General features: G+C 37.6%; 1 protein-coding gene across 1 annotated transcript; it reads left to right on the top strand.

The window, feature by feature from the left end:
- The first annotated feature begins 24,692 nt into the window (after positions 1-24,692).
- On the top strand, positions 24,693-56,606 carry DSG3 (desmoglein 3). Its single transcript, XM_003924757.4, has 16 exons — positions 24,693-25,058; positions 33,307-33,342; positions 33,856-33,987; positions 35,202-35,357; positions 36,120-36,264; positions 36,931-37,097; positions 37,882-38,010; positions 38,271-38,456; positions 41,199-41,470; positions 42,134-42,273; positions 43,333-43,557; positions 46,263-46,523; positions 49,752-49,891; positions 50,208-50,271; positions 51,623-51,906; positions 53,719-56,606. The coding sequence occupies exons 1-16, from the start codon at positions 25,014-25,016 to the stop codon at positions 54,343-54,345; spliced, it is 3,009 nt and encodes a 1,002-aa protein (XP_003924806.1). The 5' UTR covers positions 24,693-25,013; the 3' UTR covers positions 54,346-56,606.
- The last annotated feature ends 6,548 nt before the right edge of the window (positions 56,607-63,154 follow it).

Genomic DNA, 63,154 nt, shown 5'->3' with positions numbered 1-63,154 from the left:
TCATATCTTAAACCTCAGCATCACGCTATACACCTTGGTAACAATCCTGCACATGTATTTCTTGATTCTAAAATAAAAATTGAAAAAGCAAAATAACAAAATAAAAATTTTAAAAACAGGTGTCTTTTTTATATAATGATTTCTGTTCTTTTGGGTAGATGCCCATTGGTGGGATTGCAGGTTGAATCATGGTTCTATTTTTAGTTCTTCACGAAATCTCCATACAGTTTGAATTTTTTAAATTACAAATGAATAGGATCATACTCTTGGTTTATAGAAATACATGTTGTTATTAGAGAAATTTGGTGAGTGTATTTTAAATTACTGTTATTTAACATTTAAAATACATTAAAAATTATTTTAAAATGAACATAAGTTTTCTCTTCTAGAATATAGTGATTATTTTCAATTTGGCTCAATTTTTTTATATTTTAAACTGACCAAAAAAGTGGAAATTAAACTGCAAAAATAGAGTCTGCATTTTATTAGGCCAATAATTCTAAGAATTATGAAATAATTAGTGAAAATACTATGAGATTAAGAAATGAAGAATAATACCGAGCATTTAACTAACAGATTACTTTTTTTTTTTTTTTTTTGGAGAAAAACAGTCTCGCTCTGTGGCCCAGGCTGGAGTGCAGTGGCATAATATCAGCTCACTGCAAGCTCCACCTCTGGGGTTCAAACGATTCTCCTGTCTCAGCCTCATGGCTAGTTGGGATTATAGGTGTGTGCCACTACACACAGCTAATTTTTGTATTTTTAGAAGAGACGGTTTCTACTAAACTAGGCTGGTCTCGAACTCCTGACCTCAAATGATCCACCCACCTCAGCCTCTCAAAGTGCTGTGATTACAGGTGTAAGTCACCAACGCACAGCCAGAAATCATTTTTGTTAGCACTTAAGTGGGTAGCAAAATTAAAATTCAAACCCAGGACTAACTCCAAAAATCTTACTCCTACTCACCAAATTCCTTTGATTTAATTCTGGAAGGATATGTGAGAGGCAGCCTGTAGAAAGATCTTAAATCCTATTAGGAGGCTGGATTTAACTTGGTGGGAAATGGCGAACCAGTGAAATTTTTGTGCCAGCCAGTGAGCAGGCCCAATTTTATGAGGATGGCCCTCAGGAATCCTCATGATAGGCTGTCTGTGTTCTGTTGAGACACCCACGTGGCTCATTCACTGAGGCAGAGAGCCTAGCATCTGTTGCTGTGGAAGTCAGGATCATCTGATAAGTCAACATTCCAAGCCTAGGAAATCCTTTAGGTCACCCTTGAAGAGAGCAGGTCCGTGATGTTTCCAAAGTGACTCCAATTAATCATCTTACTTGTTAGTCAAAGTATTTGCACATTGAATGCCCTTCCCGTTTTTATCACTTTAAGTGAGGTGTTTGAACTAATTGTCGTCCCTGGAACAGGACCTGCTTTCTCATACCCCTGTCACTCTGCTCCACCCTAGTTTCTTAATCTGGAGCCCTCTCCACGCCCCTCATCTGTTTAGCTTTTCCTTACTCACCTCAAGCATGGCGGCTTCTCAGAAGCATTTCTTGTTATCTCTTCCAGCACTAACAGTCTCTCTCGTATTAGGTTGATATATTATTAGGTATGCTGATAATTCTACTGCTATAGCTAGCTCTCCTTTATTTCCTTCAGAAATTACCAAACTACTTCCCTGTGCCTGCTAGCCTGTGAGCCCCTTGAGAATAAGTACAATGCATTTCTCTCTCCTGTATCTGTGGTCCTAGAATGTCTAGTATATAACATGCATTCATTTAATTTTAGAAATGAAAAACATAGTCAAGTTCTCTCAAGCACCTGAAAGTAAGTATCTGCAGTTCAACACTGTCGCCTCTAGATAGCAGCCTTCTGAATGATCTCCAAGAAACTTAAGAAGATGCAAGCATGTTAACTAACTGGACAATTACATTTCAGGAGTAATCAATCTTTTGCAGAAAGAATACTAAATAAAGTTATGGAAAATAACTTCACTGGCTTTTTGAAAGAAATTGTGGTATAGATGGATAAATGAAATTCTAAAAATGCTACAGAGAAAGTGATTCTAGGAAATGTAGTTCCACAGAGACCTTCAAAGTGGGTGCTGGTAGAGCAAAATTGGCAATTGTCAATCCAGCACAGATACCCAACACAGTCAGGTTTTAAAGCAGTGACAGCAGATTTGCTTTGCCTACAATTAGCCAAACAAGGGTATTAGAATGTGAATTTAGTGCCAAGATTTTGTCACTGCATTTTTTCCAGTATACTTTTCTGAAACTTGATTTTCTCACATCATCAAGATCGTGCTGTGTCAGCACGTTTATCAACCTCATTCATTGAAAAACCTGCATAATATTTATAAATTTGCACCACACATTTTTAACCATTCTCTTATTACCAGAAAATTAGGTTGATTTCAGTTTTTGCTACTATACACAATGCTACAATGAACATTTACGTATCTAATATAGATGTACGTATATGAACACACACATGGAAGCTGAAATATTTCTACAGGATAGACTCTTTAAAGAAGGTTGCCATATCAAAGCATATGGACAAATGATTTTTATAGAATTTTCCCAAATTTTTCTGTCAACAATAATGTCCATTTACACTTCTGCCAGCTGTTCTTGATAGGGCTTGCTTAGCCATAGACTTAAAAATAATTGATGTTATTGATTTTTAATGTTTGATAATCTAATAAAGATTATAATTACTTGATATTCTCATCATTATACAGAATTTGGCATTCAGTAAATATTAGTTGACAATAAAGGAATAAATATTATAAATTACCATAGATACGTAAATACATTTCTAGTCTCTCTTCTATTAGACAGATACATTATTAAGTATGCTGATAATTCTGACTATTGTTACAGCTGTACAATACTGTGTGTTTTACTATCTAGCAGGTACAATCCCACCCATTGCCTCTTTTTTTTATTATTATTATCTTGGCACTTCTAATTCATTTAAGTTAAAAAATAATTTGAAGGATATATGTTTAGAATTAATTAAAATTATATTGAATTAATACATTAATAACTTTGAGACCTTCAAAACTCCAGCATTAATTTGTATCTTTGCCTTTTCCATGATGGCATTTACACAGGATAAATACTTTGGAAGAATGGTAAAAGTTCTGGAAATTTGCTTATCATTGACAGAGGCCATTGATAGTAAGATTGCTTTCTTATAGCCATTAGTTGATTAATAGTTTTTATTTTCTTTCAAAGTTATTTCTTATGTATAAATTTAGTAACAAAAAATTTATATGGCAGGGAGGAAAATAGAGCTCTGAATATTAATAACCAGATAAAAATTGTTTATTTTTAATCATATTTTCCAAAGCCATATGAAAGCCAAATAAATAAACCCTAAACTTTAAATTTACATATCACATGGAAAAGTCCCATTTCCAGAAAGCCAACTTAATATCAGTAAATATGAGATAATTTTCAACTTTCATCATAAATGTCGAAATGTGTAAATGATTGCTATAATATTTTAAACATAGGCTAAATATCAAATACAGACAATGAAAATTAATTTGCTAAGACAACTTCTTTAAATTCCAGTTTAGCTTACTTGAAATAACACCAGACTGAAGAAACCCAGTTGATATTGAGAAGGAATTATTGGCAGCAATTTTGCCAATGCTTTTACGGATTAAGAAATCAAATAAATAAAAGATTGTGAGATGTCCTATCATTTTTGAAAATAATAAGGTAAAAGATAATAAAACTATTTAAACAATTGTATAACTAAATTCCATTCTACAGGTAACAATGGGTATTGTCTGATTACTGAAGTGTTGGCAGGCAGGTAGCATGTGCTAACACAAAGTGTTTGTTCGATAGCTGAATTGTGCATAAGAAAGGTAGTGTCAGGGTGCCAATGTATAAAGTAGATAAGGTGAGTTGAATGAAAGGGGAACAGATGAAAACTGAAGACTACCTGTATTTATTGTTGTTGGCATAAAGGATTGACCCTAAGTGTTATGAAAACTTTTCTTAAGAAGCAGTCCACAAAACGTAAATCAAATCACAGTAAGATAGCATCTCACTCCAATCGGAATGGCTTTTGTTAAAAAGTCAAAAAATAGCATGTTAGCGAGGCTGCAGGGAAAAGTGGGCACTAATACACTGTTTGTGGGAATATAAATTCGTCCAGCTACTGTGGAGATCAGTTAGGAGATTTCTCAAAGAACTAAGAGTTGAACTACCATTCCATCCAGCAATCCCATTACTGAGTATTCAAAGAAACATAAATTGCTCCAGCAAAAGGACACATGCACCTGTATATTTATCACAGCGCTATTCACAATAGCAAAAACATGGAATCAACCCTGGTGCCCATCAGTGACGGACTGGATAAAGGAAATGTGGTACATATACACCATGGAATATTATGCAGCCATAAAAAAGAAGAAAATCATGTGGGAGCTAAACATTGGGTACCCAAGTACATAAAGATGGAACAATAGACATGGGGGCTACTAGATTGAAGGCGGGATGTGGGACAAGGACTGAAAAACTACCTATCCCATATTGTGCTCACTAGTGACAGTCATACCCCAAACCTCAGTATGATGTAGTATACTGAGGAAGGAGACCCAAGCATCTAAGATCACCTCCCCCTTGACTTTTACACTGCATTTCAAGGGAAGAAAAGGCTGGCCAACTGGCCCCTCCTAAATCATCTCCCTACAGATGGCAGGCATAGTATGGGGGAATCTCTCAAGATCAAACCCCCACCCCACTCCTCCTCCATCACCAAGACCCTTTCACATGTAATTTCTAAAACTGTAAACCCGAGACCCTTTCACATGTAATTTCTAAGGCTGTGAACCTAAGGTCCTTTCACGTGTAATATCAAGTGTAAGCCTATATAAAGGCAGAGCTTCTCTTAGACAAATTGTTGCCTCGCTCCCGGTCATAATAATAAAACACCTCTTCCTTCCTAGTTCGATGTCGCAGAAGTCTGTTTCTCGTGGCCATTCCTGCATCATTTTCTTTGTAATAAACCTGCACATGTACTCCCTGATTCTAAAATAAAAGTTTTTAAAAATGAAAAAAAAGAAAGAAAAACAAGAGGACCATACTTTGGTTAGAAATTCGCAGAGCTAAGTTTTTCTGAGTTTAATAAGATTACCGAGTTAAAGGTAAGAGAGATAGGGGGACAGCAAATATGTGTGGTGAGTGATGGTCAGGTGTTTGCACAAAAATCGCTATGCATGCATGTGATCAGAATAAATATTGATTGACTAGGAAGTCTTGTTAAATACACATTAGGTATTTAACAAGGAGGCACCAGCTGGGTGAGGACTTTTATATCAGTGTGGCATGAGCCACCGTACGTAGGGAACATGAAACTAGATAGGAATTACAAAAAAAGAAAAGAGTGAAAAGTATTTATTAGCATATGTCTAGCACTAGGCTAATGACTTCTCCAAATTTTTCTTATGATCTTTCTTTTATAGATGAAGAAAATTGAAAACAAAAACTATAAGGAAATCACCGTAACCCGATTCCAATGCTCATTCATTCATTCATTAAATGTTTTTGAGCATTTTCATTACTTGCCTATGAGTTAAGGGCTAGGGATAGAAAGGTGAATCAGGGTCCTTACCATTGAGGACTTCAGTCAGATTCAGGAAGAATTAAAGGGTAGAATACAGTAGGAGATACAGCTATACAAGGGGTATGAGTGAGAGTGTTAAGAGAGGAGAGAACGGGCACCTAGCGTCAATGAGCTGGGAAAGGCTTCCCATAGAAATGACCCAATAGAACAGAATGGGAGAGAAGGAGATAAACAGGGAAGATGGAAGAAAGACTAGCTGCTCTGACAACTGGAAGCAGCTAGTAAGGCTGAAGAATAAAGGCAGATCATCACATGGACAGGAAGGAGCCAGAAGCCTGGAAAGGAATAGCATGCTAAGGAATTTCCGTTTTAATCTGAAAGTTAAATCGGAACGAGACCATTCTAATATCTAACGGCAACAGTCAATTTCAAATCGCTTGTGAGGTTTGCCTTGGCATGCATAGGAAAAGAATGTAGCTGTTGATGAGGAGACCAGAGAGGAGTTTGTTCAATGAACCAAGGCAGTGAAATAATATGAGTTCCATCTACACATCTTAACCCTTGGGATTACTGAATAATTAACTGCCCACATCACAAAATCATACTATATAATTGTGCATTTCACATCTTCAGCAAATGGTGGTAACAAGTGATGCCGGCTATATCCCAAAGGTGGCGCTGTGACCTAAAAACGCAGAGCCCAGGCAATGCCCTGAAAACTGTATTAAGGGTCTCTCTGTAGGACTATGTGCTGAAGGAGCTGACTCAGACCTAGTCCTCCACCTCAAGAAAAAAATATGCCTTCAACATTTATAAGGAATATAAATGAAATGAAAAGAAAACTCAGTGTTAAGATGTCAAGGTTTTGTATTTTGCTATTAGTGCAGGATGTTTATTTTCCTACTATAAAATTAACATGTGCTCATTGCAGAAAATTCAGAAACTGTAAAAATATAAAGAAAATGAAAATCATTTCCCATTACCCAGAGACAACAACTGCTAACACTATGATAATTCTCAACTAATGTGAACACAGCTCTACCCTTCAACTGACAGGTAATGTCTAAGAAACCCAAATTTGTGACTGTTATTCAGTCTTTCTCTAATACCTGTAGTCATTGCATACATTATTTTTTAAATTGAGATTATCCTATATAAAAGCAGGTACCTGCATTTTATGCTTAATATCCTTTGTAAAATACTTTAAGAGTATCTCATGAAAGGACACTGAGGTTTCCTCCACTCTTTTGATTGATTAATATCTTTGTGCATAGAGCTTAACATGCACTTTACATTATCTCCATTAGAATTGAAGTTTTGGGGTCAGCAACTATGCACATATTTTAAAATCTGTGTGTTACAAAGATAGTCCTTGATGTTACTCAAGACACCTTATACACCATTGTACAATAATCATAGCTATAAATTTTTTAGTCTCCGGAGTTCTGGTTTTCCCTCCAGTTGTGAGTCTGTGAATCCAATAGATATCATTATGAAGCTTATAATTGTTTATAAGGATGCCAGCATTATAAAGGCATATTTAAATAGTTAACCCCAGCTATCAAAGGTTAGGTTGTCCCAGTTGTTTTTGATGGTTATAAAAAGTACTTGATTTTTGGACTGAAGACAACATAGGCTTTGCTATCTACAGTATGTCGAGCCCCAATCTACATATAGAATATAGAACCTAGAACCAAAGTTATAGGACATAATTTTCTAAGAAAGTACCAAATTATATCTACCTATTTGAACCCTGAAGAACTCTCTCCTCCAAGAAAAAGGAATGAGAAGACCGGAACCACAACACCACAACAGAATCTCCGAGGTACAACCTGTGGGCTGATTGATAGAACCTGGTAGACAGCTATCAATAAGTATCCTTAGATTTAAATTCATGTTTTAGAGGGAAAAAATATTCCCAGCTTATTCCTTCAGCGCCAATGAGAACAAGAAAAAAAGAAAAATATGTATTCCCTGCAAAGAGGACATGATCTGACATAATGGTGGATCTCATCCTGAGATGACACTTATTACTTATCTTCATTCCTAATTTCAAACACTGTCCAGAATGCATTACACTATGACTAATCTTTCACAACTTGTGGATTTCATGTACTCGCCTGCTCCTTGTTATTTTCTATTTCCACAGTTTCCATTTCCACCACTCTCTTTGTCTCCCTTAATTTAGAGAATGTACATGCTCTGCCTCATCTGCACTGTGATGTTGGCAAGAAAGAAGGTACTGTGACAAATGACATTTTAACTTGGATAAAATGTTTTTGTTTTACCCCTTGGACAGAATGGAAGACCCGGACATGCGAGGGAACATTTGGTTTATACAGTAATCACTTTCACAACAGTTACAGGCTGAGTGCAAACTCCCCCAAACAAATATTTCAAGATAATAAGGTTCACTAACTTTTTCTGATGACTGTTATCTATTCATACAGCAGCATAATCTTCACAGCATGATTAGAATCCTTTATCAAAGACTCAGAATGGCTCCACCAACTACTGAAATCTGATAGTACTTGAGTCCCAAGCCACAGAGCAAGCACTATAAAAAGTTAACTAGACCCTTACAACTTTTTCACTCATCCCAATTTCATAAAATGTATCAGTAAAAAAAAAAACCAATTATGTAAAGAAATGAAAAATAAAGGAAAATTCTTCATCACATAGGTAACTTGGTATCAACTAGGTAATTGATCTATTTTAATTTAGGAAGTTAGTGTCTTCCTAACTCAATTTTCAGATTTTCTGAGGGGAAGCTCAAGAGGCTTGTTTTCTACAGGAAGAAAGGCAAGCCAGAGCATTTGAAAAAGGGAGCAATTTGCTAGCAGAATAAAATGAACAGGACACCTACCCTCTATTAACTCCAGCCTCTCCCAGTCTCTCTCCAAGGCATCAGCTCTTTTCTGCCCTGCATCACAGGTTACCTCCAAAAACAAAGTCAAGAGCATCAATAGGGCACTGGGCTTCCCTGATTCCTCCCTCCACACTCTTCTCTCCTCTAAAGGGCAAAGGGAGGGGACAAAGAGAAAAGACCACAGATAATCTCCTTGGTTTCAGAATTATGGTTTTCATGGAACAAAAAGGAGTGTTCTTTCTCTGAAGATGAGGGCGTGTTCATTTCAATGCATGTTTTGGCAAAGTACTTGTCAAGCATCCCCAGCTAAGACAGAAAAGCATGTAGCTTAACAAGAAAAAAGGCTGAGAAATGAAATCTGAAGTTGAAACCAACCACTAAGCTCCGTGACATGCAGACAGATTAGCAGTGACTACTTGAAAGAGAAAACATCCATCAATTTGCCAACGAGAAAATCTGGGCAAAATAAGGAAATGCTTTCTCATGAATTCTTAAATTTGAAACAATTGGTGACTCTAAGGGTTGGGTGTGTGATTAATAGCAACCATACCTTCTGAATTTTCAGGGCAGGTTCATTCATAATTATTATCACCACCCCTCTCAGGCTTAACTTCAAATCATCTACCTGTTGTCCTTTTATGTCTACATTCTTGTTACTTTAAATTGAGTTTTAGAAAACGCAGTTGCCATAGTGGGCATTCATTAAATATTTGTCGATTTTGCATAATCAATCATTCATGTACAATCCTTCACAGCATGAATTGAATTAGTTCCTTTCTTTCCATGCCTGTTGGCATGCCTTGATTCAAAATTATACCATTATCTAATGTATCTTTATGTCTCTAGATTAGAATGTGCTCAGTATGTGTTAGGCACTTAATACATGCCTGTAAAATGAATATTTGTTGATTGAGTTATTCTTCTTCAGTCACTTCTTTACACTTTTATCAAAATCATCTCTTCTATCAGCTGTAGATGATGGGAAAAAAAATCTACCTTTTAAACAATAAATTATAAAAAGATGTGTTATTAATCTCTTCCCTGACAGGTTAAATATTAGATGCTTCAGCTTCTTGCAACCAAAGCTTGCAGCTTTGCCAGACTGAATTGAGAATTCTGTTCATACTTTGGTCCAATTCTTGCATAAGTCACATAAAATTTGTTCTCATATCTTTGCTTATTTATAACATTAAAGAATTTGACTGAATCTGTGTTTTTCAAATTAGCCACACCCCCAATGATGGGTTATAAAGTCAATTTAGTATGCCTATCTAGATAAACTTTTTTTTTTTTTTTTTTTTTGAGATGGAGTATTGCTCTGTTGCCTAGACTGGAGTGAAGTTTGTGATCTCAGCTCACTGCAACTTCTGCCTCCAGAGTTCAAGCGATTCTCCTCCCTCAGCCTCCTGAGTAGCTGGGACTGCAGGCGCACACCACCACACTCAGCTAGTTTTTGTATTTTCAGACGGGGTTTCATCATGTTGGCCAGGAGGGTCTCAATCTCCTGACCTCATGATCTACCGGCCTAGGCCTCCCAAAGTGCGTGGACTACAGACATAAGCCACCGCAACCAGCCTTAGACACACATTTTTAATGAAATTAAATAAAATACTTTAAAAAAATCAGAATACATCACACAAAGTAAGAATAAGTATTGCCTTAAAAAAAGTTTGTTTCATTTCTGTGTATGTGTCTGTGAGTATACTGGTTGGCAGCATAACTATGTTTTTGTCCATGAGTTGTAGTTAAAAGGAATTTGAAAGCCACCAGACTAGCCCATCTTAAGTTTCCTCAGGCTCTTAATAAGTTGAGAGATATATAGGAAGGGTTTTAGTGCTAGAAACACAGAAGCTAGAGCAAGAGATACAAGGCAGTAACCCCTGGAGCAGAACAAATGCTGTGCATATGAGAGACACCATCAGTATACTGGATGTTATTCACCTCACATGAAGATAAGCACAGGGTAGGTACTTTCTACAGAACACCTCTTCCAGAAAAACACTGAGAAAGCAAGAAATTCACTACATCCCTGAATGCAAGAGAAGAATTTGTAAAAATGGGCACTTAGTGATCCTCACCTACTCTAGGCCCATTGCAATCGTTGCTAAGAGAGGCAGTTTATGTACATAGAAAGAAGGCTGTGGCTGTAGGTGCATTGTATTTCTTCATCCATTTAAGTAAAGCCTAGAAAACCCCACTCTTGACCGTCCTTGCTTTGATCTTCAACTTTTGAAATATAAAATTAGATAACATCTTACAGATGTTGGCACATGTACCCCTTACCCACTAGCACTTTGTCCTCAATACTGACAGGCCATGCAAGGCGAGACCAGTTCCTTACTCCTGTGGGCTTCAAGGCCATCACCTTCAAAAAAGCAAGTTTCTTGGCCAACATAATCTCTGAGTGTTAAATTGCCCAGTTTTTACCTATTCCTATTTACCAAGATAATCTGTATTGAATAAAATATCTTTCCTAAGTGAGAGTGACTTGAGGATTCCAGGCATTTTGTTCAAGAAATCAGTCCCAAAGGATCCTGTTTGTGAGTAAAGCCACAGGTATGCAATCCCCAGAATGTTTTACAGTCAATTGAGGAAACTGGATGAAGCCTCTTGGAGAGCAATGAACACGTGTCCCTTGAAGTACAGCTTTCCTAAAAGGAGCTCCAGAATTCTTTGAGATTTTGTGCTAACCTCGCCTCTTTCCCTGTGCTGCCCTTCTTGATGGGCTGAAAGAGAAGGGGATGCTGACACATTTGTCAGGGCCTGCATCCCCCTGATAGATGGATTAGGGGGATGGATGCCCTGAACCTGAACCCAGTAAAGGTGGGGATCAGGTTTTCCCCCAACACACAGTATGTTTGCTTTTCTTCAAGCTCTTGCACAGCAGATTTGAATTAAATCTAAATAAACATCAAGAAATTTAATTACTTGATTTTTTTTTAAGAGTACAAAAAAGTTATTTGGGAACATTTATGTTTTTAAGTGAAAACACAAAACACAAAATTTTCATCTGATAAAAAGATTAATACAAGCTTCAGATCCTCACTCTGCCCAGAGGTAATGAGGAAAAGTGAAAAGACATAGGGGGAAAGTAATAGAAAAAAAAAACACACACACACACACAGAAAGAGAAGAATAGATAGGCGGAGAGGAAAAAAAAAACTGAAACAGCAGGAAGGAAAAATGAGGGAGGAAGAGAGAGTAGAAAGCCAGAAGAGAGTAGGCTAGGGCAGGAAAGACAGGAAGGAGGGCACACCCTGAAAGGTGATTAGAAGCCAGCCCCTCCCACCAGCCCAAGGCAGAGCGGAGGAAGAGGGCACAGTCATTTCCTGGTTTGAGTTGGGTGCACTAAATAGCTGCCTCTTCCGATTCCACCTTCTAGGACACAGTCATTTCCTGGTTTGAGTTGGGTGCACTAAATAGCTGCCTCTTCTGATTCCTTAAGTTTCAGACACTGAAACTTGCCCGTATCCCACTGTCTGAATTGATATCACTGACTCGATCTTAGATTTCCTCCCAGGACCCTGCAACTGTGTTCTTTGATGTAAACCTCAGATGAATGATTTCTGGCTCATATTTTGCTCAAGTTTTTAATCCACTGAGTTCACTTCAACTCAATATTTATGCAGCATCTGCTATAAACAGGCAAGGAACTGGGGGTACAAAGAGAATCCCACCCTTGGGGCAACTGTAGGCTAAAAAGAGAGATCAACTTTTACACAAACATTCCAGTATAACCTTTAAGAAACCTCTACCCAGGTGCTGTGGGCATACAGACACAGAGCACAGGCTAGTATGGGACTCACAGATGGGTACCTGGAGAAGACGGATCCTGAGCTTAGTGCTAGGGAAGCAGCTATGAAAGACGTGGGGACGTGCTGTTCCAGCGGTGGTGGGGGGACAACCACCAGCAGCCTGGTGTGTCACACATATAAAGAGCATAAAGTCATGCCAGGGAAGGACAAGATATTAGACTGAAAATGTCATTGACCAAGCATTGGAAAATCATGTGTCACTCAAATTAGCTGGACATTTGTCTTACAGTATTTGGGGAGACATTGAAAACATTTAAGTAAGGGGAACACATGTTCGGGTTTGCATTTCAGATGTGTATTTGCAATGCCTGTTTGGTGCTGGCCCTAAAAAGACGCCTCTGAAATGCAAACCTGAACATGTATTTCCCTTACATAAATTTCCCTTACTTAAACGTAAGTAAGTTTAAATGAAAGGAGGAAACTGGGCTGGTCCAGCTTCCAGTTCTTTATTTCTCAGCCCACCTAGACCTGTAACAGTCTGGACCTACTGAGCACCACTGATGGCAGCTGTGCACAAATGAGCTGCTTTGTCTTTGGACCTTGAAGGGTATTACCAATGAGCTAGTTTAATATCTTTAATATTTGGTGTATTTTTGAAACTTTAAGCAACTGTTGAAATATTTTGGAACTTGTTTCACAGGTTAAGTAAGTCATCACTTCAGCTCACTAGAATCTCCCTTGAGGGGCTTCATTCCCATTTTAATATGAATAATTAGCAGCATTTAAATTAAAAAAAAAAAAAAAGCCAGGTGGGGTAGCTCATGCCTAAAATCCGACACTTTAAGAAGCCAAGGCAGGAGGAAAGCTTGAGCCAAGGAGTTTGAGACTAGCCTGGGCAACATAGCAAGACCCCATCCAACCTTATTTAGAAAAAAAGGACAATCATGGGAGAGGATATGTATGTGTTGGGGTAGGGAGGATAGGGGAAATCTTTTGTGCCTTCCTCTCATTTCACTGTGAATCTAAAAACTTCTCTTAAAAATTTGTCTTTAATTTAAAAAAAAAAAAATAACTCAAGATATTATAATTCCTTGATTTTTTAAAATACAACTTCAAAAATAAGGATTAAAACAGTTTAAGAAGAGAATGAACACAACATACACAAGTACAGTATTTTTCAACTTTTATGAACCCATATTCCCTTTTGATGAACATACAAATCTGTAGTTATTTGAAATTCCAATAAATACCGTGATCTTTAAAAACCAAAGTCATGGCACATAAGACTGCTTGTTTTCAGTCAGCAAATAAGGGGACATGAAGACTAAAAACCCACTCCCTGCCAAGTTATGAAATGTTCTCTTAGGTAGTTATGGTCCTCCTTTCAGAGTCATTGGCATTGTAGGAAGAGCGTGAACTTCGAAGTCAGACAGATTTGGTTCAAATATTCTGCTATATCGCTTACCAGTATGGTGAGATAGATATACATATATATACATATACATACCCATGTGTGTATATATATGTATATATATATATATGTGTGTGTGTGTATATATATATATATATATATATATATATAGGACTCCAGCTATATATATAGCTGGAGTCCAGTGACATGATCTCGGCTTACTGCAACCTCCACCTCCTAGATTCAGGTGATTCTCCTGCCTCAGCCTCCTGAGTAGCTGGGATTACAGGTGCCTACCACTACACCCAAATAATTTTCATATTTTCAGTAGAGATGGGGTTTCACCATGTTGGTCAGGCTGGTCTCGATCTCCCAACCTCAGATGATCTAACTTGGCCTCCCAAAGTGCTGGGATTACAGGTGTGAGCCACCGCACCTGGCCAGTATGGTGATTTTGAATAAATTACTGGGTTCACCATTTCTGAGTGTTTGTTGTCTGTAAAACGAGTTAATAATCTATTCCTTACAGGGTATTTGGGAAATCGAATAAATAAATTCTACTTTTAAAAATACTTAGCACCACAATTAAATATATAAAGTGTACTCAATAAACAAAAGCTCCCTTGTCTACTTGAAAAAAGTGTGTTTAGGTGTTCAATGATCTTTAGACTATAGCCTCAAGGGGATTATGAGGACCCCTAATAGGCCCTCTGCTTCACCCCTGGCTTCTAGCTTTTATTTGACCTTTTAACTCTATCTGGAACCCAGCGAAGGATCACAATTCAGTTCTCTTCATCTCCACTCCCACGTTCAGTGATTAACCCTTCCACTTATTTACGCAACAAGTAGCTGCTGAGAGTCAATAGTGGACCAGGTGAGAAGTGGCAAGTGAGAGACAGGACCCCTGCCCTCCGAGAGCTTGTAGTCTAGTCCTTCCAAAGGAAATCTACTCTTTTGGGCTGCATGCTTTCTCCTGCATTCAGTTCACTCTCTAGATCTTTATTACTGGGATAAAGAAATGTTACTCATTTATACATTTATTCCATAAAAATTTAATTTAAAATTTCTAGGAAAGGTGCTAAGTACACATGTGTAATAATAAACTTGAAAACATTGGGAGATATAAATAATTTCTTATCAAAATGTAGCCCCCAAAAAGGAAAACCTTAATAGGTCAATTGAATATTGAGCACAATAGCTCACACCTGTAATCCCAGCACCTCACCTTTGTGAGGTCAAGATGGGTGGATAGCTTGAGCCCGGGAGCTGGAGACCAGCTTGGGCAACATGGCAAAACCCCATCTTTACTAAAAAAATAAAAAATAAAAAAAAAAATTAGCCAGGTGTGGTGGTACACACTTGTACTTTCAACTACTTGGGAGGCTAAGGTGGGCGAATCACCCGAGCCCAGAAAGTCTAGGCTGCAGTGAGCCATGATCATGCCACTGCACTCCAGCCTGGGCAACAGGAGTGAGACCCTGTCTCAAAACATAATCATAATACATAAAGAATATTGAGGAGCATCCATATAGCAAAACTTAATAATTGGAGATGAAATCTCATAAGCTCAAAGCACTTCCTTCAAATGAAAGCTGACCAAGCCAATTTAGCAGAAATTGCATCACTTCAGAGTCTAAAGAAACAAAGATGTGTTTTGAGAATCTATCCATCCTGACTTCACACTGAAGACTGACATTAAGCCACCATGTTGCACAAGTTGAGCAACATGCACGAACATCCATAAAATTGGCCTAGTGCCTAAATGCATCAAAAAGGAAGCCTAAACTGACTCATGGACACGCAGTGCTAATGAAGGAGAGCCGAGGCGGAGTTTTCTCTACCTTTAATCACTTTCAGGCATACCTTCCAGAAGAAAGGTCTGATAGCTGTGCCAGCCTCGGATCAAAAACGTCAATTCATGCTGCAAAGATTGTACTTTGAGAAACACACCTAGAATTCAGATGAAATGAATTCATAGGAATCTTAAGTTTTAATAAAGGAATTGAAATGACATTAAATGTTAATATGAAACAATAAAAAAAACTATAGACTAAAAATACGTTTTTCTACAAGACAAATTTTTTAAAAATCTAAGTAGTTTATTTGAGTTAAGCTAGAGAATTGCAACCCAAGAGCATAGATTGAAATTGCCCTGAGTATATACTTCAGTTAGCACGAGTGGATTTTTAAAGGCAAAAAATGGGGACCAGGAATGGGCTGATACAAAGCCATTTGTCAGAAATTCTCATTGGTTTAAAGACATAATATTGATTCGTGATTGGCTATACATTGTTAAGCTATAGGATAAGCTTGTCCAACTTTCGGCCCCTGGGCCACATGTGGCCCAAGACAGCTTCGAAAAGGGCCAACACAAATTGGCAAACTTTCTCCAAACATTATGGGATTTCTTTTTTGAAATTTTTTTTAGCTTATCAGCTATCATTAGTATTAGTGTATTTCACATGTAGCCCAAGACAATACTTCTTCCAATGTGACCCAGGGAAGCCAAATTAAACAACCCCGCTATAGGATACAGGTTACGGTATCCAGTGCGGCATTACTAAGTTAATTTACAGCTGCTTGTGGCAATAGCAAGCAGTTTCAGGAGATGAATACATAGCTCAAGGCGGGGGTAAGTAGGGAGTGAGTAGTACAGTCTCATTTTAATGCATAAGGCAGATTTATTAACAATTTGGGTAAGTAATAGATTCTAATCATCTTCTTAATGTCAGCAAACAGAAAATTGTGTTTATTCAAAAGAAGGCCAGTTAAACATGTCCAAAACTGCAGAGAAAACATTCCTGTGTTTAAACTAAAAGTTTGGTGCTTTCCTAAGCACTACAGATCCACATGAGATGAAAGCATTATTCTGTCACCCAAAAAACACAGCAGAAAAAAAAAAGACACTCAAAATGTCTGTTCTCTCTAAAATTAATCTTTTCAAGAGGTTTCATAGTTCCTTACTAAAACACCAATACTAAAACAGAGTACAGTAAGTTGTGCAAGTTTTACAGGTTTGACAAACGTACTTGGAACTTACTCATCATAAAAGTATCAGTCTATGATGCCTCACTAGGTATAAAGCCAGTAATACATGAGTCTTTGGCAGAAAAATGTACTGACTCTGAAGAATAAAGAATGACAGGATCCTCTTTTAGAAGCATTTCTCTTCCTCATTTTGCTAGAGCTAGTGGTTCTCAACAGCAGTCACCCCTGAAATCCCTGGAGGTCATTTTTCCTTAATGTTCCATGCTGTTTTCAGACTCCATTCTTCTACAGACCGGCGTCTGCGGCATGGCAAGAAACAGATGCTGCTTCGTACGTTTTCATTGGCAGCCAGGACTCGAGGCATGTGGTTTGAGAAGCTGGTAGAGCTGTCTACATGTTATTTCTTCCCATGGGTGGAGATCGAAATTAAAACCATCATAAAAAAAAAAAAAAAAAAAACTCCCTCCTGAGAAATTACCAACAATAAGACAGACACAATTTGATTACTAGAAAAACAGAAGTCAACTCTTCATGATACTTAAAAATACTTGAGGACTTCTGTGAATTGCGCTCTATATCACTAAAAGGAAGATGTCAAATGCACAAATGAAGGGGTCATGGCAGAACCAAAGAGGGCAGTAAATTAATACTTGACTTTGCACATAGTTAGTTCTCATCTTTTCATATCATATCATCCTATCACCTGAGTTGATGAAAGAATTAGGATGACGTTAGGTCCAGGAGGGATGCCAGGTCCCCTGGGTCTAACCAAGATTCACAACGTGCCTAGTTCTGAGTCCAGTGTCTCAGATTGATATACTCAGAAGCTTTACCTTATTTTAATTTCTTATGTTCTAATAATTGTTAGAATATTGAAATAACATTTAAATTTCTAAATAGAGCTAAAATATGTGTTTTTCATTAAGAGTGCTATTTTTCTCATAAAAGAAGCAGAAAAGATTTACCAATAGCAACTTTCTGGGAGGGAGACAGACACGCAGGAGGGACAGGCATTCTCTTGCATTATCAGTAGGAACATAAATTGGTATGGTCTTTTGGATGACAATCCATGAAAAATTTGAACTATATGTGCCTTTTGATCCAACAGATACATTTGCACAGATTTTTAAATGGTAATTTCGCTTATTCACTCTGCAAACTCCTGAGAATATTCTAGTCAATGAAATGGACAGGATTCCTCCCCAGTCGAACTCACAGTCAAGTGGTAGAGAAAGGCAATACAAACAATCCAACTAAGAAATAAATTAAGCCATGTATACTAAGCACTCTATAGGAAACAAAGTGGCATGAATGATTTTTTTAAATGGAGATGAGGATGCCCAAGTGTTGGGAATAAAGACCTCTCTGAGAAGGTCTCATTAGCTACCACTTAATGATGGGGAGGTTCTGAGTGAAGACTTGGGCAGAAAGAGCTTAGGGCTTTGGAATAATAATAAAAAAAAGAATGTTCCTGTGAGAGAAAGGGAGTATGCGATGTGCCTGGAGAGGGACATGGGGAATGGATCAGGCAGTTCTCTATAAGAAATGAGAAGCAGTTTCTATTCTGTTCCAAGCACACTGGAAGTCATGATCTTTTTAGAAATAACACTCAGTGTGCTGAGCGAGGGACAAACTGGACAAGAGACAAGAAAAAAGCAAAAGCTCAGTTATAAGCCCACTCCCCAGGCTACATGACAGACGCTAAAAATTTGGCTAATGAGGGAGCTCAGAAGAGAGAACTAAAGTGCATTCAAAACACGCTTTGCGAGTAAATTAAACCTTGTCAGTTGTACCTCTGACAAATAAGAACTGAGGAAAAGATTTTCCTAAAAGAAACATTTTGTTAAAGTAAGCATTAGGTTAATTTGGAAAATTCCTTCATCACACTTTTTATGTATGACCTTACAAAAATACCCCCACAAATAAGCAATTACCCGATCAGACTAATTCAGAGCAAAAACAGGTTGACCCTGGTCCACAGCATAAGTAAAACTTTTTAAAAAGTTATGTTCATCTACATTTACCCCTCTGAAGTCTGGGTTTGAATCAGCATATGATAAAAACTTTGCAAATCTTTTTTTTTTTATTTTTATTTTTTTTTTTTTAATTTATTTTTTTTTATTGCATTTTAGGTTTTGGGGTACATGTGATGAATATGCAAGATTGTTGCATAGGTACACACATGGCAGTGTGCTTTGCTGCCTTCCGTCCCCTCACCTGTATCTGTCATTTCTCCCCATGCTATCTCTTCCCACCTCCCCACCCCCCGCCCCTCCCCCATTTCCCCCCAACAGACCCCAGTGTGTAGTGCTCCCCTCCCTGTGTCCATGTGTTCTCATTGTTCAACACCCGCCTATGAGCGAGAATATACGGTGTTTGATTTTCTGCTCTTGTGTCAGTTTGCTGAGAATGATGGTTTCCAGGTTCATCCATGTCCCTACAAAGGACGTGAACTCATCGTTTTTGATGGCTGCATAATATTCCATGGTGTATATGTACCACGCAAATCTTTTTAAAGAAATAATTCCAGGGATCACAGAAGCATGGTGAACCATGCTACATACCATCTGAAAAGAAATTGGGTCAACATCTCCATTTACTAATTATTCAAATATAGACTGTTCTCTACAGATGCACATTTATTGCATTTTGTTACATTTCTGGATATCTTCAGATGATGATCCTAATGGAAGAGTTGTATGATTTCCAGTATCTTGAATAGCAAAAAGTGATAGATCATTATTTTTACAAGCCATTTCAAGATATATGTATAACTATGGGTTTTCGTTGTTTTTTGTTGTTGTTGTTGTTGTTGAGACAGTCTCACTCTGTCACCCAGGCTAGAGTGCACTGGCACATTCTCGGCTCACTGAAACCTCCACCTCTGGGGTTCAAGAGATTCTCCTGCCTCAGCCTCCCAAGAATACCCTCCTGGGATTACAGGCATGAACCACCACGCCCCTCCCAAGATGTATATATAACTTTGTTAGTGCATGATTTGTGGAACTATGATTTCAATTCATGAATTTTTGGATATTCAAGAATAATTAAATACCAAAAAGTAATAATGTCTCAGATGTAAGATATATTACATGTTTCTTGTCAAAACAAATGAAAGCCCGTGAAGGCTTGCCCGTGAAAGCTTGTCCGTGAAGGCTTGCTGGTGAAAGCTCAGTTAATTAACATTCTCGACTTAATAGACAATAAAAGTTCTGTAGATAATGAGCTCTAGAAACATCATGGAAACTTCTGAAGACACTGCCCATTTGAATAAGCATTCATTCTTATTGCTTCGCTCCTTCAGTGACGATATGACATGGTACAATTTCTACCAAAGAAAGAAACGCTTTCTTTAGTTGTGTTGTGTTGTACCCACTTTCCAACTCATACATTTTCAACATGGCACATTAATTGAAACACAATATACACACACAATGAAGATCCCTTTTAGTGATTATGATAGTGTTATAATTCTTATCTTTATTTCAACCTCTTGAGTAAGATCCTGTTTCAGGTTGGGCTTAGGTTTCCAAAGACATTATCCAGAGCGTAATAACATAACCACTCACTAGAAAACACAGGAAAATTATTCTTTCTTTCCTTTTCCAAACATAAATGAGCAGCAAAGAGAAAGAACTTCTAAGTCCAGAGGCTCTATGCAAATGCACACTCCAGCAGGACTAACCTACAGATTACCTTCCTAACACCACGTAAATGTGGCCTCAATACAAGGGTGCTTTATTACCATACTAAGGTCCCCAATCTTCCGAAGGAAAGGAAGTGTTGGCTTAACACAGTGCTGTCAAGGGCACTTGGAAAGATGAGAGATCCCGAATGCCTATGGACAGCACAGTGAGATTTGTCATTGCTTTCTATAATCCCCCTGTATGGGAACAAGAAATGGAACCAGCCTGCATCAGACCAAAATGCCATATGATGATCCTGTCAAGGCTGCATATGCTCTTAATATACTACCTGACCAAGAATCCTTAAATGGTATTTCAAAAAAAAGTGAAATATCAGTGAAATCCTTAACCTGTGTTCAGGTAAGGAAACAGTGTAATGATAATGATCACTTTTAAGCCCTAATTAATTAAAATTATTAACAAACTGGAGTTTTAGAAAATGCACATTATTTCTCTAATAATCAATGATGATGAGCATTCTTTCATGTTTTTTGGCCTCATATATGCCTTCTTTTGAAAAGTGTTTGTATCCTTCTCCCACTTTTGGATGGATTTGTTTATTATTCTGGATATTAGCCCTTTGTCAGATGGGTAGATTGCAAACATTTCTTCCCATTCTCTTGGTTGCCAGCTCACTCTGCTTCTGTTGTTTCTTTTGCTGTACCAAAGCTCTGGAGTTTAATTAGGTCCTATTTGTCTATTTTGGCTTTTGTTGCTAATGTATTTGGTGTTTTAGTCATGAAGTCCTTGCCTATGCCTATGCCCTGAATGGTTTTGCCTAGGTTTTCTTATAGGGTTTTTATGGTGTTAGGTCTTATGTTTAAGTTTTTAATCCATCTGGAGTTAAGTTTAGTGTAAGGTGTCAGGGAAAGGTCCAGTTCTGCTTTCTGCACGCTGCTTGCCAGTTTTCCCAACACCATTTATTAAACAGGGAATCCTTTCCCCATTGCTTGTTTTCGTCAGGTTTGTCAAAGATCAGATGGTTGTAGATGTGTGGTGTTGCCTCCAACGCCTCTGTGCTGTTGCATTAACCTATATCTCTGTTTTTGGTACCAGTATCATGCTGTTTTGATTACTGTAGCTTTGTAGTATAGTTTGAAATCAGATAATATGATGCCTCCGGCTTCGTTGTTTTTGCTTAGGATTGTCTTGGCTGTGCAGGCTCTTATTTGGTTCCATGTGAAGTTTAAGGTGGTTTTTTCCAGTTCTGTGAAGAAGTCATTGGCAGCTTAATGGGGATAGTAATGAATCTATAAATTACTTTGGGCAGCATGGCCATTTTCAAGATATTGATTCATTCTAACCATGAGCATGGAATGTTTCTCCATTGTAATCAAAACCACATTGAGATGCCACCTCACACCAGTTAGAATGGTGATCATTAAAAAATCTGGAGACAACAGATGCTGGAGAGGATGTGGAGAAATAGGAACACTTTTGATGGGAGTATAAACTAGTTCAACCATTATGGAAGACAGTGTGGCACTTCCTCAAGGAACTAGAAATAGAAATTTCATTTGACCCAGCAATCCTATTGTTGGGTATATATCCAAAGAATTATAAATCGTTCTATTATAAAGAAACATGCACATGTATGTTCATAGTGGCACTGTTTACAATAGCAAAGACCTGGAACCAACCCAAATGCCCATTGATGATAGACTGGACAAGGAAAATGTGGCACACACACACCATGGAATATTATGCAGCCATAAAAAATGATGAGTTCGTGTCCTTTGTAGGGACATGGATGAACCTGGAAACCATCATTCTCAGCAAACTGACACAAGAATAGAAAAACAAACACCACATGTTCTCACTCATAGATGGGTGTTGAACAATGAGACATGGACACAGGAAGGGGAGCATCACACACTAGGGTCTGTTGAGGGGGCCAAGGGAGGAACAGTGGCGGGTGGGGAGGTCGGGGAGGAATAACATGGGGAGAAACGCCAGACATAGGAGGCAGCAAACCACATTGCCATGTGTGTACCTATGCAACAGTCCTGCATGATTTGCACATGTACCCCAGAACCTAAAGTACAATTTTAAAAAAAAGAAAGAAAATGCACATCATAAAAAGGTGAGTCATGTCTAAAATTTAGTCCACAATGCAACTTAATAGGTATGCTTACAAATATAATTCACTGGCTATCATTTTTTAAAATCTCCTTTGCCTTCATCATAATAATCATCTAAAGAATTGCAGTATATTAAGTGATGGGAAAGAAAAAATTAAAAGTGTGTTGTTTGGCTCTTCTTCCCTGCCTTGAAGTTTAGAATGCTATTATTCATAAAGGCTACCTTCCTTCACATTATTTTTTAAATAACTTTCTTTTTAAATTATAAAAACAATGTATCCTCATTAAAAAAACAAAATCAGAAAATATATAAAGACGTAATGAAGAAAAAATAAAAATACAACTATAATTCCCTCATTCAAAAAATAAGTTCTAGTACGTTATGGGGGTCATCCTCCTAGTCTTTGTCCATGCTTGTATATTTCTTCACATTATATTATGAGAAAAAAGCACCAATATACATCCACATAAACACAAATTCTCACCACTGTTAAACAAATTCAAACACTAAATTCAGAAAAATAACAAACATTTTGGTCACTGAATTCCGCAATATATAAATCACTAACAAATTCAATAATACTCAGCTCAGCTTTTATCACACTTCCTTGTCAACTAGTCTAGTCGCAGAAAAATCACCTTCTAACTCAGAAAAGGCCTTGTCCTGTGTCTCAGTTTTCCATGTTAGAAAGGACACAGCAGCATAAAGTATAATTTATAGAATTTAGAGGGAACTCTACAAAGAACACCAGAGCTGCTCTTTTGAAATTTTCTTTCCAAGTGGAAGCAAATTTTAAAGGTTCCTTATTTCTTTGTTAGCATCAACACTCATCAGATTTGTCACAAATACCATTTAAGATTTATAGTATCACTTAGGGATCTGCAATTTGTTTTTTCTGTAAAGAGCAAGAAAATAATTTTGACTTTGTGGCCATACAGTCTCTATCCGTATCAACTCTGTTGTTACAACACAAAAGCAGCCATTCACAATTTGTGAACAACTGGGCGTGGCTGTGTTCCAATAAAACTTTATTTACAACGTCTTTATTTCAAAAACAAGACTTTTCTGAAAATGGATGGTGGTAATGGTCATGGTTGCACAACAATGTGAATATATTTAATGCCACTGCTTTGTACACTTAAAAATAGTTAAAATGATAAATTTTGTTATGTATATTTTACAATTTAAAGAGAAACAAAACAAAATTTTGCTCCCAAGATGTTTTTTCTAACTCCTAGGCTACACAATCCTTTCTGCTTAAAATATTTTGTGATTGGCTAGGTACAGTGTCACACCTGTAATCCCAGCACTTTGGGAGGCCAAGGCCGGTGGGTCACTTGAGGTCAGGAGTTCAAGACCAGCCTGGCCATCATGGTGAAACCGCATCTTGACTGAAAATACAAAAATTAGCTGGTCATGGTGGCACACACCTGTAATCTCAGCTACTCAGGAGACTGAGGCAGGAGAATCACTTGGTTCTGGGAGATGGAGTTTGCAGTGAGCCGAGATTACGCCACTGCTCTACAGTCTGGGTGACAGAGGGAGATTCCGTCTCAAAAAATAAAAATAAAAATACTCTGAGATTAAATGGTTTCTAAAACCTGATGTATAAATACTTGCAAAGATAAAGTTGCTCTTCTACCAAAACTTTCTTTGAATGTTTCTGAAACTGTAAAAAGTACTTTCAATTCTAATGTTATAAGCAAAGTAGCTAAAATGGGGCTGGTAATTTTTTTCCTTTGCTTTATCTTGGGTTAGAATCTAAATATTTAAGCACCTCCGAGTATGTAACAGCAAGCAGGTTCACCACACTGGGGAAAACGTCTTGAGTAATGAAAAGAACACCAAGATAATCAACCTTATTAGGCGACCTAGATTTTTTCTGAAAGTTATAAATGAAAAGAAATACAGTATAAAAGATGTCATCTGAGTATTATCAGAACGATTTTTCAGTGCATTATTTATATATTTCAAATATCCAAGGCACCCTATAACTGTTCAATTTTATTTCTAATTTTTTTTTAATTCAAAGCCCACATTCATAGCCCTTAACGGGATGTTTTTCTTCTTCATATTTTTAGTGCCTTTCAATGAAATATAGCATTGCTTAACATCTACATTTTGCTTAACTTTAGATCTACCCACACATACTCAGGCTGAAAATAAATGCTCTTTTACAAGTTAGATTTGGGGGCATTTTGTATGTTTTGCTTTGCTTTTCGGTTTTCATTGTAACCATCGTCAACTAGATTCAGCCACAAGACATCGACACTGAAAAAGTGTGGTCCGGACTAGCTCTTCCACTTCCACATCATGATTAATTTATTATTCATCTGCTAGCTTCCTATTATATTTTGTCTTTAGCCTGTGAACTTCTCTTTCAGCTTCCAACAAAGGATTTCATTGCTTTAGGAACTGAGGTGTGGCTAAGTTTTTACCTGGGAGCAAAGATGATGCAAGCATTTCTGGTGAGACCGACCCTTGGTTTAGGGTAGGGAGGGACCGCATAACAGACCATCTGTAGACTCCTTCGGAAGGCAGCTGCCGAAGGCTTTGCTCAGACATCATCTGCAGACGGCGGGCTGGATAGAAGCAGCAGCTCTCTTGGACTTGTTCACCAGGGAAATCAGTGGCAGTGATGGGGCTCTTCCCCAGACCCTCAGGGGCTCTGGTCATCTTGGTGGTAAGTCCTGAATTTTCCTAATAATGACAAACTTCCCTGATTCCTCCCTTTATCATATTCGACTGCTCCTTCTTTATTATAAATTCTAAAAGGAGTGCAGTGGAAATCAATTAAAATGAAATTGCCAAGATTACCAGTTTCCCTCTTTTGTTGTTTTTTGTTTATGTTGTATTTTACACAGAAAAATAAACCAGAAAGAAATGAGCTTTAAAAACCATTTAGAATTTTTTTTTAGTTAATGAATTAACTCATCTGAATCACAGGTTACATTTTCTACACCATTTTCACTTTCTTTAAAGTTAGGCTTCTGTTCATTTTTCTAACCCACAAACGAGAACACAGGAGCCACCTCTGTCTTCCAAGATTACATGTCTCTTAAACCTATAGCTAAGAACTCTACATGCCTGGGCTTGATAACCTGACATGTTTTTAAAAGTAAAAAATTGCAGAATTAAAATCAAAGCAGTGTTTGACTCTAGAGTAAAGTTGGGAGGATTATTAAGTGAGTATTTATGTTTAGCTATTGTGTGCCAAAAGAAAACGTCAGCCTTTGGGGGTAGGAGGAAAGACATACATTTTAAAAACATTTTTCAGAAGAGTAATACTTCTGTTGATTGAGAAAGTTTTACATAGTATTATCTAAAAGAGAAACGGAATGTTACAGACTGTTTAAAACCTGGATCTTGGCCGGGCGCAGTGGCTCATGCCTGTAATCCCACCACTTTGGGAAGCCGAAGGGAGAGGATCACAAGGTCAGGAGATGGAGACTGTCCTGGCTAACATGGAGAAACCCCTTCTCTACTAACAATACAAAAAATTAGCTGGGCGTGGTGGCATGCGCTTGTAGTCCCAGCTACTCGGGAGGCTGAGGCAGAGGAATCTTTTGAACCAGGAGGCAGAGGTTGCAGTGAGCCAAGATTACACCACTGCACTCCAACCTGGGTGAGACAGACTCTGTCTAAAAAAAAAAAAAAAAAAAAAAAAAACCTGGATGCTGCAGACTAGCATATTCCTTAACTGTGTTCTTATAGTAAAATTTAAAAAAAAAATAAAAATAAAAATAAAAAGGACTTTCTTGGCTCTCCCTAAGATTCTTTATTTTTTAGACAGGTCGCTCCCGCCGGAGTGCAGTGATGCAAGCTCAGCTCACTGCAACTTCCACCTCCTGGGTTCAAGTGATTCTCATGCCTCAGCCTCCTGAGTAGCTGAGATTACAGGCGTGCACCACCACACCCAGCTAATTTTTTTTGTATTTTTAGTAGAAAATGGGTTTTGCCATGTTGACCAGGCTGGTCTCAAACTCCTGTCCCCAAGGGATCCACCTGCCTCGGCCTCCCAAAATGCTGGGATTACAGGTGTGAGACCCTGCGCCCAGCCTCTCAGATTCTGTTTCTATTATGACAATGCAACTGTTTTCAGTAACTAATGAGTTTCTTTGAAAGGAGGACGTTGTTAAAGAGAAATGTGGCCTTGTATGACTTTCCCACCTTTCCAGACGGGAAATGTCTGGGCTGAACTCCAAGTAGTCTGATAACACCTATGTCCAAGCCAATGGCAAAGCTCAGGAAGTTTGAGGCCATGCAGCAGGGGATGTCGGAATAGTATTGCCATGAGGACATAGGATTGGGCCACCACAAGCTAAGGGGAGCTTTTTTATTTCTGCTTTGACATATAGGCCACTATCAATTACTTCTCTGATTCTAGAGTGGCTATAACATCCTTATATTGAGGCTAATTTTTATTTTTGTATTTCCAATGCTTATTATATCTATCTTAGAGTAGACATGCAATTGTTTGAAGAATGAATAAATGAATGATTTAATGAGCCCTCTCTAAACTATAAAACCCCCCACAATGTCCCTATAATTCTAGTCATAAAGGAAACTATAAAATGGCATACATTTGGTTCCACTCAGGAAAATTTTACAAACACACACACACATGCTATTTAAACAGCAATATAACTTCATGCATAATTTTTCAACTGAGTGCTCTAGACCTACTCTGTCCAATATGGTAGCCACTAGCCACATGTGGTTTTAAACCACTTGAAATGTGGTTGGTCTGAATTGAGGTGTGCCGTTCAGTATAAAATACACATAATTTGAAGAAGACTTTGTATGAACAAAAGAATGCAAAATATGTCATTAACAATTTTTATGTAGATTGCATGTTGAAATAATAGTATTTTGGATGTATCAGATTAAATTAAATATATTGTTAAAATGCATTTTATCTTTTAAAATTATTTTAAATACTACTAAATTTTAAAATTATATGTGGTTCGCATTTGTGGTTCTTATCTTTTATTGGATAGTACTGGCCTACTATTAATGCTATTGGTAGAAGGCATTGCCTGTCAGGAGTCAGACAATCAAGTCATTATGAATTCCGAGAAATCCGAGCAGATTTGGGATGACTATAGATGGACGGGCCAAAAAGGGCTCTATTGGGTTGTCAGCATAGTATAAGTAAAGGCAGGCACAGTCAGGACATTTGCCTAGGTGAAATGGACACGCCGGTTTGACTAGAATGACAGTTTGCTTTGGAGAATCTGGACGTGAATTGGAAAGGCAGCTGAGGGTCAGATTGAAAAGTGTATTCTGTGGAGGCTCATGGAAACCTTTTACAAATGGGGAGCCACCCAGAGTTTTGAAATAATGTGGTTATGGAGGAAGAAAGGCAACATTTTCTACAGCATTCTCAAGTGGGAATGCTGGTCTTTTGTGGTTGAAGGGTGGGGTCTGAAAGTTGGCAGATGTGTTTGAAGGTTGCGGTAATAATCCGCCATCCAGTGACCATACAAGGGTTGCCTAAAACAGTGAGAAATAATAGCAAAGTCATAGACTTAAATCTCTGGTTATGCCACTGACTCACTACAGGCTTTGTTCCTCAACTGTCAAATAAGAATCATACCCCACCCCCTGACTAGTGAAAATGGACATAGTGAGAATAAAGCAGCAATGTGTGCAAAAAAGTTTTAAGAGTTACGGGAAAGACAAAGTGATTTGTAAACCCTCTAATTTTTATCGCTTGTACTATTTTTAGTAACAGGGATAATTCTTGATAACTTCTTAATATTGTATCTTACCATCTTAAATAACCAGGGATACCAGTGTTAACAAATCAAGAAAGGGCCTACATTTGTCTTGAGCTAAAGAATTTTTCAAAAACAGTTGTCCTCTTAATTTTTAAATTAACAGGAAAAAGTAAAAGCTGTATTTGGGAGGAGAAGGCATGGCAAATAACTGTCTACTATTAAAAAAATGTAATATTTATCAGTTCCTTGTGCTCGTTTGATCCATATTATGCAATAGAAAATAAACATTTTTGAGGAAAGGACTTGTGGTTGAAAATGCTTATCTTCAGAGATTTAATCTTTTGAAAATAATGTATCTTCAAAGGAAATCATTGTGTTTTGTAGTCCACCAAATCCAAAACAGGTTGTCATCCAACACGGCTCTGAGCATTTGGACTATTTGCTATATAACTTTATGCTACTGTATTAGGTAAAGCTTTCCTCATTAAAAATTAATAGAGATGTTTGAAATCTAAAGACTTTTAGAGTACACTTTTTTTTAAAGAAGTTGGTGGTAGGAAAAAAAGAGAAAAGTAGTTTAAATACCAAGTCTGAGTTAGCAAGTGTTCTAAATATAGCATGACTATCTTCAATCACTTTGTTTTCTATAAAACATCTAAAAAGAAAATTTTTAGAAAAAGAATTTTAGGCTAAATGGCCCTAATGTTTAACAAAATGAAAAACCCTAAGGTATCTCTTCTCCTGATGGAGATTAGTCCAGTTTCCAGCACTACTAAAATGTAGAAAAATAAATGTCCTACTGAACCACTAAGAAAAGTTAATATTCTAAAATCAGAATAACCTTGCCAAGTGGTTCTTCCAGGCTTGCCTACTTGGGCAGAAGTCAGGAAAGATGTAATTACTTCTACTAATTAGCACTCTCGCTTGCTTCATACCTGAAACTGGTTTTCATCTGAAGCTAGAACACTCAGTCCTCATGAAGTTTCCCACAAACCGCTTAGCCTTTGGCTCTTCCTGTCTAGTTAAGAGTCAATCTGGTAGCCTAAGGTGAGGGCTTGCTTTGGGCAGTTCATCATAAGAAAATTACATAGACAACTGATTACTATCCATAATCATAAAATGAATAATTGAATATGTCTAATTTACACCTTTTTCTTGGAGAGCCGCTGTGCAGCTGGCTAGGTTGTACACTGCACAACTACAGGAGCTGCATTTACATAAACTATAGTGTGAGCTGCGCCCTGGAGTTATTCAAGGAGCAACCTATACAATTGTACAATGGAGTACTATTTCTTTACTCTTTCTCATGATCAAGAAAAAGAACGTTCTTATGTACCTTGACAGTGAATAATAACAGGTCACTTCATATAAAAATGGCTCTTTTATACCTCTTTTGAAGTTTGGTGACAGAATTGGTTAACATTTTATTAAACGTCAATTGAGTAAAACTAACTTACTATGGGCTAGTGCTCACCTATATGTTTTACACCTATTAATTTATGTAATCCTCACAACAAACCTATAAGGTAAGTAAAATTATTATTCCTATTGTACAGATGAAGAAACTGAAAGGTTAAGGAATGCTCCCAAGTTATATGCTGATATATGGTTGGAGCTGGATTTAAATTCAGTGATTCAGAATCCAGTATCCAATTTTATATTATCATACTTGACTGCAGCCTACACAGCATTTCAAATGAGCATTTAAGAATACCCAAGAATATTTCTTTTTCTTAGCATTCTGTCATGATACAAGGCTTAACTGACTAAATTAATTGAGTTTACTCTAGAAATCAGTTATTGAAAACTGAATTCTTCACAATTAAATAATTTCCAAGTAATTAAACATATGTCAATTGTGTTCATTTAAGGAATTTGCCTTGATAAATACAAAGTTTACTACAATGTTTTGGGGTTTTTAAGTTTTAAATTTCAATATATATAGAAAGCAATGAAATATTATAAAAGATGATAATATGAATGATATTCCTCACTTGTGTAGATTTCATGACATTTTCCCCAAATAAATTAATAAATACAAAAATCATGTTTAAAACTAGGACTGATTTATTTGACTTAATAAATCATGCCCTAGGTCCGGCTGGGATGAGCACCCTGCATCTAATCCATAGTCAAATATTCTGTTCCCTACCACACTAAAGCATGAGGTATCCCCAAACAAGATCTCGGCCAAACTAAAGTAAAGATCAGGTGCTACCATAAGTGCTTTTTGTTTAATCCAGCTACCCATATCCTCAGATTGTATTTATTGTATACATACCATATTCAATAGGAACCTTAATGATACAACCATATACATTTTTATTAACAAGTAGAGCATATGGATATCAAATTGTTTTATTTCATATATTTTTTAATTTAATAATTAGATTTGCTTTTGATAGTATTTGTAATTCATGTGTATACCAAGGCATTAAGGCTATATCAATGCTTTAAAAATTATATAATTAAAATTTACAAAATAACCAGAAAACAAGAAGAAAGAAAAGTACAGTAATTCTCAAGATAAGGGAGGTTTTCTCTGCATTGTTATTCCCAATCCAAGCCACCAAAAGGGACAATTTAGTTGATTCAAATCATCAGAAAACTAAGTATATATTTATTAGCTTGATTTAGTCATTCCACAGTGTACATATATCTCAAAACAGCATGTTGTATGTGATAAATATATACAATTTTGTCAATAAAAATAGATTTACAAATAAAAACACATAAAATGTTTTTAAAATATCCAAAATGACTATATTAGCAAATTAACTAAAACAAATAGCCATTATATAAATATTGATTAATTAAAATAACCTTTTTTTCAAAATACTATTCTTAAATAATCTAAGTCTGTGATGTCCTCTAAAAATCTAAAGAGCATTGCAATATTCAGAAATGTTTTGTATCAACGACTTTCCGGGAAAACAGAAATGGTGACTTATTGTCTATTAGAAGAATCATTCTCTGTGGGGCTAGTCCAAGCATGATTCATGTTTGCGGGATGACGCTCCAGTTTTCCTGTAAAGGAGCTGCCTGGCGCGTCCCTCCCCTCACGTGTAGCTGAGTCGTTCTTATGCACTGAGAAAGGAGTTGTGCACTTACCACATTGCTCTGGGCTTTTCTACCAAGGAACTCAAGGTAATGCTTTAAAAAGAGCATCGATGGAAAATCATTTTGAGACATGCTATAACCACAACTAATGGTTCTTTTCCATGACAAACTTGAGCACTCACTCTTCAGAATCAAGGTTTCAGCAGGAATGTCTAGAATGGAAGAGTTGAAATAGTTACTTATGTCTGAAATAGTTACTCCTTTTGGTTCAGACTTGGACTAGTCTATTTACTACAACCCTAGAAAAGTAACAATGCAATAAATCTACATTGTTTCAGGAGCAACCACAGCCTTTGGCCAAATAGAAATCTAAATTGACTGTCATATAAATTTCTTTGTATCGTTAGGTATTTTTTCAATTGATGACAATTTTTTTTAGAATTTAGTAGTAGTCAGCTCACACCTGTAATCCCAGCACTTTGGGAGACTGAGGCGGGTGATTCTCCTGAGGTCAGGAGTTTGAGACCAGCCTGGCCAACATGATAAAACCTTGCCTCTACTAAAAATACAAAATCAGCTGGGTGTGCTTGTGTTCCCATGCCTGTAATTCCAGTTACTCAGGAGGCTGAGACAGGAGAATCCCTTGAACCTGGAAGACAGAGGATGCAGTGAGCTGAAATGGCACCCTTGCACTCCAGCCAGGGCAAAAAGAGCAAAAGTCCATCTCAAAAAATATATATTATTATATATTTATATTAAGTAGGAGTGAGGTACATGCTCTGGAATTAGGCTGCTGTGGTTGTTATCCTGTAATGGCTATTAGCTAGGGCATAATATTCATTCCCTCACATCTCCAATTCTTCATCCATGTACTAGGGATTATCCTTCAGGTGCCTGCTGTAAGTATTAAATGAGACAGTAAGTATAAAGCTCTGGGAGTAACAAGTGATACCAAAACTACACAATAAACATTAGCTACTGTTATTACTCTTCTAGCTATTTTTTCTTCTGACTTATTTTCCACCGTGATTTTTCTACCAGATGCAGATTAGATAATAAGTGGATTAGCAAATATTTGTTAAGCACCTGTGAGGGTTACAAGAAAAAAAAAGAAAAAAAAAACAGAACAGCACTGAATTGGAAACTTTACAATACTCTCAGCTTAGCGTAGAAATTCTTTCATGCGCATAAAACAAAAAATAATAAACTGTGGTAAACCATCATGGGCTGTACCATTTCATGGTACAGAATATGTGTTACACAAACTCAGAAAAAGAGACATCAGTAAAGACAGTTTCATGGAGGTTGTGGGAACTTGAATGGCTCTGAAAGGATGAGCAATATTTAAGTGGGTGGGGTACAAAGAGGTAAGGCATGCCCGGCAGAACATGAGCTGAAAAACCACACAGATGAAGGTCTCATACATTCAAGAAGATGAAGACCCTAGCCTACATGGCTTCATTTTACTCTCATTTAATTTTCTTGGACCAGTCTGAAAATTAAGTTTAATATTTAAACTGAAGTAACAGAGCAGAGATGAACAGATCCATGTCTCACTGCAAACAGCATTTGTGATTGGAGTAGCATATCCTCGTCTTTTAAGTTTTCCTCTCTCAACCAGATTAGCTCTATTCCATCCTTTTCATATGTACAATTAATGAAAATGTTCTATAATTTCAGATGACTAATACAGGATCACCTTCCTACAAATCAGTTGGGTGGCTGATGGTTTTTAATAATTCCCTATGGCCCCTTTCTAAAGCTTATCACAATGTTGTTTACCATTGTTTCCCAAAGCGACGACTTCCATAGCTTCTGGGAACTGTATCTAAAGCAGCCAGGTAAGAATTGTCTGGCTGCTGCAACTGACTATTAGGCAAAGTTTATGCAAGTCCGCTAAGTTCTTCTTTATGTCACCAAAATTCTGTAGTCAATTAAAAAACTGGTGGAACATGTTTATAGTGACAGTAATATTCCTTTTCCTGGTAGGAACTCACCCTTTGATTATTGCTTCTCAAAAGCTTACTTCTTTTGAAATAGAAACAAATTACAATATGAACAACAGAATGTAATAATCAGGATTATTCATTGTGTAATTCCTTATTTGAAGAATTCACATTTAATTTCACTTTATTTAAATGTCTGCAGGTGGTCATGTTGGTTCATGGAGAACTGCGAATAGAGGTAAAGTATGAAAAAGATTTTTATACTTAAAATAATGGTTTAGTTTAAAAAAGTAAAATTGTGTTTAGGAGAAATAAACATTTAATTTCTGAAATTATTCAATAATGTAATTGTAAAAATATATAAAATTAAAATTCTAGCAACTAAACAATATTTAAAAACTAGTCATCTATAAAATCATTATTATAATTTATTTCACGCATTCTTTTCTTATTATCTTAAACAAATCATCTGGTCAAACCCTATGTGCCCAGTAAGATACTGTGGAGTATAAAAAGAAAATATAAAATATGACTAAATGCTAATATTAAAAAACCATATAGCTTTGTAATTATTTTAGTTACTTAACATTTATTACTTGCTTGACAAAGTATCAGGTACAGCTAATTAGATATCTAACAGTCTTAGAGACCTTGAAACATAGGGGGCTCCTCAATCTAGGTGTCTGTAATCAATATTCTAAGTTAAAATTGCCATTAATTTGCATAACAAATGAATCCCTTTTTACATAAGACTAAAGGTCAATATGATGAAGAAGGGATGGTCTTACAACAAGTTAAAACAAGGCATAAACGTGAATGGGTGAAATTTGCCAAACCCTGCAGAGAAGGAGAAGATAACTCAAAAAGAAACCCAATTGCCAAGGTAAGTTATATCGACCGGGGCAGTATGAGTTTTTAGAATAAATGTATAAGGTGTAAATTAAAGTAATATGGCAATTCCAAATAATAAAATGAAGACTGGGGAGTACACAGAACAAATGAACTGATATCCTCAACAAAATAGCACAGTAATAATAATAATGAGACAAAGAGAGAGAGGAAGGTAGCTTCTAGGTTATGAAAAAGAATTGAGACATATTGACCAATTTTAATACAGAAGGCTTACTTGGATACAGATTCTAGCAAACAAATAGAAAAAAAATGCATGTATAAGACAATTAGAGAAATGGTTGTGAGCAAAATTTTGATTGGCCGTGTATTGATCATTGGTGATGTTCAGTGATAAGATGTATCAGGTTTATTATACTATTCTTTTTTTTTTTTTTTTTTTTTTTTTTTGGTTTCCGAGACAGTCTCACTCTGTTGCCAAGGCTGGAATGCAGTGGCGTGATCTCCGCCTCCCGGGTTTAAGCCTCCTGGGTTCAAGCAATTCACCTGCCTCAGCCTCCTGAGAAGCTGGGATTACAGGTGTACGCCACCATGCCTGGCTAATTTTTTTTTTGTATTTTTAGTAGAGATGGGATTTCACCATGTTGGCCAGGCTGGTCTCAAACCTCTGCCCTCATGATCTGCCTGCCTTGGCCTCCCAAAGTTCTGGGATTACAGGCATGAGCCACCATGCCTGGTCTATTATACTATTCTAACTTTATATGTATTTCACATTTTCATGTTAAAAAGTTTTAAAATTACAATAATAAAAAGTAAATTATTTTGATACATATTTTAACCCTACTATATAATCTCTCTTCTTTTTCTCTCCACTTCCCCCTATTTAAACTAAATAAACATCGTTTTATTTTTTAATGTTGTCAGGTAAAGAGGGAGTCTTCAGATGTTGCCTTGTCAATATTAAGTGTCCTTAACTCTGTTTTACCATTTTAACATTATAATGTAGCCACAGTCTGAGTAAATATTCTAACACCAAAATTATTAGCACACATTTGTTCAGGCTGGTCGGCAAAAGCAACAGTTTGATTTATTTCATGTTCCTAGTATCTACCAAGGCAAAAAGCAAATGGCACAATGTCACAAAGAGTGAATCGAATGAACAGATGAGTTTAGACTATGGAAGTGAGGGTGGAGAGGGAAAGGGTTGAGTGATGGTCACCTCAACATTTTGGGTATTTGGCTCTGTAGATTACTTCAGATTACCAAGCAACCCAGAAAATTACCTACCGCATCTCTGGAGTGGGAATTGATCAGCCACCTTTTGGAATCTTTGTTGTTGACAAAAACACTGGAGATATTAATATAACAGCTATAGTTGATCGAGAAGAAACTCCAAGCTTCCTGGTAAGTTTGGGTCCTCAGCATTGGGCTACCTCCTCCTTGTATATCATCACTTTAGAAAGTGACACTTATCTACTGGTAAATTTAGAGGAGAGTTAGACACATGAATCAGTCCACCAGCAAATAACGGTATTAGTCCCTCCACAGAGCCTCACCTGAGGGAACACAGTGGAGGATGCACCAGTGAGGGCTGAAATCTTGCAGGCCACGTGCTTCAGCTTGCCATGAGACAGCATTAGACTGGAGGAAGGAGCAACTTGCCCAATTGGTCTGCCCAGAGCAGGCACCTTTTTCCATTTTGTCTACGATTTGGGGAAACATTTCTTCTTTGTACAAAAGTTATGTATACGCCAACAGAGACCTTATTTCCACAAGCTGTCGAGGGTTTTTTTTGTTTTGTTTTGTTTTTGTTTTGAGATGGAGTCTCACTCTGTCATCAGGCTGGAGTGCAGTGGCACAGTCTTGGCTCACTGAAACCTCTGCCTCCCAGATTTAAATGATTTTCCCGCCTCAACCTCCTGAGTAGTTGAGGTTACAGGCACCCGCCACCACACCCAGCTCATTTTTGTATTTTTAGTAGAGATGGGGTTTTACCATGTTGGCCAGGCTGGTCTCAAACTTCTGACCTCCTGATCCGCCTGCCTCGGCCTCTGGAAGTGTTGGGATTACAGGCATAAGCCAATGCACCCGGACTATTCTACAAGTTTTAATAGTATGAAAACCAAGATTGCCAAGTAATAATCCACATTTTCCCTCTGTTCCTAGATCACATGTCGGGCTCTAAATGCGCAAGGACTAGATGTAGAGAGACCACTTATACTGACGGTTAAAATTTTGGATATTAATGATAATCCTCCAGTATTTTCACAGAGCATTTTCATGGGTGAAATTGAAGAAAATAGTGCCTCAAGTAAGTCTTTTACAGTACCTACCACTTTCAATTTATCTATTTTCAAATATGAGTATCACTATAGTATGTTATTCTTATAAACTAATTAATTCTCTTAGTTTAATCAGTTGTTTTGAAAAATAAAATACATAAAGATAAATCTGGATCTTGTTTTCTGAAATGTATATTTCAGCTAGTTATTTACTACCACTGTATTTCTAGGTTATAGTCTTGTTATCAGGTCAATAGTATCTTTTTCTGTGTATACAATTTACATGAGTGTTTGGCAGTCACAGAGCTAAACAGGCAGCCTTAGATAGTCTGAATGCATCAGCTGGGCTCTTTTAGGTTATAAGGGACAGAGACAAACTCACATTACTTGGATAATTTGTGGAAAGGGGAGAATTATGACAATGTATCAAGGGAGAAAATTCAGATAGAATGTAGCCTCAATCTTAACGAAGTTAAGGCCTAGAGAGAACCGAAGGGTTTTTATGGAAGGAGGCACAATTTCACCTGGTTGGGAGAGACGGAAAGAGGTATCACAAGTGATATGCATTTTTTTGAACATGTAGATGATTTTAAAATATTTAAAAATAGGCATCAATGTGAACTTGTGTTGAATTTAAAGTAAACATAATGTCAATACTTACATATTCTTTAACAAACATTTCCCTGTATTCCTAGACTCACTGGTGATGATACTAAATGCCACAGATGCAGACGAACCAAACCACTTGAATTCTAAAATTGCCTTCAAAATTGTGTCTCAGGAACCAGCAGGCACACCCATGTTCCTCCTAAGCAGAAACACTGGGGAAGTCCGTACTTTGACCAATTCTCTTGACAGAGAGGTATAGCAAAGCACTTGGGGGAACATTTGATAATGAAGGGTTTGATTGTAAGAAAACCAAGAGAGGTGACTCCATTTTACCTGAAAATAAAAAAAGAAAAGAGGTTCTCAGTACTTAACTGCACTAATCCAGGGAAATTGTTTGCATTTTTGAGTATGATTCTGGTGAGGTGAGGTGTGTAGCCAACACCTACAGAATCAGTTGTACCCTGAACATGCCAATGGGAGTTACAACAGGGGCAGTGGAAGAAGACATTGATATACGTGGACTAACTCCTCATGTGAGGGGGGAAAAGCAAGTGTCTTCAGTGAAGGGAGAAATTAGTGTCTGGAATAAAGCCTTCTTTTATACCACACCTTTTCTCCTGACTTCTTTTCATTTTATCCCTGCTCCCAGAGCACTAAAGAATCCCCTTCCTCTCCAATCCCCCTTATTACCTACCACCTCCACCTTCTATCTCCATTACGACAGGCTACTCCATCAGACTCCATATTATTTTTGTACAAATGACTTTCCCCATAGAGTAACAGGGAAGCTCCATAAGTGAGCTTATTATTCCCACCCTTCCCATCGCCGTTTTTGCTGTAAGTATTCCGTAAGACGCTCACAAAACAGAAAACCTGCCCTAGCCTCTTAAAGATCTCCACCCAACCATTCAGAGCCCCACAAATGTCTTCTACATAAACTTAAATATTTCTACCTCCTTAGCTATAGGAATCAAAGAGTTTCCATTTATAATTCTTAGAGGTTAATTATTTTTCTTTACTTTTTTATCCAAATTTAGCAAACTAGCAGCTATCGTCTGGTTGTGAGTGGTGCCGACAAAGATGGAGAAGGACTATCAACTCAATGTGAATGTAATATTAAAGTGAAAGATGTCAATGATAACTTCCCAATACTTAAAGAGTCTCAGGTACACCCATTGCACCTTAAAGAATCATTTGTATACATATTTAATACTTTGAAATCCTAATTTAGTACTTGCCTGTTGGCTTTTATTTAAGTTCTCTGCACTTATCTTTAAAAATATATCCTTCCTTTAAAACATAAGAAGTCAGTAATCAGAAGGAGGAAATACATAATTTGAGAAACAAGGATTACCATTTAGAAGAAATATAATCCCTTCATGTAAAACCTGGCATTGAACTTTAATTCTGCTTCTTGCCTTTTCAGTATTCAGCAAGTATTGAAGAAAATTCTCTAAGTTCTGAATTACTTCGATTTCAAGTAACAGACTGGGATGAAGAATACACAGATAATTGGCTTGCTGTGTATTTCTTTACCTCTGGGAATGAAGGAAATTGGTTTGAAATAGAAACTGATCCCAGAACTAATGAAGGTATCCTGAAAGTGGTGAAGGTAAGGTCTGATTTCTCTTCACTGGTAACAGAAAAATTATGTATTAACCAAAACTATCATTTCTAAAGATAATCTGTATTTATTTATTAATAATATCACTTCATTATAGAAAATACATAAAAGTAAACTGAATTATTTTAGTCCCACACAGCTGCATTAGCTGAGGACAACCTTTCTTAATATCTTGAACTCCTTCTAAGCTGTTGAACTTCCTATAGTAAACACAAACACACTATTATGCTATGTACACTTTAAGCACATAGTAAAATGTTATCGGCATGCTTACTTTAAGCACAAGAAAGCAAAACACATTTCTTGACTTACTCTCGTTCACAACAATCAGACTGAAGTTAGGATAAGATAAGAATAGATGGAATTTTGGCTTGCCAATGTGTTTTACATGGATTAGCTATAGTCAATAAAGAAAAAATTGCAACTCTTCCTAGAAAATGGGAATATATAAACAAAATCTGCAAAATAAAAGATAAATAATTGAGTAAAGCTTACTTTTAATGTGCTTGGCTATGACAGACTCCTTAGCTGGGAGTGTGATCTGGGCCCATTCATTGGTAAGCATCACTTTTTTGTTTTGTTTTGTTTTGCTTTGGTTTTTGGTTTTTGGTTTTTTGTTGTTGATTTTTTTTTTTTTTTCCTGAGACAAGGTCTCACTCTGTCACCCGGGCAGGAGTGCAGTAGTGTGATCTCAGCTCACTGCCCGCTTCACCTCCCAGGTTCCAGTGATCCTCCTGCCTCAGCCTCCTCAGTAGCTGAGACCACCGGTGTGTGACACCACGCCTGGCTAATTTTTATATTTTTAGTAGAAATGGGGTTTTGCCATATTGGCCAGGCTGGTCTCAAATTCCTGACTTCAAGTGATCCATCCACCTCAGCCTCCCAAAGTGCTGGGATTACAGGCATGAGCCACCACATGTGACCCTTGGTACAGCATTTTGGATTCCATGGGAGTGTTTTTATTTAAATCTTAAATCCAGTTTAGTGACAGACCATAATAATCCCTTGACAAGGGGGCTGCTGAAAGCTTATACATACAATTCTTTTTACTCTTCTTTTCAAGGCAGGTGCTACAGCCATCCCCACTCGCAAGGGTTTTGTTATAAACTCCCCGCAATGCCTGGGAGTGAGCTATTCTCTATGTCTTGCATCAGTGTCATTCAGTCTTCCAAACTAGAAATGTGGGCCTTACCCTTAAATCATGGCACTTCCTCACAACGTCCTTAGAAGTTGTCCTTGAAGTCTGACCCTCTACCTTCTTGCTGCCTATGCCCTGGCCTGGCTTTGCCTCTCTTCTCTCAGACAATTTCAGTCCCTCCTAATAGATATCCCTACCTCTTGTCTCTATTGACTGTTCTTCTCATTCTTACCAGTTCACCACCACACTTTTCTTAAAAACAATTTGGATCACTTACTACTCTCTTTAAAACCATCCCTGGCTCTACACTGGCTATGAAGTTGGCCCTCAACCCTAATAACCAACTCAAGTCACCTGCAACTTTTTCTTGACAGTGAAGGTATAGGAACCACTGGAGAAGCCCAGGCAGCAGTGGGTCCTTAAGGCTCCTCAGGTGACTCTACCGTCAGCCAGAGTTACTAGCTGCTAGCCCTTTAAGATGAAATTCACAAGGTGATTTGCTATCTGTATTCATCCTGCAACTGCTTTCACCTGTGCCTGGATAACTTCCCAGCATCCTTCAACACCCAGCTTAGATGAATACCTCTCAGAAACCCTTCCTAACTCTCCTAAGTAGAATTATTCCCTTGCTTTCACACACAGACCCTATCGTCTCAACTCTTACTCCTTGTATTACAGTTCACTGTTTAGAGATCTTTCTCTTCCACTTCACTGGAAAATGCTTGAGCACACAAAGCCAGTCATTGCAATGTTAAAACGTAAATCCAGATCTCTTATCTGAACCATTTTTAGTGATATACAGATGTAACTAATATAAGCATTTTCTTCTCTCATCACTCTCAAAAAAATTTACTAGTGAATGAAGGAGAGCCATCCTGAGATTCCTCGGGTCTTGATTTGGGCCACCTCACTAAGCGGGTCAAACAAATAGCTCTTATGCCAGATCTTTTGAAAATGGGTCTACAAAAAAGTTGCTAGGCCACCCACTCACTGCTTTGCAGGGGCCTATTTCCCAACCAAGATCATGAAGACAGTTTACCTTTCCCACCTAGGAGTTTCTAAAGTCAGGAAAGACACCATTGCACATAAATCCAATGAAGATTTCTGTGAATGACCGTAACTTCCAGTTATAAGAATGTATTAGGGGGCTTGATTTGTGTAGTCCTCACTACAGCCTGATGAGGTAAGGCTTTTTTTTTGTTTAGAAGTGGAGAGCTGAGGATCGGAGAAACTGAGTATTATACCCTGAGTCACACAGCTATTAAGCAGCAGAACCAGGATTCAAACCATGTTACCATAGCAATTTTGGGGTTCTTTCTACTGCACCTCATAGCCTAAAGAGACCATGATGATCTCTTGCTAGCCTGAAAGAGGTACCCTGCTTTGTAAATATCATTACCAAATTGAGGTCTCATGAGTTAAGAATCCTAAAGCTTTCTCTATCTCAACATTGCAATAATTTCTGAAGCTGTTTTGCTATCTAAAAACAAAAGGATTCATTCACAGCATCTTGTATAGTGTGTTGTCATCATCCACTGGGTTGCGGGAGTCTATTTTTGTGAAACTGACTTCCAATTTTATTTTTTCTCCAGGCACTAGATTATGAACAACTACAAAATGTGAAACTTAGTATTGCTGTCAAAAACAAAGCTGAATTTCATCAGTCAGTAATCTCTCGATACCGAGTTCAGTCAACCCCAGTCACAATTCAGGTAATAAACGTAAGAGAAGGAATTGCATTCCGTCCTGCTTCCAAGACATTTACTGTGCAAAAGGGCATAAGCAGCAAAAGATTGGTGGATTATATACTGGGAACATATCAAGCCATCGATGAGGACACTGGTAAAGCTGCCTCAAATGTCAAGTAAGACTATTTTTATTTATAATATCTTATTTCTTGATGAGGTTTTAATCTGTAAGCTATCACAACATAATGCATAAACTATTATGTGTCAAGAGTAGAGATATGACATTGATAAAAACCAGAAACTGGGTAACACAAGAAGTGACATTTAGCTAAATCATTAGGTGATCATCTAACTGTACTAGAAGCAAAGATAACATAAGCATAAGTTACAGTGGAAACCAAGCTAAGAATGCCTTAGTTTATCAACAGAAGTTGGGAACATGTCTCAGGGAAACTTACAGTTGAGTCTTTCAAAGAGGCAGAAGTGCACCACGAGAACACGTTTTATTTAATCATGTAAATCAGCACATACAAAGACATATATGCCTAAAATATAACATCACCATGCAAAATAATTGCTATGTTATACAGAATGGGGACATGGGAATTTTATTTTGTTAGGCACAGCAGAATTGGAAAACTCAGATAATATATGCTTAAGAATTATGAAATATGGCTCACCCATCCTATGTTAATTTTCTGTTGCTTTTTATAAAAGCATATTTCAATGTCAATGTATATTAAATATGAATCTACTAAATATAAAATGAGTCATTTTCATTAAATATGTAACATTCCACATTTGAAAGAAAACTGTATTTTTTTAATATCATAAAACAGATACGTCATGGGACGAAACGATGGTGGTTACCTAATGATTGATTCAAAAACTGCTCAAATCAAATTTGTCAGAAATATGGATCGAGATTCTACTTTCATAGTTAACAAAACAATCACAGCTGAGATTCTGGCCATAGATGGTAAGAAAAATATTTGAATCATTTTAGAGAAATGTTATTGTAATTGATGTTTCTTTATGCATAGATGATTATGATTATTCGACATATTATCTTTACCAGTAGAGAGAGAGAATTATCTTAGGAGTATTGGGCTTCAAGTCTGAGGCAGCTGAATCCAGAAAGAAAACTAAGAGTTCCAACTTCTCAGTGGAGTTTGAACCAGCAAATTCTGTGTTCGGTCCCTATGGTTTGCTGTGGTTGAGGCAGAAATTTTTTGATTGACAGAAATTCCTGGGTTTGGATAAGGGGATGGATAAGGATTCATAGACAAAGCCCATCAGGGAAACTCAACTTGAATGTGAGGTGCTTTTGTGAGGTACCTATAGAGACCTCATGTACTTACATCATTGAACAATGCAATTTCTGAAATGTTTTAAAATAATATTCATTGAGTGGGTATGTGTTTCCCCAAGTATAAAATTAATTTATGTTCAAGGTAATAAAAAACATACCCCCTCCCAAAAAAAAAAATATACCAAAAAGATTGCCATTTGGGAAAACAGGAAAAAAAGTAAGGGTAACAATAGAAATGACTCATAATGCCACCACAGAAAGATTTTTATGTCATTATTTTTTTCTTTAAGGCATTTAAAATTTTTATTTAATAAACATTTACATCTTGAGTAATAAAAATATATAATTTTTTCTTCCAAATAAAAAATGCATGCTTTAGAAGCAACAACCATTTACACATTGATTACAAGTGAAATCAACCTATTTCAGAAAGTTATTATTTTCATGCTTATTTCATTTGAAATTATGAATTCATCATCTTACTGGTCAAGCATGTTAAATTAATTTTCAATTAATTTAATTAAAGACATCAGCTTATTTGGTAAATTTCCATTTGCTTTTTACAAGATGCAAAATAAGATGAATTTTTTTACTTCTGAGAATAATACAGTATTTTATGAGAAGACACACTCGGCTGGCTGAAGAAAAGAGAAATGTAAAAGATTCTCCTTCTTTGTAAAACTTTGTCCTATACATTTCTTTAACTCTAAAACATTATTCTTATAGAATACACAGGTAAAACTTCTACAGGCACCGTGTATGTTAAAGTACCTGGTTTCAGTGACAATTGTCCAACAGCTGTCCTCGAGAAAGATGAACTTTGCAGTTCCTCACCTTCCGTGGTTGTCTCTGCGAGAATACCAAATAATAGATATACTGGCCCCTATACATTTTCACTGGAAGATCAACCTGTAAAGTTGCCTGCCATATGGAGTATCACAACTCTCAATGGTGAGTAACAGTAAAGTTGCTTCTATAAATGCAAGCTGCTCCTTTACATTTTCAGAAGGATAAGGAAGATCATTTAAGAGCAGGTCCTTCCAAAAGTAACTGGAAAAGTTCTCTGCAATGAAGATGTGGTGGCAGCTTTGTGAATTATTTCTCTTTTCAGAAGAGAAAAGGAACGATATGATGTTAGCCCCATTTAATATTTTATTTTGGATGCTTTTTAGTGTTCATTTGATACTTTAACATTTTAAATCTGTTTATTTCTACCTTTAATATTTTAACATTTTAAAGCTGTTTATTTCTACTTCCATAGTGCACCCAGAAAAAGATTAGAATCAAGCAGCTAGGTGGAGCATGGTGGCTCACACCTGTAATCTCAGTACTTTGGGAGGCCATGGCAGGAGGATCACTTGAGGTTAGGAGTTCTAGACCAGCCTGGCCAATATGGTGAAACCCCATCTCTACTAAAAATACCAAAATTAGCTAGGTGTGGTGGCGTGAGCTTATAATCCCAGTCAATCTCCTGAGGCAGGAGAATGACTTGAACCCAGGCGATGGAGGTTGCAATGAGCCGAGATCGTGCCACTGCACTCCAGCCTGGGCAACAAGAGTGAAAACTCCATCTCAAAAAAAAAAAAAAAAAAAAAATGTCAGGCATCTATTTATCAGGCATCTATTTATCACAGAGCTGTTTAGATTTCTAAACACTAAATATGTAAACTTGTTCTAAGGGAGCAGTCTATGAGCAGACACGTAGCATGAAGAAGTCAGCCTGCTCAAGGCTCACAGGGAATACCACTTACACTGTCACTAGTCAGGAACCCTGAGAGCATAGTGGACTGAAATTTATAAAGCCATTAGCCAACAGGGAGGAGCTAATTCATCCTTTCTTGTTCCTAACCTTTATCATACTCATTGTCCATTGTCTGTGCTTTCCAGAAGTGTCACAGACATAGACATTAGACTTATAAAAGTCTCCATCTTTTGCTGGGCGCGGTGGCTCACGTCTGTAATCCCAGCACTTTGGGAGGCCGAGGCGGGTGGATCACGAGGTCAAGAGATCGAGACCATCCTGGTCAACATGGTGAAACCCTGTCTCTACTAAAAATACAAAAAATTAGCTGGGCATGATGGCGCATGCCTGTAATCCCAGCTACTCAGGAGGCTGAAGCAGGAGAATTGCCTGAACCCAGGAGGCGGAGGTTGCGTTGAGCCGAGATCGCGCCATTGCACTCCAGCCTGGGTAACAAGAGCGAAACTCTGTCTCAAAAAAAAAAAAAGTCTCCATCCTTTCTGGATTTTATAGTGACCATGAGACCAAATTCTTTGTAAACTCAGTTTCCTCTAGCTCTTTTCTTGAACCAGCCTTGCTTACTTTTATGGATGTGCATGATGGTGACCCTTAGTCCTAAGTATCAGCCACTGCCAGAGTTACAAGAAAGATCTTGCTCTCTATGGTCATCTTCCTTTGGGGCCTCACAATTCTGGCATAAATATCTATCTCCAAACTCTGCATGTAGCATTTTGCTTCAAATGAGTTTACCAGATATATGGCCAATGAAGATTCTGCCAAAGAAAGATCAGAGAGGGCCAGGATGTAGCACAAGACACACCTGTCAAGGTGTGGCTGGGCAAGGCAGCAGTGTTTGGACTAGGTGGGCAAGGCGCAATGTCAGAGTATGGTGAGATCAAAAAGAATTCAAGAAATGCAATGCTGAACCTTACAAGAACTGTTGCAGGGTCCGCTTAGAAAAGGGCAACCTAGCAATAGCAGATAGAGAACAGTCTCTACTCAGGACTCAGATAGGCAATAGGCCATCACCACAAGGAAATGCCATAACAGACCTGCAGCTCATGGGCTAAGAACTGGGAAGAGCAGTTGAGGTAATAGCAGCCAAAGTTGAAAGTCTTGATAAGTAAAACACAAGAACACAGAGTCAGGAATACATGTGCTCAGAGGGCCATACAAGTCCTAGAACTGGTGCAGACCTACAAGAGAGTGGTTAAGCCCCAGAAGAGGCTTAACATTTGTGTGAGTCTGACATTTATGTGACGTTACCCATCTTCTTTAGCAGGAAAAGCAGAGTACAACTGAATTTCCTGGGTAGAACAATGGGCCTACCTGGGACAGAGAGGACAAGGAGGCAGGTGTAGACAGATTTACCCACTTGAACCCCTTATAGCCCTCATCACTGCTCCAGCCTCACTCTATTATTAACTCTGCTATTTTGTGGCAAATCTAACTCTGTTAACAAAAATAAGTAGGAAGAGCGTAAGACGCTGCTGTGGTTGGAATATGTCTTCCAGAGTTCATGTGTTGAAAACTTAATCCCCAATGCAACAGTGTTGAGAGTTGATACCTGTAAGAGGTAATGAAGTTATGAGGGCTCTGTCCCCATGCATGGATTAGTAGCATTACTATGGGAGTAGGTTTGTTACCATGAGAGTGAGTTGTAATAAGGGTGAGTTCAGCCCCCACTTGCTCTTTTGCTGTCTTGTCCTTCCGCCTTCCACCATGGGATGATGAAACTCAAAGGGCTTTGTCAGATTCTGACGTCTTGATATCGGACTTCCCAGCCTTCGGAACTGTGAGAAATAAATGTTTTCTTTATGAATTTCAGACTGTGATATTCTGTTACAGCAACACAAAACAGATTGAAACAGACACCTCATCCTAAATGTTGATTTGCGTGATTCTTTCTCCACAGGTACCTCGGCCCTCCTCAAAGCCCAGGAACAGATAGCTCCTGGAGTGTACCACATCTCCCTGGTACTTACAGACAGTCAGAACAATCGTTGTGACATGCCAGACAGCTTGACACTGGAAGTCTGTCAGTGTGACAACAGAGGCACCTGTGGAACTTTTAGCCCAACCACAGACCCTGGGATCAGGGGTCGCAGGTCATTCCCAGGGAGGCTGGGGCCTGCTGCCATCGGACTGCTGCTCCTCGGTCTCCTGTTGCTGCTGTGTGAGTAACCAATGTTTCCTTCTCTGTTGGACTGGGTGCCCTCATTTGCAAAGGCTTCCATGCTGCCCTGCTCAGCTGTGCAATGGAGAAAGAACATTCTCTGATGTTTTATAGGTAAAGCTAGGGGGAAATGACATCTTCAGAAAGAATCTAAAATGTGTAACATGATGCTTGCTAACAATCTGTATTCATATAACAACCCAAGTTATATATATCAGACATTTAGAACACAGCACAAGATAATCGAGAGAACAGCAAATCCTGAAGACTTTCTACACACCGCTAGCAATGTTTGTGGTCAAAATTACGGCTTTATCCATGAGTGTGGCACTTTCTAAGATGTACTCTTACAGGTGAGACCTGTAAGAGGTAACGAGGTCGCGAGGGCTCTGTCCTCACGCCTGGATTAACAGCGTTACCATGGGAGTGGGTTCGTTACCATGAGAGTGAGTTGTAATAAGGGTGAGTTCAGCCCGCACTCACTCTCATGTGCTCTTGTCCTTCCACCTTCCACCATGGGGTGATGAAGCTCAAAGGCCTTTGTCAGATTCTGACACCTTGATATTGGACTTCCCAGCCTTCAGAATTCAGAAATATGGATTCATTTCATCTCATGAGATTCTAAGATCAAAAGAGAACATGAGTCAAATAAACTTAGGGATATATAAATTGGGTATCATAGGCTTTGAGCTTGATAATACACATTAAAATAGTATACGTTCTGAGAAGTTATTGCTTCATCTAGCGTTTCCTCAAAATAGATTACCATCTGAATACGCATCCACTTTAAGACCCTCACATTTAATATGACTAAGTTTATTAAATACATTTAGGAGAACTACACGTAAGTATCCTTTTTTAATAAAGGTAAAATTTATTCAATAGATGGGTATCTGAAAAGTTGTATTTGAATCAAAATCTTGTGAATCAAATAGTATTTTGATAAGAAATCGCTGTTTAAAAGAACTTCCTGACAAATTCGCATATAAACAAGAGAAATCCTTGCTAAATTCATAAATTACTTTCTTTATTATGAAAATCGCAGACTTGGGAGCTCCCTCTTTCGGCTGTGGAGCCCCCCTCCCTCTGTCTCTGTACAGGGGAGCCTCTTCCTTCTGCCTTCTTCGTTGACTACTAAAGTCTCTGCTCCTTAAAACAACAGTAACAAAAACAAAATCGCAGACTTTTAGAGTTAAAAATTATTATTAATTCTACTTTAACCTCTTCATTGTTTTAATAAAATATTTTAAAACCACAAAAGGTAGAGAAAATGTGTAGAGAACTACGCATGTAACCATCACTTAGACTGAACAAGTTTTAATGGTTTGCCATATTTTTCAGGTCTCTTTTTTTAAAAAGAAAGAAATCGCTATAGATACAGCTAATTACCACACATGCTGTATTTTTCCCTTCTTATTCTCCAAAAGCATTTACTGTTCTAAAGTTACCATACATCATTTAGTTTAAGAGCCGAAATTGACACTAAGAGGTTCGGTTTTTCAATATCGTATTAATAAAGTTTAACAACCAAAAATGTTTAAGTACCTCTGTCTCAGTTACTAGCTTCTAGCTGAAAAGGAAACTTGATTTTGGTTTTCATGCATGTCTAACTCTAGGGGGAAAAACATACCGTGATAAAGCTATAATAGAAATTACTACAAAGGGGTAATTATAGAAGATTTCAAAGAATAGAGAAATCATTCAATTGAGCCTTTTGGAGAATAATTAGAATATAATCAGTATAAAATCGGAAAAGGTGTTTCCAAAAACTGATAGCATCAGCCAAGGCCAGAAAACACTTAGTATTTTCTGTTTTAGGAATCATACAGCCTTGGAAGGCTAAAGCATGGGGAAATTGTGGATGTGAAGGAGAAGCAGAGAATGCATTGGAAGTAATGTGAAAGGGCTACATACATATGCTGTGGTGTTTGTACCTTATGCTATGAGAAAGAGAAGCTGCTAAAAGTATTTAATTAAAGGACTAATTTTATCATATTTGCGTTTTAGAAAGACAACCCTGGCAACAGTGGGTACCGTAAATTAGAAAGGAAAGAACACTTAATAGGTATTGTAAGAGTTCAAGAGAGATGACGAAGGTCAGATTTAGAGCTGTGACTGGAAAAGAAAGGACAGGTGTGTGGTGTGTTACAGTGGCCCCTGGACAGGATTGGGAGATTAATTGCTATAGTCTGAATGTGTGTGTCCCCTCAAAAAATTCATATGTTGAAACTTAAACCCTAATGCAATAGTAATAAGGAGTGGAGCCTTTACCTATATTAATTCAATCCTCACAACAACTTGTGATGCAGATACTATTTATTCCCCCATTTTATAGATGAGTTTACTGAGCAAAGAAAGATGATATCACATGCCCAACATTGCACAGCTGTTAAGTGGTACAGCCAGAATTTAAACCCTGGAATCTGACTCCAGAGGTTGTGTGCTTAAATCCCTCATTAAGCTGCCTCTAAGTGAAGAGAGTTGAAACATTAGGATTCAGGTGGCCTTGGCTGGCCAGAGGTGGCAGTGGGGCCACTGACAGCAAGGTGGGAAACATCTGCTTTTAAGAATGAGTATTTCTCCATTGGTCAGCTAACATGAGAATGACAGTAGTCTTTATTGCCAAGGATGTACACAGAAAGATATTTACACTGGCAGAAGAGCCCCTCCAAGCTCAAATTCTTAAATCGTAATTAAGAATGCATTGATAGCCATTTGTAGGCTATCGCCCTAGTTACTGAGGGAGTTTTCTGGCTAATTACTGTTTACTAAGAGATAGTTAGAGACTAGATTACCAAAACATTATCATTCCCACCTAAAATCAGGACCATTCAGGTCATATATTCATCTGTGTATTCACCTGACACAATATACATAGCCCAGACATGTGCAAATAAATGCAATAATCATAAAAATGTATTAAAGGAAAGGATTGAGGAGCCAAAGAGCCACTTTCCTCATACATCAGTGCCTATTTTAAGACAATATACAAAAAAAAGAGAAATGATCTGATCTGTCTCCTTCAGTTTCATAATCACATGAAATTTTAGCATGCTTACTTTACCAAGTTTTATTTGTAGAAACTAATTTTGGTTTTCATTAGGAATTTTCTACTAATGTTTAATGTTTAAGATATTGTATTTTCTCTGTAACATTTCTGAAAATTGTCATGTTAAATAGTTCCTAAATGAGTCAAGTGTTCTGATGTTTTGTTTTGTTTTTTACTAGTGGCCCCTCTTCTGCTGTTGACCTGTGACTGTGGGGCAGGTTCTACTGGGGGAGTGACAGGTGGTTTTATCCCAGTTCCTGATGGCTCAGAAGGAACAATTCATCAGTGGGGAATCGAAGGAGCCCATCCTGAAGACAAGGTAAGCATCCAGTTGATGAATTATTTATTTCAACACATAGGGAAAATGTTTGATTTATATTGAGATAGGAAAAGAGGCAAAGGGATATACAAATAAGAGATTTCTTGACCTTCAGTTTGAGAGTCAGTGCTGAATAGATGGAGGCTTTTAGGATTTTCGCTCTTCAGACTCTTCAGATGGCAAATCATAAAAATAGTTATTCCTGCAAGAATTTGTACTTCTTGTAATGCTATCATTTGCAAAAGATCACATTTCACTATACTGCTCTGAAATCTGGTTCACTTTTAAATGCATTTATATTTCACATGTTTTGCAGGAAATAACAAATATTTGTGTGCCTTCTGTAACAGCCAATGGAGTTGATTTCATAGAAAGTTCTGGTAAGTGGACATCAAATTTTTGAAAGCAATGGTGAGTTAAGTGAGACATATTCAAAAATAAGAAGTGTTTAAAATTATCTTCTTCATAATTTGCATCTGTGTGCACATGTCAGGAGCTGTTACCACAGAAATGGCAAAAGGCTGTTTTAATATTTGTATATTAGTCAATTCCCTGACATGTCTGGCTTCAGCAAATTAATTTATCCATGGATGCCACCATTCTCAATAACTAAAGATGTGTTATACTTTTTCCAAACTTTAGTGAAGTATAGTTCTCAGGCAATCAATTACTAATTTTTTAATTGGAAAGACAAAAAATTGGAACGTCTTTAGGAAAGACTTCACACATATGAAAAATGTAAAGGAAAACATAACAAACATCTGTGTATCCACCACCCAACTTTGTCTATTCCAAACATGGATCATATTCTCAGTTAAAGCCTCATGTGCACATCCTTGATCCTGTTCCCTTCATCCTTCCCCAGAACTAACAGCATCCTGATTTCAGTTCAATTACTAATTCCTGCATTCAGTCATAATAGGACATGATCAATTATGTTGTCATACAGGTGAATTTGTTTATTTCTTTGGTTTTTACCAAGTGGTGATTTCATTAATGTTATCTGAGTGCCACAACTACTCAAAGAACAATAGCACTTAACACCTAATATTAAAATTTTGCTTAATTGCATACTTAGATTGTTTTCAAGTGTCCATCCTGCACAGTCTGCAAGAAATTTCCCCAGATATATAGCTGTCTTCCTTTATCAGAAGCTCCAATCCTCACCTGTTTTTCCCATTCGAATCACATGACAAGAACTATATAAAGAATTATCTAGAAAAAAATAGCTTTCCATTAAAGCATAATGTAGAGGTAACAAATAGTCGTGATTTGTTAAATTTTCTTTAGGTACCAAGACATGCTAATTTGCATGATTGCATTATGTATGTTTCCTCTTTGGAAACATATATTTTCCATATTGAGCCCATATGACTGCTTAATTATACTGTTTTTTCATGAAAACAAACAAGCATTGCATTAGAAGCTTCCCATAACTGTGTACTGAATATCCTGTCTTTTCTATTTCTAGGTGTTGTCATTGAAAGTCTTGTTTCTTTGTACACTTTTATAATTAGTATACTTTTAGAGCTTTTTCACCTGTTTGTACACCCTCCTCTATGACTCTTACGTGACACACTGTGGGATTTTATCACATCTAGTCAGATCATTGTATTTTCTCCCACTTACTTGCTTACATGGTGACTTCCTCATAGACACCCAAGACCTGTTTTATAAAAATGCAACAAATAATAGCGTAAGATATTATAGAATATTCGCCCTTGTTTTTAGAAGTTTGTACAAATACGTATGCCAGAGGGACAGTGGCGGAAGGTGCTTCAGGAATGGAAATGACCACTAAGCTTGGAGCAGCTAATGGATCCGGAAGTGCTGCAGGCTTTGCAGCAGGGACAGTGTCAGGAGCTGCTGCAGGATTCGGGCCAGCCACTGGACTTGGCATCTGTTCCTCGGGGCAGTCTGGAACCATGAGAACAAGGCATTCCACTGGAGGAACCAATAAGGAGTATGCTGACGGGGCAATAAACATGAATTTTCTAGACTCCTACTTTTCCCAGGTAATTTGGTGAAAAAATTTGTGGCTTTGTTGTCTTATTTACATTAGAGGTCTTTTTATTTGTTTAAATACTTCAGTTTTGCCATTCTTTCTATTTATACCTTGTTAAAATGTAAGAGAAAAATGATTTGTTTTCACTTTGTTTTGTTTTGCAAAAATAATACAGATAACCTAAAGTGGCTGTCAAAATTGGGTAACTGATCCAAAGAAGAATGGGAGCCAGGCATAGTGGTGCATGCCTGCAGCTACTCAGGAAGCTGAGGGAGGAGGATTGCTTGCACCCAGAAGGTGGAGGCTGCAGTGAGCTATGATGGTGCCATTGCACTCCAACCTGGGTCACAGAGTGAGACCTTGTCTGTAAAATAAACAAATTAAAAATAAAAGAAGAATAAGGAGATAACGTTAACATGAGAGCATATAGCAAGTAGCATCGCATTCCTCCAACTGGACAAACAACTGAGAGCAAATCTCTTTTACGTGAGACTCTCCAGCATCTTCTTTAAGAACACAAAGCAGCTTGGCTGGGGGCAGTGGCTCACACCTATAATCCCAGCACTTTATGAGATCAAGAGATGGAGACCATACTGGTTAACACAGTGAAACCCCATCTCTACTTAAAACACAAAAAATTAGCCAGGCGTGGTGGCACATGCCTGTAGTCTCAGTTACTTGTGAGGCTGAGGCAGGAGAATCACTTGAACCTGGGAAGTAGAGGTTGCAGTGAGCCGAGATCACGCCACTGCACTCCAGCCTGGGTGACAGAGAGAGACTCCATCTCAAAAAAGAAAAAAAAAGACATCTGTAATCCCAGCACTTTGGGAGTCCAAGGTGGGCGGATCACGAGGTCAGGAGATCGAGACCAGCCTGGCCAATATGGTGAAACCCCATCTTTACTAAAGATACAAAAATTAGCCGGGCATGGTGGCAGGCGCCTATAGTCCCAGCTACTCAAGAGGCTGAGGCTGGAGGCTCACTTGAACACAGGTGGCAGAGGCTGCAGTGAGCCAAGATTAAGCCACTGCACTCCAATCTGGGTGACAAAATCGAGACTCTGTCTCAAAAAAAAAAAAGTACAAAGCAGTTCGTTTTGTATTTTCTATATCATCAAATACCTGTGTGTATATTTTCCTAAGAGAGGGTTATAGTATTCACATTATCAAAGGAGTCTGGGTCTAAAAAAGTTGAAGAACCACTGGGTTAATGACCCCCCACCAAAAGGAGGAAAAAGGAATAGGAGGGAAGATCAGTGATGGGAGGAATGACGTGTCAGGAAGCATAGAACAGAAAAGGAACATGGGTACGAAAACGGAGAAGACTTTGAAAGGTAGGATGCTTGCCTCTCATTTGATAACCAAAGATCAGTGGGCAGAGAGGCATGGTTAGAATGGATCTCACATTGAGCTTGGTATCAATACGGGTAAGTGCTGGGGTCTGACCTAGTATCCAAGCAGACAAAGGGTGACACTGTGTTTAAAGAAAGATTATGGGGCCAGGGGAGAAAGGGAGGAGCTGTTTGGGATGACGACTCTCGGGATATTTCTAGTTGGGATGTGCCTAACAGTCACAGATCAGGCTCCCACAAGGTTGATAGAATCTAGCAAACATCTAGCCCAATTTTGAGGGAATGTCAACCATACTATTATCCAAACCAGATAATTTTTTCAACAAGATTGTTAATAGACAGTGTCCTTTACTTCTGTGAATTACCTAATTTGGACACTTAAAATCTAAACAAGTTCTACAAACAGTATTATATTTCTCAATTGATTCTTTCTTAAAATTTTTTTTTTTTTCAACTTTTTCTCCATCTTAGAAAGCGTTTGCCTGTGCGGAGGAAGACAATGGTCAGGAAGCAAATGACTGCTTGTTGATCTATGATAATGAAGGCGCAGATGCCACTGGTTCTCCTGTGGGCTCCGTGGGTTGTTGCAGTTTTATCGCTGATGACCTGGATGACAGCTTCTTGGACTCACTTGGCCCCAAATTTAAAAAACTTGCAGAGATAAGCCTTGGTGTTGATGACGAAGGCAAACAAGTTCAGCCACCCTCTAAAGACAGGGGTTATGGAACTGAATCCTGTGGCCATTCCAAAGAAGTTCCGCAGCCAGGATTCGTTAAGTGCCAGACTTTGTCAGGAAGTCAAGGAGCTTCTGCTTTGTCTGCCTCTGGGTCTGTCCAACCAGCTGTTACCATCCCTGACCCTCTGCAGCACGGTAACTATTTGGTAACGGAGACTTACTCGGCTTCTGGTTCCCTCGTGCAACCTTCCACTTCAGGCTTTGATCCACTTCTCACGCAAAATGTGATAGTGACAGAAAGGGTGATCTGTCCCGTTTCCAGTGTTCCTGGCAACCTAGCTGGCCCGACGCCACTACCAACGCAGCTACGAGGGTCACACACTATGCTGTGTACAGAAGATCCTTGTTCCCGTCTAATATGACCAGAATGAACTGGAATAGCACACTGACCAAATCTGGATCTTTGGACTAAATTATTCAAAAGAGCATAGCAAAGCTCACTTTATTGGGCTAGTAATTTGGCACTTATCAGCTTCTCTCATCAACTCATACCCCAAAAGTGGTATGTTGTCACGCTAATTCTCGAGTACTATTCAAATTGTAGTAAATCTTAAAGTTTTTCAAAATCCTTAAGATCATATTCGCCAGGAAATTTTCCTAAACATTCTTAAGCTTCTGTTTTTCCACTGCCAAAAGAAGGTGTTTATCATTTTTAAATGCAGTGTGGTTTAGTGGATTAAGCACCTGGAGTCAGGAGCGCTGATTCTTGTCTCTGTAGCCTTTTCTTATGTCATTGATAATGATGTAAGAATCACAAGGTATTTGCTAAAGCATTTGGAGTGCTTGGAACAAGGGAAATTGTTGCAGTTGAATTTCTTCCATCTTCTTGGTGCTGGGAGACCATAACGTGTGTCTTTTGCTCAAGCTAAGGGGTATAAGCTTATGCGTTAAATTTGCTGCATCTATGTTTCACATATTCCACAGATAATTTTGAAATAGAAATATCATAGAACATTTAAGAAAGTTTAGTATAGTATAAATAGTATTTTGTGTGTTTTAATCACTTTGAAAGGATCTATCCAAAGAAAATATTTTACACTGAGCTCCTTCCTACACACATCACAGTAACAGATCCTGTGTTAGTCTTGAAAATAGCTCATTTTTTAAATGTCACTGAGTAGATGTAGCATACATATGATGTATAGTGACGCGTATTATGTTAACAATGTCTGCAGATTTTGTAGGAATACAAAACATGGCTTTTTTTAATATGCAAAAAAGGCCAATGACTAGAATAACACATGGGGCAATCTGTGAATATGTATTATAAGCAGCATTTCAGAAAAGTCGTTGATGAAATAATTTTCAAGTCAAAAAGGGATACAGAAAGGGTATTATGAGTAACTGCTATTTTTTTAAGCCTTGCTTTTAAATTGAACAGCTACGGCCATTTAATGCTTGAGGATAATAAGGCTTGAGGGTAATAATGTTAGGTTAGCAAAGGTTTAGATATATTACTTCATGCATGCTACCATGGTAGTAATCTAGCTCTTCGAGTCATTTCTGGTCATTCAAGATATTCACCCTTTAGCCCATAGAAAGCACCCTACCTCACCTGCTTACTGATACTGTCTTAGCTGGTCACAAGATCAATCTCCATTTTTCTTTAGTGTATATAAAATACAGAGTTTTATATTTTCCTTTCTTATTTTTTTTTGCCATATTCAAAACCTAAATTTGTTTTTTCAAGTGGAATGTAAAGTAATCAAGTGTTTGTGTTTTCACCTAGAAGGGTGTGGTCCTAAAGGACAGAGGTCCCCTAAATACCCCCCACCCTGCTGCTCCTCCCTCTCCCTGGTACCCTGACTACCAGAACACAGGTGCTAGAGCAGCTGCAGAAGTGCAGGCAGCCTGCGCTTCCAGAGACGGAGGAGCTACTGCAACAAGGCTTTCAATGTGCCTGTCTTAGGTGGGAGGAGCTAGAACAATGTGCCTGTTCAGCTGCTGGGTAAGTCCTGAGTCCTGCTGGATAAGTCCTGTTCTTCCTGATGCTCCCCTTGCTTCTCAACAGTGGCTCGCTCTGGGGTCTATTGTGCATGCAGTTGACTTGTGCCTCTGCATATGCGTGAGGGTTAAATTAATAACCGTAACTCTTATTTGAAGTGCAAAGGTGTATTCAGGATCCCCAAAGCATTTTAACCTTGCCTCTTAAAACCCACCTTACCATGAAATGGGAATTTTGCTGCATTGTTAAACTGCAGAGGAAACCATGCTATAGTAATAAAGGTTATATAAGAGAGAAATTGAAATTACATGTATTTTTAAATTTCAAAAACTGTCACCGTCTTTAGAATGACTGAAACATTGATTTGCCACGTAAAATGTAACTGTATTTCGTACACAAAACTTGTTTTAAGCAGAAAATTTTAAAACTGTACTACTTGATGTATTATAAATTTTGAACCGTATGTATTAAACCATAAACGGTATAACATTGTAATAATAAAACCAGCAATACATTTATAAGTAAAAGCTGCACTACTCTCTATATTAATAGTTATTAAGAAATATTATAAAACAGCAGTCCCAAACCTTTCTGGCACCAGGGACCAGCTTTGTGGAAGACCATCTTTCCACAGATGGTGGCAGGGATGGTTTCGGGATGAAACTGTTCCACCTCAGATCATCAGGCATTAGATTCTCCTAAGGAGTAGGCAACCTAGATCCCTCACATGCACAGTTCACAGCAGGGTTTGTGCTCCTGTGAGAATCTAACGCCACTGCTGATCTGACAGGAGGCGGAGCTCAAGCTGGATTGCTCACTTGGCTGCAGCTCACCTCCTGCTGTAGCCTGCTTCCTGAGAGGCGATGGACTGGTACCTCTGGGGGTGGGGGTGGGGACCCCCGATGTAAAATGACTCACATATGTATTTGTATCCGTATTTTAGATATTTTTTCTAGCTGATTCCTTTTCTGCCTCTTCCAGGCAGGAAGGAAGTATCTCAAGATTTGGAGTGATTTCAGGTGGACAGATTGCAGGAGAGAGTGCTGGATGAGGTCAGGGCAGAAAGACTTTACTAACTGGATGCTTTAAGTCATTTACTGTTTATTTTATCAGTTGCAGCTGTCTCTCATGTAACTGAGAAATAATTGTGACATTCCAAAATTGTGACATGCTAAGATAACTTGGAGAAAAATGTTGGAGTAAAGCGAAGGTAATGTTTACAATCTTGATTGATGAAAAACGTGTCACATATCACTGGTGGAAGCCATCGGCCCAGACGTGGAACTGTTTCTCTGTAAATGCTAAAGTCCTTATGCCTTCTTTTAAAAGATGCCACAAAACAAGTCCCTCCAACCCTTCAGAACTATCTTCTGGCTGACCTTCCTCCTTCTTAAATCTGGACAATGAGGCTTAGAGACAGAGTATGGGGAGAAAAAAACTGGACTAAAGCAAATCCTGAGTGAAGACTGGCCGTTGGCTTAACTCAAATGTTTCAAATCAATTCCAGGAAAATGAAAGTCATGTAGATAAAACCCCAAAGTTCAAGGAACACAAATGACAAAATTGGTTTAGTTTAACTTGAGGACCTTCATACACGAGGTAAGAGTATGAAGGGAACACATTCAACTGACTAGTTTCAATGCAACTAACAATTCAGAAACGAGTAACAGCAAAGAATCCTTCTTAGTCTTGCATTTCCACGTTGTCTCATATCTTTTTCTGGGTCTACAAAGAGGAATACTGGATTAGAGATTAGATGGTTTAACAGCATTCAGTAACATAGTCTGAGATGGTTTTATGTAAAAGGGATAATTGATAAGACAAGAAGACAGACAATCATTTAAATCCCAGGGGCCAGAAGCCACACATGTTTTCCAGGATGAACGTTGAGACTCCTCCTGCTTTGCTGTCCAGAGTGTGCTGAGATTCCCTCCGTGGCCAAATATATCAGCCATTCTCTGGCGGTGTCTTTACTTTCTTTTTCTTCCACAATTTGATTCATTTTTGTAAATACAAAAAAATAAAAGAGACCCAATAGAGATAGTTAAAACTCCAGGATAATGTCTGAAGAGCAAGTACAAATGGAAGCAGTTATCAGAAGAAGAAGAAAAGAGACGTTGGTGAGGGTTACCAGGTGGCCAAGAGAGCTAGATACTCTAATTCCATTCTAGAGTAATCCTTAGATTGCAGGCATGGAAACAGAGACTCAGAGAAGCAAAGTAACTTTCTCAACGTTGCACAGTACATGACACAAATGTAAAAGTTTATCGATAGTTACCTCGAAATAAATAAATACTACTCTCAGAAAAATCTGTTCACTTGCAGCTCTAAGATTTGAGTAGAACATTAAAAATTAGAAAGAATACAAAGAAAATGAAAAATATAAAAAGAACTAGAAGCCTAGATGTAATTTTAAAGATTAAAGAAGTAATATAATGTAGGTGTATGTGTGTGTGGGAGGAAGAGAGAGAGTGACAGAGAGAGAATGCTAATACATGATTTGCTGCTATTTTGAAGTACATGTGGAGGTTCTTCTTGCAGGGGTCAGTGACCAGGTCTGTTCCACAATCAATAACCAATAAGAATGAGCCAAAAGCCTAAATTGCCGAAACAAGTATTTAGCTGAATTTAAATTACAATTTTTGTATTTTAACGCAAAATTAAAATGCAGTTTTGTACAATTACAACTGATGTTGTAAGAACTGAAGAAAACCACTTGGAATCTCTTTTTCAGTAACCCTCTAAGAGTTACTTTGATAAAACACTATTTAGAAGAGGTTGTATGAAATGTATCTAGAGCTAAAATGATTATCTTAAACAAGTCCTTCCAGCTCAGTGTTTCCATGACCTGTGGAAAAGAACATATTTTAACAATTACAAATTGTTTACTCCTTGAAATCAGCTCTGTTTCTACTTTTATTCTCTTGAAGAACATGGTACCACTATATTTTCACTTTCATACCTCACAACATCTCTGATGTTTTCTGTGTGCAGAATTCATCATTAAGTTAGCAAACAGTGAATTTTATGTGACAACACAGAGAATCAAATGGTGATAATATAAGCAAAGCATTGATATTGAAATAATGTGTATGTCCTCATTTTCCCAGAAGGCAGAAGAGGTATTTATGTTCTTCCTTAATCAAAAGAAGAATTGCAAAGAACTTTCTTGATTATAAAACAGTAAAGAATCAGGTAATCCTGTATTTATTTAAATGGCATAATGACATGATTTTCAATCCTGCAAGAAGACATTGTTACTAAGTCAAAAATGAGTATTTAAACGCAAAATATGAGATTAACTTCAGTCATGTCTTCTCCTGTTCAGCTGACTTCTATTGGCAATAAGATTTATACAGTTGTAACTCAAACAAAAGAAACACACCCCCACACTCTTACCTCAGGTAAGCTCATGGCTTGGCATAGCTAAAGCAGAGTCTTTCCATTATCAAATCTATGGACCAGACGTTAATGCATAGTGCTCATTGCAGACACAAACTTCCCTCATTTAAGAATTCTGCTATCTAGCTTTATTATTTTAGAAACTAACTATAATTATCACCTAGATTTTTCACCTAAATTTCTTTAGGTAAGGTATAGTGAAGAAATCTTATTTGATCTGACTTTAATTATTTTCAACCAGGCCTGACATCCCCAATGTTTAATTAGCAAAAAGCATGCAATAACCAAATCCTTAGTCTAGTAACTTCTGACAGCATCAACCTTCATCTTTTTCTCAGCTGTTATAAATTGCTATGAATTTTTCCTCAGAACATATTTTGTAGCTGCTAACTATCTGATATCTAAGTTGATTTTCTAACTTGCCACTCTTTCTGCATACATTCTCTTGGATCCTGGAACTGTACTCTTTGAGCTGGTCTTTGAATATTCTTTCAAAGAGGCAAACTAATAATGAAGGCATATGCTACCTAGACAATAGCAGATCTTCTACTTTATGCAACAAAGGCTCACCCAGGGCCTCTCAAACAAGCGGATGCATGCTATTGCCTTGTTTTGCCAACTCTGGCTAGAAAAGGGTATCTCCACTGAAGGAACAAGTCAGGAGATGTTTATGAATATAGAGAGTGAGTTGCCAAGCTAAGAAAACCTATTAAAGTTTCCAAAAAATAAAAAATAAGACACCACTACTGAAGGAGCTAAGAGAAATTTTAAAAATCTCATTCCATCTATTAATCAAAAATAACTCTATGTTATATTTTAATAATTAACAAAAGTTAAACTTTAAAATTTTTCTGTTTTGTCCTTTTTGTGCATTTAAGTTAATGGTTAAGAGTTCAGGCTTTGGAGATAAACTATATACTTGAGTTCAAATCCCCATTTCCTGACTTACTAGCTTTATGGTTTGGGGCAAGTTACTTAATCTCTCTGAACCACTCTGTACTATTATTATGAAGATAATAATAGCTTCTACTTCACAGAGTTTCTGTAAAATTACAAGAATGCACTTTGAACATTGTAAATGCTCATAAAGATTTGTTTTCATTTTTTTTACTGTATCTTAAATCTTCAAAATGAATCCAATCATCTCAAAGTTAAGAGTACTAATGCACAAACCACTGAAACCACCGAATCTCAAAATATCCCTATTGTATGATCCAAAGCCCTCCTTTTCCATAGATGCTTAACCTGAAGCTGTGAAGTAATTCATGGATCAATGACAGAGTTAAGAATTGGCTAGTCTGGTTCTTTTTCTGCTAGTCTAAACTGCCACCATAATATGTCTTTTGTACTAATCTTTTGCCTTAGCCACAAGGATTGACCTAGCTAGTCTTCTTGGCACTGGGAATTCCAATGAACACACAGTCCAATGGAGATGTGCTAGTTCATATCAAATTGTTATCTTGTATACCCAAACTGATCAGAATCACCTGATGATTGCCATTTTTCAGTTGAGCTTCCCTGGAAGAGTAAATTTAGGCTTCTAAATGAAGACTGAAATTCCCTCATTCAGGTGTATATCAAGCATGACAGGGTCCTGTAGGTCATTTCTATCATGTTGCAAAAGGGTCATGGGCAGGAGGGATGGCTTCTTTCTTCCCCAAAGAATACTATGTCATTTCCACCAGCTAGATGGGACAGCTAGATGATACAGCCAGATGGCTTGGGGAAAAAAAACAACAACAATTACTTGAAAATTACCATGAAAAGAATGATGCTAATTGACCCTGCTTCCATTGGAGATTTATTTTAATGTTACTAGAAGAGTGACAAGCTGCATCAAAAAAGATCACACTTTCATGTTCAGTTTCCATATGATTTATGGTGCCAAGTTGCTAGGCAGGGTAAGATGAGCTTATTTCCAAATGCTAGCTGACCCATCATAAAATGGAAGGAAGTGAAATTTGTCTTTAGTTTTGCATGTTTTTTTCATTATTTCTAGTACATGACATGCCTAATATCTTCATATTCACTGCTACCTGCTTCCTCTAAAAACTGGCTCTAACTAGTTGATGCGTTTTTTTAATTGTTTGAGGAATTTATTCACAGTAAGGTGTAAATTACAAAAAGCACTTTGCTACTTCTACCCGAAGTATGTGTGCCTTTAATGCTTAGAATATTTGTTAACTACATAAACAAAGGGAATTTTCATTATTGTTGAGCTAGGAGGTAAAGCAACTTGAGAACACACACCGTCTAGCATCCCTCCAATCACACATTTCACATCTGTCCATGTAGACCACTTCTGTGCACATAAGCACACCTTGGACTCAGGCCTCACATTCTGACCCATCAAGCATACACTGTAGACTTAAGATTTCAATGACTGAAAATTCTGAGTCATAGAGTAGACTCATTTTCCCACAGAGTCAAACAATGAAAACTTGCCATGGCAATTTATGAACCGTAGAGCAATTCTTCACACGAGCTTTTACATGGATTTGACTTTATCCGGCTCTGAATCTTTCCTGCAGTACTGCTCTGCTTAACTTGTCATCAACTTTACTATTTACTTCAGATTAATGTTCTAATCCCACAGTTAAGAAAGAAGTACACTTTCTTCCTTTCTCATACCCATAAGAGAATTAATCACAAGCAGCCTTTGTTGACTGACTTAACTTTACTGTAGTTGATTCTGCATAAAATGGGTGTGACTCTCTCCAAACTATAATGTCATTCACATATTGTTGCAGCGGAAGAGAAGGGCACTGGGAGGAGGAAGATGTTACAGTAAAAGTGTGGACAATTGCCTAAGTAAGTAAGAGGTCATCTTTCTTTTTCTTTTGAAAGAAAGAGAAAGAGAAAGAGATGTGTGGACAATTGCCTAAGTAAGTAAGAGGTCAGCTTTCTTTTCTTTTGAAAGAAAGAGAAAGAGAAAGGGGGAGAGAGAACAGGAGCCTTGCTCTATTGCCCAGGCTGGAATGCAATCTAAAAATAGGTATTAAAAACCTCTTTTATGCCGATAATTGTACTTAACAGCAGAGAGAGGAAGGAATAAGGGAAGAAAATAACAAACAGCCAACCAATATTTCATTTAAATCTGTGAAATGCTATGCAAATGCTGAAGAGTGATTTACTTCCTTTTATGTGGTCACTTTCAAAATAGGTGTAATGTGATACTGAAAAAAATATATGTTCTGTGGACCTGGGGTGAAGAATTCTATAAATATTCACTGAGTTTACTTGTGCCAGGTCTGAGTTCAAATCATAAATGTTCCTGTTAATTTTCTATCTCGTTGATCCATCGAATATTAACAATGTGGTGTCAAAGTCTCCCGCTATTATTGTACAGGAGTCCAAGTCTCTTTATAAGTCATTAAGAACTTGTCTTATGTATCTGGGTGCTCCTATATTGGCTGCATATATATTTATGATCATTGACTCCTGTTGTTGCATTGATCCTTTTACCATTATGTGATGTCCTTCTTTGTTTCTTTTAGTCTTTGTTGCTATTAAAGTCTATTTTGTCAGAGACGAAAGTTACAACTCCTGTTTTGGTTTTTGTTTTTTTTCTCTCTCCATTTTATTGGTGAGTCTTCCTCCAAACTTTTGTTTTGAGTCTTCGTGTGTCCCTGCTTATGAGATGGATCTGGATACAGCGTGCCGATGGGTTTTGACTTTCTATTCAATTCGCGTGTCCGTGTCTTTGATTGGGGCATTTAATCCATTTAAGTTTAGGATTAATATTGATATTTGTGAGTTTAATATTGTCACTTAATGCTAGCTGGCTATTTTGCCCATTAGTTGATATAGATTCTTCATTATGA

Source organism: Saimiri boliviensis, chromosome 13 (assembly GCF_048565385.1).
Source record: "Saimiri boliviensis isolate mSaiBol1 chromosome 13, mSaiBol1.pri, whole genome shotgun sequence".
Lineage (NCBI taxonomy): Eukaryota > Metazoa > Chordata > Mammalia > Primates > Cebidae > Saimiri > Saimiri boliviensis.
Note: the sequence above shows the minus strand (reverse complement) of the source record. Positions and strands in the feature narration are given on the sequence as shown.

Excerpts from the sequence above, each read along its gene's own strand:
- DSG3 (XM_003924757.4), top strand. The coding sequence starts at position 25,014 with ATGGGGCTCTTCCCCAGACCCTCAGGGGCTCTGGTCATCTTGGTG. Across the intron at positions 37,098-37,881 it reads CCAATTCTCTTGACAGAGAG|CAAACTAGCAGCTATCGTCT; the intron begins GTATAGCAAAGC and ends ATCCAAATTTAG. Across the intron at positions 49,892-50,207 it reads GAGCCCATCCTGAAGACAAG|GAAATAACAAATATTTGTGT; the intron begins GTAAGCATCCAG and ends CATGTTTTGCAG.